We start from the raw sequence: 72,089 nt of genomic DNA, 5'->3' as shown, positions 1-72,089 counted from the left end.
CAAAGTTCTGGGAAGAAAACACCTACAACCAAGAATATTTGACCTAGCAAGATTCAGAGTTGAAAGACAGATAAAGACTTTCCCAGGCAAACAAAAGTTAAAAGCACATCACCACTAAGTTGGCCTTATAATAAATGTTAAAGGGACTTCTCTAAAAGGAAAAGTCCATAATTAGACATAATAAAAATATGAATAAAAAAGATAAAAACATGACAATACAGAAAACGTGGAGAAGTGAGCAAAAAATTATTTTAGAATATATTTGAACCAAAATGACAATAACTTAATAGAGACTGCTATGTACTTAAGATGTTATTTATGAACCTCAAAATAACCACAAACTCAAAACCAGTAACATGCACGTGCGCGCGCACACACACACACAAAGCCACACATAACACTGCAAGAAGTCGTTTAAAAAAAAAGGCAAAAGAAGAGAACTACAAAAACAACCAAAAAAACAAAATGCCAATAAATTGTACATACCTACCAATAATTACTTTAAATGTAAATGGTCTAAATGCTCCATTCTAAAGACACAGTGGAATAGATTAAAAACGTAGGACCCATCTATGTGCTACCTACAAAAGACCCATCTTGGACCCAAAGACACATACAGACTGAATTCACATTCAGAAATACAGGTGGGGGAAAAAAGCCAGTATAGCAGGTAGTGGGTACTTATATCAGACAAAATACACTATAAGACAAAGGTTGTAACAAGAGACAAAAGGCATTACATAATGATAAAGGAGCCAATCCAACAAGAGGATATAATAAAAAGTAACCACCCAGCATTGGAACACCTAAATACATAAAGCAAATATTAACAGACATAAAGAGAGAAATTAACAGTAAGAACAATAGGAGTGGACTTTGATATTCCACCTATTAATGAACAGAGTTTTCAGGCAGAAAATAAGGAAACTGTCTTTGAGTGACACATTAGACCAGACAGACCTAACAGATATATATAGAATATTCCATCCCAAAATAGAATATACATTTTCAGGTGCTTATGAAACATTCTCCTGGATAAATCATGTTAAGCCACAAAATAAGTCTCAACAAATTTATACGTATGTGTTCCAGACTAATGCCATGTAGGACAAATCTACGATGAGGACCTTTCTGTGACCAAAATTATTCTCAATACAGCTTTTCCTACTCCAATTCTTTCCTTTTGTTTTACCACACCTTTAAGTACACACCAGGGCATAATGTTCTTGATCTGTTCTGGAGCTAGGACTTACTAAATCCCAAAGTGTCCCCCAGAAAATATGAGGATGGACAAATAACTTCAGTAAAGCTTCAGGAAACAAAATTAATATAGAAAAATCTGTCACATTTCTATACACTAATACTAACATAGAAAGAGAAATCAAGAAAACAATCCCATTTACAATTGCACCAAAGAGACTGAAACACCCAAGGATAGACTTAACTACAGAAGAAAAAGCCTACATTCTAAGACCTAGATTCTGAAAACTGTAAAACATTGATGAGAGAAATTGACAATGACACAAATGGAAAGATACTGTGCGATAATTGACTGGAAGAATACTGTTACAAGGGGCTAGAAGAAATAATATTACGATATCTATATTACCCAAGCAATCTACTGATTCAATGAAATCCTTATCAAAATACTAACAGCATTTTTCACAGAACTAAAATAATCTTTGAAGTTATATGGAACCACAAAACACCTAAATCGCCAAAGCAGTCTTGAGAAAGAACAAAACTAGATACATCATAATTCTAGATTTCAACGCGTATAACAAAGCTGTAGTAATCAAGATAATATGGTACTGGCACAAACACAGACACATAGATCAACAGAGTAGCAAGCCCAGAAATAAACCCACCATTTTATGATCAATAAATCTGTGGCAAAAGAGGCAAGAATATACAATGGGGAAAAGATAGCTTCTTCAATAAACGGTGATGGAAAAGTTGTACAGCTATATGAAAAAAATTGAAACTGGACCACTTTCTTACACTATACACAAAAATAAATTCAAAATGGATAGTCCTAAATGTAAAACCTGAAACTATAAAAGACTAGAAGAAAACATAGGTGGTAATCTCTTTGACATCAGCTTTAGCAACATTTTTCTAGATATGTCTCCTTAGGCAGGGGAAAGCAAAATTAAAAATTAACTAGTGGACTCTGCTAACCTAAAAAGAGTGCATAGCAAAGGAAACCATCAACAAAACCAAAAGGCAACCTGCTGAATGGGAGAAGACATTTCCAAATGACATATCCAAAAAAGGGTTAACATCTAAAATATACAAAGAATGAGGGGAGGGGCCAAAATGGGGAACAGCATGGAAGTTTTTTTTGCATCTCTCGTCCCTGAAATGTAGCCAGATTAACACTAAACCATCTTGCACACCTAGAAAACTGATCTGAGGATTAACACAACAATCTGCACAACCTGAACCACAGAACTCAGCAGGTATGTGGCATGGAGAGATGAATGGGGGAGAGAGAAGCCGTGGAGGGCAGGGAGCTGGTTTTGCTTGTGGAGAGAGGACAGACACAGGGGAGAGTATGGGAAAAGCCCACCACCCCCCAAAGCAGCTGGAAAGAAAGTGGAAGAGTGGAAACAGTCGCAAGGGACTGAACAAAAAAGGGAGAAAGGAGAGGGCTTAAATTCCATTAACACTGTATAAACAGGGAGAGCACAGAGTCTGAAACTCCACAGCCGGATACCTGGCTATGCCGATGGGAAGGGCAAAACCCCAGGAACAGAAAGCAAGGTCTGAGGGGTCCTCGGGTCACATGGGGAGTGGTGGTTCCCCAGCTGGGAGGACATGTGGCAGAGGCTGTGTGGCCTCCCCGCAGGCAAAGGTCCCTGCGGACCCCAGAGAACTACCACATTCACTGGTGTTGGAACAAGTACACTAAGGGGGAAGCCTGGTGCCAGATGTGTGTTGTGATTTACCATAATCGCTGAACTGCTGCTGCTACATGATCATGCGAACTTTTTCTGGGAGAGACCGACACCCAGCTGCAGTCTCTGGGCATCAATCGCCAGCAGCATGGTCTCAGAAATGTTGCTGGGAGTGGGCGGGCACCTGGCCATTGGTCAGCAAGACCTTCCCCCAGAGAGCCTGAGTGGGTCAAAACCACAGTCCCTCGGAAGTGAGGAGTTGGGAAACAGAGCCCCATCTGAGATAAAACTCAGGAGGGAGGTGCCAGCCAGCAGGCTGATGGCTTGGTCACAGACAGTGTATAAGGGAAACTGGAGACAGGGGAGGGGTGCTTGATGGCCAGTTCGGGAGAGTACAGAGTACTGCTGGAGAGCTGGGAGACGCCATTCCCCCCCTCCTGTACATGCGCATACATGCCTACACATACCGTAACAATCCACCCCAGTAAGCCACAGAGCCCCCGGCCAACCACGCTCTTGAGGAACACCACAGTCTCTCTACCTGCTTAGTTTATGGACTACAAAGTGCTTCACAGTTTAACTTCTAGGGGAAACGATGTAAGTTCAGTCGTATTTCATTCTATTTGCTGGTCAATCTACTCATTTTTTTTCTTTTTCTTTTCTTATTCTTGAATAGAGAAAGAGAAAAATATTTTTATTTTCCATTTTTATTAAAAAGACGTTTCTTTATTCTATGATATTTTTTACTTTTTTGGTAAAGTTTTAAAATTCTATTTTACTTTCATCTTTTCATTTTATTCTATTTTACTGTATTCGTTTTTTTAAATTTTCAAATGTTTTCCTCTCCACACCCCGTTTTTTGTTTTCTTAACTTTCCCCAGATAAGGAACCAAATGCACCTAGAATCTAGCATCTTTTATTTGATTTTTTGTGTGTTGTTTTTACCTTTTTACTTTTTTTTTTTTTTTACTTTATGAATTCCTTTTCTCCCTTCAAAATGATGAAATGAAGGAATTCACCCCAAAAGAAATAACAGAAAGAAATGACAGCCAGGGAGTTAATCAACACAGATACAAGTAAGATGTCTGAACCAGAATTTATTTTTTTTTAATTTTTTAAATGTTTTATTTATTTTTGATACAAAGAGAGACAGAGCATGAGACGGGTAGGAACAGAGAGAGAAGGAGACACAGAACCGGAAGCAGGCTCCAGGCTCTGAGCTAGCTGTCAGCACAGAGCCTGACGCAGGGCTCGAACCCACGAACGTGAGATCTGACCTGAGCTGAAGCCGGAGGCTTAACCAACTGAGCCACCCAGGTGCCCCTGAACCAGAATTTAGAATCACAATAATAAGAATATAGCTGGGGTTTAAAATAGATTACAATTCCTTTCTGCAGAGATAAAAGAAGTAAAACTAGTGAGGATAAAATAAAAAATGCTGTAACTGAGTTGCAATCTCAAATGGATGCCACAGTGGCAAAGATGGATGAAGCAGAACAGTGAATCAGTGAAATAGAGGGCAAACTTATGGAGAATAATGAAGCAGGAAAAAAAAAAAGAGGGAGACTTAGGCAAAAGAGCATGACATAAGAATTAGAGAACTCAGTGACTCATTAAAAAGGAACAGCATCAGAATTATAGGGGCCCCAGAAGATGAAGAGAGAGAAAATGGGGTAGAAGGTTTATGTGAGCAAATCATAGTGGAAAACTTTCCTAACCTGGGAAAGACACAGACATCAAAATCCAGGAAGCGCAGATAACTCCCATTAGATTCAACAAAAACTGCAACAACAAAGCATACCATAGTCAAATTCACAAAATACTCAGGCAAGAAAAAATCATGAAAGCAACAAGGGAAAAAAAAACCTTAATGTGCAAGGGAAGACAGATCAGGTTCACAGCTGACCTATCCACAGAATCTTGGCAGGTCAGAAAGGAGTAGCTAGATATATTCAATATGCTGAATCAGAAAAATAGGCAGCCAAGAATTCTTTATCCAACAAGGGTATCATTCAAAATAGATGGAGAGAGGGGTGCCTGGGTGGCTCAGTTGGTTAGTGTCTGACTTCAGCTCAGGTTATGATCTCATGTTTCATGGGTTTGAGCACTGCATCAGGTTCTGTGCTGACAGTTCAGAGCCTGGAGCCTGTTCCAGATTCTGTGTCTTCCTCTTTCTCTGCCCCTCCCTTGCTCACACTCTGTATCTCTGTCTCAAAAATAAATAAGCATTTTAAAAATTTAAGAAACAAAACAAAATAGAAGGAGTGATTAAAAGTTTCCCAAAAATACAAAAATTAAAGGAGTCCATGACCACGAACCCAGCCCTGCAAGAAATTTTAAGGGGGACTCTCTGAGGGGAGAAAAGAGGAAAAACAAAAACAAATCAAAAAGACCAAAAGCAACAAAGACTAGAAAGGACCAGAGACCACCACCAGGAACTCGAACTCTATATCTTTCAGTACTCACCCTAAATGTCAATAGACTAAATGCTCCAAATGACATAGTGTAACAGAATAGATAAGAAAACAAGATCCATCTATATGTTGTTTACAAGAGACCCATTTTATACCTAAAGACACCTTCAGATTGAAAGTAAGGGGATGAAGAACCAGCTATCATGCTAATGGTTGCCAAAAGAAAGTTGGAGTAGCCATACTAATATCATACAATCTAGATTTTAAAATAAAGACTGTAACGAGATGAAAAAGGGCATTATATCCAAATTAAGGAGTCTATCATCCCCTTAAGAAGATCTAACAATTGTAAACATTTATGCTTCAAATGTGGAGCACCCATATATATAAATCAATTAATCACACACAAAGAAACTCATTGATAATAATACCATAATAGTAGGGGTCTTCCGCACCCCACTTACAGCAATGAGCAGATCATCTAAACAGGAAATCAATAAGGAAACAATGGCTTTGAATGACACACTGGACTGGATGGACTTAACACATATATTCATAACATTTCATCCTAAAGCAGCAGAATACACATTCTTCTCAAGTGCACATGGAACCTTCTCCAGAATAGATCACATACCAAGACACAAATCAGCCCTCAACAAGTACAAAAAGATCAAAATCATACCGTGCATATTTTCAGACCACAATGCTATGAAACATGAAACCAACCACAAGAAAATATTTGGAAAGATAACAAATACTTGGATACTAAAGAATATCCTACTAAAGAATGAATGGGCTAACCAAGAAATTAAAGAGGAAATTAAAAAGCACCTGGAAGCCAATGAAAATGGTAACAAAACAGCCCAAAACCTCTGGAACACAGCAAAGACAGGCATAAGAGGGAAGTATATAGCAGTCCAGGCCTTCCTAAAGAAGAAAGAAAGGTCTCAGATATACAACTTAACCTTACGTCTTAAAGAGCTGGAAAAAGAAGAGCAAATAAGACCCAAAACTAGCCGAAGACCAGAAATAATAAAGATTAGACTAGAAATCAATGTTATCAAAAACAAAACAACAACAACAACAAAGGAGAACATATCAATGAAACTGGGAGCTGGTTCTCTGAAAGAATTAATAAAATCGATAAGCCCTTAGCCAATTTGGTCAAAAAGAAAAAGTGAAGGACCCAAATAAAATCAAGAATGAAAGAGGAGAGATCACAACCAACATGGCAGAAATACAAACAATAATAAGAGAATATTATGAGCAATTATACACCAATTAAATGGGCCATCTGGAAGAAATGGTCCAATTCCTAGAAACCTATAAACTACCAAAACTGAAACAGGAAGAAATAGGAAATCTGAACAAATCCAAAACCAGCAAAGAAATCAAATTAGTAATCAAAAATCTCCCCCAAAGAACAAGAGTCCAGAGCCAGATGGTTTTCCAGGGGAATTCTACCACATATTTAAGGAAGAGTTAATACCTATTCTTTTGAAGCTGTTCCAATAAATAGAAATGGAAGGAAAACTTCCAAACTCATTCTATGAAGCCAGCATTACCTTGATTCCAAAAACCAAAGACCCCCACTAAAAAGGAGAACTACAGACCAATTTCCCTGATGAACATGGATGCAACAATCCTCAACAAGATACTAGCGAACTGGATCCAACAATACATTAAAAGAATTATTCACCACCATCAGGTGGGATTTATACCTGGGATGCAGGTATATTTCAATATAGAAAAACAATCAATGTGACACATCATGTCAATAAAAGGAAGGACAAGAACCACATGATCCTCTCAACAAATGCAGAGAAAGCATTTAACAGAGTATTTTTCTTGATAAAATCCCTCAAGTAAGTAGGGATAGAAGGAGTATACTTCAAGATTATAAAAACCATATATGCAAGACCCACAGCTAATATCATCCTCAATGGGGAAAAACTGAGAGCTTTCCCCCTAAGGTGAGAAACATAACAGGGATGTTCACTCCCACCACTGTTATTCAACATAGTATTGGAAGTCTTAGACTCAGCAATAAGACAACACAAAGGAATAAAAGACATCCAAAATGGCCAGGAGGAAGTAAAAATTTTCACTCTTCACAGATGACATGATACCCCAAATGGAAAACCCAAAAGATTTGATGAAAAAAACTACTAGAACAGATCCATGAATTCAGCAAGGTTGCAGGATATACATTCAATGCATAGAAATCGGGTGCATTCCTATACACCGATAAGGAAGCAATACAAAAAGAAATCAAGGAATTGATCGCATTTACAATTGCATCAAAAACCATGAAATACATAGGAATAAACATAACCAAAGAGATGAAAAGTCTGTACACTGTAAACTATAGAAAGCTTATGAAAGAAATTGAAGCCACACACACACAAACGCATACGCACACGCACACACGAAAAAATATTCTATGTTTCTGGATAGGAAGAACAAACATTGTTAAAATGTCAATACTATCCAAAGCAATCTACATATTCAATGCAATCCTCATCAAAATAACACCGGCATTCTTCACAGAGCTAGAACAAACAATCCTAAAATTTGTATGGAACCAGAAAAGACCCTGAATCGCTAAAGCAATCTTGAAAAAGAAAACCAAAGCTGGAAGCATCACAATCCTGGACTTCAAGATGTATTACAGAGCTGTAATCATCAAGACAGTATGGTACTGGCACAAAAACAGACCCTCAGATTAATGAAACAAAATAGAGAACCCAGAATTGGACCCAAAAATGTATGGCTAATTAATCTTTGAGAAACAGGAAAGAATATTTAATGGAATACAGACAGTCTCTTCAGCAAGTGGTGCTGGGAAAACTGGACCACTTTCTTACACCATACACAACAAACTCAAAATGGATGAAAGACCTAAGTGTAAGACAAGAAGCCATCAAAATCCTAGAGGATAAAACAGGTAAAAACCTCTTTGACCTTGGCAGAGGCAACTTCTTACTCAACACATCTCTGGAGGCAAGAGAAACAAAAGCAAAAATGAACTATTGGAATTTCATCAAAGTAAAAAGCTTCTGCCCAGTGAAGGAAACAATCAGCAAAACTAAAAGGCAACCAATGGAATGAGAGGAGAAATATGCAAATAACATATCAGATAAGGGCTTAGTATCCAAAATCTATAAAAACCTTATCAAACTCAACACCCAGAAAACAAATAATCCAGTGAAGAAATGGGCAAAAGACATGAATAGACACTTCTCCAAAGATGACATCCAGAAGGCCAACTGACACATGAAAAAATGCTCAACATCATTCATCATCAGGAAAATACAAATCAAAACCACTATGAGATACCACCTCACACCTGTCAGAAAGGCTAACATTAACAACTCAGGCAACAACAGATGTTGGCGAGGATATAGGAAAAGAGGATCTCTTTTGCACTGCTGATGGGAATACAAACTGGTGCAGCCGCTCTGGAAAACAGTATTGAGGTTCCTCAAAAAATTAAAAATAGGGGAACCTGAGTGGCTCAGTCGGTTAAGCAGCTCACTTCAGCTCAGGTCATGATATCATAGTTTGGGCCCAGCTTTGGGCTCTATGCTGAAAGCTCAGAGCCTGGAGCTTCCTTCGGATTCTGTGTCTCCCTCTGTCGCTGCCCCTCTGCTGTTCACACTCTGTCTCTTTCTCTCAAAAGTAATTAAACGTTAAAACTTTTTTTAAATTAAAAATAGAACTACCCTACAACCCAGCAACTTTACTGCTAGGTATTTATCCAAGGATACAGGTGTGCTGTTTTGAAGGGGCACATGCACCCCAATGTTTACAGAAGCACTATCAACAATAGCCAAAGTATGGAAAGAGCCCAAACGTCCATTGATGGATGAATGGATAAAGAAGATGTGGTATATATAAACAATGGAGTATTATTTGGTAATCAAAAAGAATTAAACTGGGCCATTTGCAACTACACGATGGAACTAGAGGGTATTATGCTAAGTGAAATTAGTCAGAGAAAGACGAATATCATACCATTTCACTCATATGAGGAATTTAAGATACAAAACAGATGAACAAAATGAAAGGGAAGGAAAAAATAACATAACAGGGAGAGGGACAAAACATAAGAGACTCAAATATAGAGAGCAAACAGGAGATTACTAGACGGGTTGAGGGAAGGGGGTATGGATAAATGGGTAAGGGGAATTAAGGAATCTACTCCTGAAATCATCGTTGCATTATGTGCTAACTTGGATATAAATTTTTAAATTAATTAAAAAATAAAATAAATTAAAAAGTACAAAGAACTTACACACAACTCAACACCAAAAAACCCACAAATATTCCAATTACAAAATGGACATGGGGGGGCACCTAGGTGGTTCAGTCAGTTAAGCATTCAATTCTTGATTTTGGCTAGGCCATGATCTCACAATTCCTGGTATGCAGCCCCACATCAGGCTCTGGGCTGACAGTGTGGAGTCTCTCTGCCTCTTTTTTGGCCCTTCTCCCACTCTCTCTCAAAATAAGAAAACATTTTTTTAATGGATAGAGGACCTGAATACACATTTTCAAAAAAAAAAAAAATAACAACATACAGATGGCCAATGGACAAATCATTCAGATGCTCCATCCAAACCACAAAGAGATATTACCTCACACCTGTCAGAATGGCTTGAATCATTATGTCAGGCCTCCAGCCAAGACTGGCAGTTCTGAAGTGAGTTGGATCTCTGAATTTGTGGACTGATCACACCAGAGTTTTAAAACTTGTGCAGAGAATAAGCACACATCTAATGAAAACGTTCAACTGGGTTTTGGGGAACCTCAAGAGTCTGAGAGGAAAGGAAACAGAGTCTACCAGGAAGAGGGCCTCATAGGTGCATGAGAGTGACCTGGGGGGAGATAAAAACGGGCCGGGCTGGGACACAGAGGTGCAGAGAGGAGGGAGCCCTTTACGTGGAGAGACGAAGGGAAGAGAAAGAGTGGCTGGGGAAATGTGGGACTGTATCTGGACAAGAGAAAAGCCTCAGCCAGGGACGGAGAGGGACCTGGTCCTATCCCCCCATGCTGGAGGACAAAAGAAATTCCCTCTGGCTTACACAGCACCCCAGGGGCCTAGACGGCATCAGGAGGGACCGACCCCCTGCTCTGAAGTGCCAGGCTCCTGGGATTGCAGTTCGGGTGGCATCATTAACATGCATAAAGAGCTTAGAGCACACCTGGGCTTGAGGCATAGGACATGGCCCACCTCATCTGTGCCTGTGGCACAGTGAAAATGGATCCAAAGGAGTGATATGGGACACCTGGTCTGAGGAGAAGGGACTGGGGAGGTCACCATTTTTCTCCCCACAACCACTAAGGCGGGGCCTCAGGGGTCAGTCAGTGGGGCCCCCAGTGGACGCAGGACCTGCACCAAACCACACCCATCTGTGCAGGGTAACTGCTTTTTTACTGAATGGGTAGATGTTGCAGAAACAAACAGCCCCTCCCCCAAGACCAGCGCCACTGCACTGCCGTGATTAACTCTAGATCAATCTTGCTATTTAGATATATTCTCCCTTTTCTCATTCTCTCTTCCTTCCTATGGACTGGTTATTCTGGATATAGGTTTGCTTAAACAGACATATTTAATTCTTCCCCCTGATGCATATTCTACACCTCCTGCCTTATCTTCCTTTCTCTCTCTCTCTCTCTGGAATAATCAGACTATATAGTTTCTCTGGGTAACAATATCTTCGTTTCTTTCTTGCCTCCTACTTTTTTCTTCTTTTTCTCTCTCTGGATTAAGCCTTTTAGTCTCTCTGCCTGGTCAATGTTCATTTTCTCTTTCTCCCCACCCCTGTCATTTCTTTCCTTGTATATGCTCTTCCATCAGTACTGCCCCCACTCTGCTCTTTATTTGTAGCTGGGATTTCTGGTTTCATGCTTTTAGACTGTCCTTGGTTTTTGTTTTTTATCGGTTTGCTTGTTTGTTTGTGCGTTTGTGTGTTTTTGTTCCCTGTTTGCATGGTTTTTTTTTTTTCCAGTGCTACTTCAAGGAACAAACCAAAGCACACATGGTGGAGAATCCAAAACATCACTACAGTAGGGAAATAAAATAACCAAAGTCACATCAAGAGAGACCAAGGGACCTTCTTAAAAGAACACTTCCTGTACAGACAGGCCCTGGACCGTGTATGAGCCTCCTTTAATATAGCAGTACTCACAGGTGCAGAGCACATGACATGACAAACCTTTAAATCTTACAAGAAAGAGAAAGCTAGCCAAAATGATGAAACAGAAGAACTCTACTCTAAAGAAATTCCAGGAAGGAGTGACAGCTAAAGAATTGGTCAAAACATATATAAGCAACATAACTGTCCAAGAATTTAAAATAGTAGTCATAAAATTAATTGCTGGACTTGAAAAAGGCATAGAAGACAGCAAAGACCATATTGCTACAAAGATTATGGATCTTAAAAGTAGTTATGAAGAATTAAAATGCTATAAATAAGGTGCATAATAAAATGGAGGTGGCCACTGCATGGATTGAAGAGGCAGAGAGGAGCATAGGTGAATTAGAAGATACAATTATAGAAAGAGGAAGCCAAGAAAAAGAGAGATAAATTGATCCAGGAGCATGGAAGGAGAATTTGAGAACTGAGTGATGCAATCAAACAGAACAATATCCATAGCATAGGAATTCCAGAAGCAGAAGAGAGAAGGGGGTGGAAGGGGTACTTGAACAAATCATAGCTGAGAACTTCCCCAATCTGGGAAAGGAAATAGACATTGAAATCCAAGAGGCCCAGAAAACTCCCTTCAGACATAACTTGAATCAATCTTCAGCACGACATATCACAGTGAAACTGGCAAAATGCAAGGATAAAGAGAATTCTGAAAGCAGCTAGGGATAAATGGGCCTTAAGATACAAAGGTAGACACATCAGGGTAGTAGCAGATTTATCTACTAAAACTTGGCAGACAAGAAAGGAATGGCAGGAAATCGTCAATGTGATGAACAGTAAAAATATGCAGCCAAGAATCCTTTATCCAGCATGCCTGTCATTCAGACTAGGAGAGATTACGATTTTCCCAAACAAACAAAAATTGAAAGAGTTCATCACCACTAAATCAGCCCTACAAGAGATCCTAAGGGGGCAACTCTGAGGGAATTGTTGCAAGTAACACAAAGTACCTGAGACAACACTACAAGCATGAATTCTACAGCAAACACAATGACTCTAAACCCATATTTTTCAATAATAACACTGAATGTAAATGGACTAAATGCTCCAATCAAAAGACATAGGGTATCAGAATAGATTTTTTTAAAATCTGTCTCTTTTCTGTCTACAAGACACTCATTTTAGACCTGAGGACACCTTCAGATTGAAAGTAAGGGGACAGAGAAATATCTATCATGCTACTGGAAGTCAAAAGAAAGCTGGGGTAGTCATACTTATATCAGACAAACTGGACTTTACAGTAAAGGCAGTAACAAGAGACAAAGAAGGGCATTATATAATCATTACAGGGTTTATCCATCAGGAAAAGTTAACAATTATGAATGTCTATGCACCGAATTTGGAGACACCCAAATACATACAATAATCACAAACTTAAGCAATCTTATTGATAAGAATGTGCTAATAGCAGGGACTTTAATACTCAACTTACTGCAATGGATAGATCAACTAGACAGAGAATCACTAAAGAAACAATGGACCTGAATGCACACTGGACCAGATGGACTTGACCGATATATTTAAAACTCTGCATCCCGAAGCCATGGAATTCACTTTCTTCTCAAGTGCATGTGACACACTCTCCAAGATAGATCACATATTGGATCACAAAGCAGCCCTCAATAAATATAAAAGAATTGAGATCACACCGTGCATGATTTTAGGTCACAATGCTATGACACTTTAAATCAATCACAGGATGTGGCGTCTGGGTGGCTCAATCAGTTAAGTGTCTGGCTTCAGCTCAGGTCATGATCTCATGGTTTGTGGGTTTGAGCCCCACATCAGGCTTCGTGCTGACAGATAGCTCAGAACCTGGAGCCTGCTTCAGATTCTGTGTCTCACTCTCTCTCTCTCTCTCTGACCCTCCCCTGCTTGCACTGTCTTTCTCTCTCAAAATAAATAAATAAATAAATAAATAAATAAATAAATAAATAAAAGACATTTAAAAAATCAATCAGTCAATCACAGGAAAAAGTCTGGAAAACCTCCAAAAACATGGAGAACTAAAGAATGAATGGGTCAACCAGGCAATTATAGAAGAAATTTAAAAATACATGGAAACAAATGAAAATGAAAATGAAAATACAACAATTCAAACTCTTTGGGACTCAGCAAAGTCAGTCCTAAGAGGAAAATACATTGTAATCCAGGTCTATCTCAAGAAACTAGAAAAAGAGCAAATATAAAATCTAACAGCACACCGAAAGGAACTAGAAGCAAAGCAGCAAGAGCACCCCAAACCCAGCAGAAAAAGAGAAATAACAAAGAGCAGGGCAGAAATAAACAGTTGAAGAGATCAATGAAACCAAGAGTTGGTTTTTTGAAAAAAATAAACAAACTGATAAATCTCTAGCCAGGCTTTTCAAAAAGAAAAGAGAGAGCATCCAAATAGACAAAATCACGAATGAAAATGGAGTTATTACAACCAATCCCTCAGAAATACAAACAGTTATCAGGGAATACTATGAAAAATTATCTAACAACAAATTTGAACAACCTAGAAGAAATGGACAAATTCCTAAACTCACACACACACACACACACACACACACACACACACACACACACAACTCAAACGGGAAATCTGAACAGACCAATAACTAGTGAAGAAATTGAAACAGTTATCAAAAATCTTCCAACAAATAAGAGTCTTGGCCCAGATGGCTTCCCTGGAGAATTCTACCAGACATTTAAATAAGAGTTAATACCCATTATTTTCAAGCTGTTCCAAAAAATAGAAATGGAAGGAAAACTTCCAGATTCATTCGACAAAGCCAACATCACTTTGATTCCCAAACCAGACAGAGACCCAGCCAAAAAAGAGAACTACAGGCCAATATCCCTGATGAATATGAATGCAAAAATCCTCAACAAGATACTAGCAAATCAAATTCCACAGCATATAAAAAGAATTATCCACCATGATCAAGTGGGATTCATTCCCGGGTTGCAGGGCCGGTTCGATATTTGCAAATTAATCAATATGATACATCACATTAACAAAAGACAAGAACCATATGATCCTGTCAATAGATGCAGAAAAAGCATTTAACTAAATACAGCATCCTTTCTTAATAAACACCCTCAAGAAAGTCGAGATAGAAGGAACTTATTTAAACATCATAAAAGCCATTTATGAAAAGCCCACAGTTAATATCATTCTCAATGGGGAAAAACTGAGAGCTTTCCCCCTGAGATCAGGAACATGACAGGGATGTCCACTCTCACCACTGTTATTTAACATAATGCTGGAAGTCCTAGCATCAACAATAAGACAACAAAAGGAAATAAAAATCATCAGAATTGGCAAAGATGAAGTCAAACTTCTACTTTTCACAGATGACATGATACTCTACATGGAAAACCCAACAGACCACCAAAAGTCTGCTAGAACTGATCCGTAAATTGAGCAAAGTTGCAGGATACAAAATCAACGTACAGAAATCGATTGCATTTCTATAAACCAATAATGAAGCAACAAAAAGATAAATCAAGAAACTGATCCCATTCACAATTGCACAAAAAAAAAAAATAAATAAAATACCTAGGAATAGTCCTAACCAAAGATACAAAAGACCTGTATACTGAAAACTTAAAAACTTATGGAGGAAATTGAAGAAGACACAAAGAAATGGAAAAACATTCTGTGCTCATGGATCGGAATAATAAACATTGTTAAAATGTCATTATTACCCAAAGCAATCTACACACTCAATGCAATCTGAATCGAAATTGCACCAACATTCTTCTCAAAGCTAGAACAAACAACCCTAAAATTTGTATGGAACCACAAAAGACCACGAACAACCAAAGCAATATTGAAGAAGAAAACCAAAATGGGAGGCATCACAATCCCATACATTAGCCTCTACCACAAAGCTGTAATCATCAAGACAGTATGGAATTGGCACAAAAGCAGACACATAGACCAATGGAATAGAATAGAGAACCCAGAACTGAGCCCTCAAATGTACAGTCAATTAATTTTTGACAAAGCAGGAAAGAATATCTAATGGAAAAAAGCCAGTCTCTTTAACAGATGGTGCTGGGAGAGCTGGACAGCAATAAGCAGAAAAGATGAAACTAGACCATTTTCTTACACCATACACAAAAAATAAACTCAAAATGGATGAAGGACCTGAATGTGAGACAGGAAACCATCAAAACCCTTGAGGAGAAAGTAGGAAACAACCTCCTTGACCTCAACCACAGCAATTTCTTACTTGACACATCTCCAAAGGCAAGGGAATCGAGAGCAAAAATGAACTCTTGGGACCTCATCAAGATAAAAAGCTTCTGCACTGCAAAGGAAACAGTCAACAAAACTAATAGGCAATCAACAAAATGGGAAAAGATAGTGGCAAATGACATATCAGATAAAGGGCTAGTATCCAAAATCTATAAGGAAATCACCAAACTCTACACCCAAAAAACAAATAATCCCATGAAGAAATGGGCAGAAGACATGAACAGACACTTCTCCAAAGAGGACATCCATATGGCCAACAGACACATGAAATAATGTTCAACATCACTCATCATCAGGGAAATACAAATCAAAACCACACTGAGATACCACCTCACGCCAGTCAGAGTGGCTAATATAAACAAATCAGGAGATTATAGATGCTGGTGAGGATGTGGAGAAATGGGCACCCTCCTACACTCTTGTTGGGAATGTAAACTGGTGCAGCCACTCTGGAAAACAATGTGGAGGTTCCTCAAAGTTTTGACAATAGAACTCCCCTATTACCCAGCAATAGCACTGCTAAAAAAAAATTTACCCAAGGGATACAGGAGTGTTGATGCATAGGGGCACATGTACCCTAATGTTCATAGCAGCACTTTCAACAATAGCCAAAACATGGAAAGAGCCTAAATGTCCATCAGCTGACAAATGGATCAAGAAGATGTGCTTTTTATATGCAATGGAATACTACATGGCAATGAGAAAGAATGTAATCTGGCCACTTGTAGCAATGTGGATGGAACTCAAGAATATTAATGTTAAGTGAAATAAGTCAGGCAGAAAAAGACAGATACCATATGTTTTCACTCATATGTGGAACAGGAGAAACTTAACAGAGGACCATAGGGGAGGAGAAGGGGAAAAAATAGTTAAGGAGAGGGAGGGAGGCAAACCATAAGAGACTCTTAAAAACTGAGAACAAACTGAGGGTGGATAGGGGGTGGGGGAGAGGGAAAATGGGTGATGGGCAAAGATGAAGGCACTTGTGATGAGCACTGGGTGTTATGTGGAAACCAACTTGACAAAAAACTATAATAAAAAAGTATAAATCAGTAAAAAGTAAAAAGGAATACTATATTAAATATTTGAAAGTTGCTAAGAGATTAGATCTTAAAAGTTATCACAAGAAAAAATTTTTGACTATGTATAGTAACAGATGCTAACTAGTCTTATTGTGGTGATCATTTTGTAATATATATAGTTGAATCATTATGTTGTACACCTAAAACTAATATAAAGTTAGAGGCTAATGATACCTCAACAACAACAAAAAAATAATAATAGTAGTTGGGGACTTTCTGAATCTGGGGAGAGAGCTGCACAACCAAGTTTACAAGGCTACTGGCATGCTTTTATCTCAATGTAAAAAGACTTTAAGACATAATATAATGAATCTGTAAAAAAATCAAAGATAAAGAATCCAAAAATGAACAGCCAAGGAAAAAAAATAATATCCTATCAGCAGATCAATCAGGAAAAACCCTAGGTGAGGAGACAGTATGAAAATTTCAGTGTTGAGAATAAAAGTTTCCAGCCAAGAATACTTTATCCAGCAATGTTATCCTTCAGATATGAATATTTTCTTAGACAAAATAAAATCTGAGGAAGTTCATCACCACAAAACCTGCCTTGTAAGAGATGCTGAAATAAGTTCTTCAAGCTGAAATGAAAAGACTAAACAGTAACATAAACACATATGAAAGCATACAGCATACTGGGAAACGTAAATATACAAACTCCAAAATCTACCATTTCATAATAGGATAGTGTATTAACCACTTAACTATAGTATAAGAGTCATAGGGAAGGCATATATAAGTTATAACTAAACTTGTTAATGAATATACAGTATAGAAAGATAAAACTAATATCAAAAATGCGAAGGGGGAAGTAAAATAGTGATGCTTTTGGTTTCTTTTGTTTTTTTTAAATTTTTTTAATGTTTTATTTATTTTTGATACAGAGAGAGACAGTACACGAGAGGGGGAGGGGCAGAGAGAGAAGAAGACACAGAACCAGAAGCAGGCTCCAGGCTCTGAGCTAGCTGTCAGCACAGAGCCTGACGCAAGGCTCGAACCCATGAACGTGAGATCTGACCTGAGCTGAAGTCGGAAGCTTAACTGACTGAGCCACCCAGGTGCCCCAATAGTGAAGCTTTTGTAGATGTTTGAAATTAAATTGTTATCTGCTTAAAATGGACTGTTTTACCCATGTAAGATGGGTCTTATATAAGTTTATGGTAACTATGAGCTACAAGCCTACAGTAAAAGGAGAAAAAATAAAGGGGAAACAAAGCATATCACCATGGAAAATCATCCATTCACAGAGGTAGACATAAACAAAAGGAATAATAAACAATGAAAATACAACATAGCAAATAAACCGTTAACAGCATGGCATTGGTAGGTTCTTACATAACTACTAACTTTAAATGTAAATGGATTGAATTCACCAATCAAAATGTGCTAGAGGCATCATGCTTTCTGATTTCAAACTATATTAACAAAGCTATAGTAATTAGAACAATATGGTACTAGCATATAAACAAACACATGAAACAGAAGAGAGCCCAGAAATAAATCTACCTGTATATGGTCAATTAATTTACAATCTAGGAGCCAAGAACATATAATGGGAAAAGAATAGTCTCTTCAATAAATGGTTATTGGATAACTGGGAAGCCACATGCAAAGGAATGAAAATAGATCCCTATCTTATACCATACACATAAATAAACTAAAATTGGATCAACTCCAAAGACTTGAATTTAAGGCCTGAAACCATAAAACTTCTAGAAGAAAACATAAGGAATAAGTTCCTTGACTTCAGTCTTGGCTATGACTTTTTGAATTTGACACCAAAAGCAAAGGTTAACAATGGGTAAACAACTACATCAAACTAAAAATTTTTTGTGCAACAAAGGAAACCAACAAAATGAAAAGGCAGAATAAAGAATGGTAGAAAATACTTGCAAATCATATATCTGATAAGGGGTTAGTATCCAAAATATATAGACAAGTCATACAACTCAATAGCAAAACAAATAATCCAGTTAAAAAATGAACAGAAAAACTGAATAGACATTTTCTCAAAGACGACATCCAGAGGCCAATGAGTACATAAATAGGTACTCAGCATCTCTATTTACCAGGGAAATGCAGATTAAAACCACAATGAGATTTCACCGCATACCTGTTACAATGGCTATTATCAAAAAGACACCAGGTAACAAGTGTGGTGAGGATGTGGAGGAAAGGGAACTCTAGTGCACTGTTGATGGGAGTGTAAATTGGTAGAGCTATTATGGAAAATGGTATGGAGTTTCCTCAATAAACTAAAAATAGAACTACCAGATGATCTGTCAATCCCACTGCTTGGCATATATTCAAAGGAAATGAAAACGAAGGGATAGATGTACACTCATGTTTATTGTAGTATTCACAAATAATACAATATGGAGTAGTAGTATGCCAATAGACAAAATATGGAAACAACCTATGTGTCCACCAATGAATGAATAAGGAAAATATCATCTCTTTTTTTCTCTCCTCCCCTTCCTCTCCCACCTTCACACTACACACACACTGGAATATTATTTAATCATGAAGAAGAAAGAAAGCCTGCATTTGTGATAAATATGGAAAGACCTTCAATGGGTAATGTTAAGTAAGATAAATCAGATAAAAACAAATAATGTATGATATCACTTATATGTAGAATCTAAAAAACTAAACTCATAGAAATAGAGAGTAACGTACTGATTACCAGTGGCTGGGGGATGGTGGGAGTGGGGAGATGTTGGTCAAAGAGTAAAAACTTCCAGTTATAAGATGAACAAGTTCTGAGGCTCTAATGTAAAGCATAATTATTGTAGTTCATGGTACTGAATTATACACTTGAAAATTGCTAAGAGTACAGATCTTAAATGTACTCACTATAAAAGAGAAATGGTAATTATGTGATGAGATGGAGGTGTTAGCTTATCCTATTGTGGCAATCATTTTGCAATACGTAAGTATCAAATCACATATGTGCAACTGAAACTTACACATTATTATTCTTCAATTATATCTCGAGGCTGGGAGTGGAGGGATAAATGAAATGAACGTTTATTACAATTAATTGCATTACTTTTCTACCATCTTCGAAAAGAATCCTGGTTTTAAGACATCTTTTAAGGATCTTCTTCCAGATAACTCAACTGTGTAGTGCTAAGTAATTGGAAATAATCACAAATTCTTAGAAGTCAGAAAGGGTGCTCAAATAGTTGTCTGTGAGAGTCCTAACTCAAAAACAGATGAGTCCTAACTCAACATACCATTCAGAAATATTGCACCTGGTAAAATTCCACAGTGGTGTAACCTACTGGTTAATATAATACAATTCACTAAGTAACATTATCCAGCTCCCCTATCTTAATATTATGTCTCATAACAACACACAACAAAATGAGAGGATATCAAATTAGATCCTCTGGTAGAAAGATCACTGACTTCATAGTCAGGTCCATCTGGGTGTAAAGCCCAGTTCTGTCACTAGTATGCCCTGGGCAAACCTCTTCCCATCTCTGAACCCCAGTTTCCTTATCTATAAAGTTGGATAGCAATACCTACTAACACCTTCGGAGTTTGTGAGGGTTAAATACTCTATGGATACAAGAGGCATCAAGCCAGGCCAACAGATGGTACCAAGAAAGTATCAGTAAGTATGTAACTATATCCTTTTATACATTTTTCCTTTTATCATTATTTTTACATTATATCACTACAAGCAATTTCTATAAGTCCCTTCAGTCTCTCCTATAAAAGTCATTTTTTAAAATTTCTCTCATAAAATTTGGAAGCCAAGGGACATATACAGGTAGCCATATTCCATAAAAGTAGGAAGCAAACCCTGTACATGAACCCCCAATGTGGCCTTGGGCCCCCATGACTGTAGGGTATGAATGGGCCACTTTGAAAACAAGGAGCCCCTTTTGAATACTTTTCTTGCCCTATAGTCTTGGTTTCATGCTGTTTCCTTTAAACATTCTGACATTATAATCAACCAGCAAGTCAACATAGCAACTTTTAAAATGAGGAGAAGACAGGTGGTTCTTATGTCAAGAACATGCTCCCAGAAGCATCTGTTACCAGCTCTGTATTTCACCTGCTTTTCTCCCAGCTGTGCTCTGTCATGCAGCTAGGCAGGTAGTGGAAATGAATGAAATGGCCAAGTGTACAGCAATAGAGGGTGAGGAGGAACAGTAGCAGACTGGAGGAGGGATGGGAGGACAGCATCTGCTAAAATCCCACCAACTGCTGATTCGGAAAAGAAGATCTGGCATGGCACACCCTGGGGTTTATCAAGAAAGATCAGGAATCTCTATTCTTATGTGGATACTAGTGATTTTTAAATGCAATATAGGATTCAGAATTGTTTTCAATATCCTACTGGCCACACATCTGCAGACAGATCTAGCTCATTTGCCTCAGGTTTGTGGATTCTGTTGAGTTAAATGTGAAGGCTATAATGCAAGCAATTTTGGACCAGTCAAGTTAGTCTCCCTGGGCCTTTTTCTGAGTCACTGTTTCGAAGACCACAGGGCTGGCTGCTTCCTCTTTAAAGAACACGGTCTTAATTTTTGACAAAGCTTTGATTCTCTAGGTGCACAGGGAGAATTTTTACTTGACTTTATGCTTCAGACTAAGCTCTGCTAGTACCTTGTGTGATAGCTGTTGTATAGGCATTGTATAAGCACATAACCTGATGGAAATCTCTTCTTAGAAGCAAGTCTAGAAAAATTTAAATCTAGACAAAAGTCTCATCCCCTCAAATCCCCAAAACATCAGTGATTCTCAAATGTTATGAATGTTAGAGTTTTGTGGGAGACTGTGAATCTGTAGGCTTGAAATTTGGCCCAAGAATCTGCCTTTTAAACCAGCATTCCTGTGGTTCTGAGGCAGGCAATTCCCAAATGACATTTTCAGAGACCACAATTTAGCCTTCTCCTTGGAGTTGCCTCTTCGAACACTTGGCCAGCATCTGGAGCCCCAAATGGCGGAAGGAAGAACCCTCCATGACCAGCTATTATTTATGCTCTAGGATGAATTAATTCTCAGTTGCCCAACAGCTGTTCAGCAGAAAACTCTCATACAATTCAAGGACAGAATGAAGCTCTCCAATTGAGCAAACTGGTATAGTGTTATTTCCACAGAGCATCTGGCCAAAGCTGTTTTCATGTCCCATTCTATTTATTCCAGCTGCTTAAAGATCCTCCATGCTAGGAAAATGGGGGAGGACCAACAGATGGATAATAATCTTATCAACAATAATAGAAACACCAATGGATTTTCCATATCAAGTGAATTTGACCTAGTTGTTAAAGGAATGGGATTTGAATACGGGAAAGTGGGTTCAGTGTCAGCTCTGCCTCTAACTGGGAACCATGATTAAGATCTTAACCTCTTCAAGTCTTGGTTCCCTCTTGCAGAAAGTGCAAAGTCTTGTGTTACTAAATAACACAAAACAAGCAGAGCACATAGGATACTGACTGGCCCATTGTAGCGGCTGTATTTCAATTAGCTGTTAGGCCAGAAATATGTGGGTTCTTTACCCTGAGGAAGGTTGGACTTCAACTGCCAGGTAGATGGACATGACCAAAATAGACAAGAGCTACTTTTCTGGTGGGTGCAAGAGAATCAGGATGATTTCTCTAAAGAAATAAACCCACCTTTGATTTGCCCAAAGAAATTGTTCCCCTTCTGTTTCCATGATATTTTATTTATACCTCTTTTGGGAAACTTACACAATATACTACAATTTACCAGCTCATTTATCCTTCTTTTGACTACTTGACTATCAACTTTTAGAGGACTTGTCTGTGATTTCAGAACTCCTTAGCCCAGTGAATAACTAAGAGTTGGGATGTGTTAAATTTTTGTTGGATTCAGAGTCGCCAGTGATAGAGGATGAAAATAACTCAAGCCAGTGTCTGTAGATATTGGTCTTAAGAGTAGAAGATGAATTCTTATGGTTTTTAATGTCTCATTAACTTGACTTAAAACACAAGGAAGGGAGAATAATTTATCTGCCAGTTTCCATCTTTCAGTTGACAGATATTTGTTCCATGGGACATTGACTATCCATCTCTTCTGGGATCATAGGCAAGTTCTCTGGCCTCACCTACTTTAAAGCAGCCCCAAGGCAGCAGGCTAGAGGCCCTGTTAGGATTTGTCCTTGTAAAGTTATTCAGAGCCCACCTAATAGAGGTGGTTGGATTGGAACAATTAGCCAAAGGCCCCAGATTCAGCTAATACATTGACACATTTGAAGAAGAGCTCTTCAGAGTTTAAATGAGTGGTAAAATACAGAAGAACACTTGACTTGAGATTCTAAATCCCCATAATAATTTTTGGTGTCAAACTTTGCTTTCCAGGAAACAGAACTATCACTTTCTTCATGCTGTTTGAAAGCTGATAAATCTTGAATTTCTTTCCCAAGCCATCTCAAATGTGATTAGATGGACTCTGTTGAAATAATGGAAAATGCCATATTTGCTCTGTTAAAGACATTGTCTATGAGAGCTCCCCTACTTCACTCATCATGAGGAACACTAAATGAGGTCATGTATGTGTATACACACTGCAATCTAGAAAATTCCACAAATATAAACAATAACAGATTCCTCAGGAAGAAGAGATATCACATTAAATGAAAACAATGTTAGCCTTTAATCTGAAAGTCAATTTTAGTATGTAGGAGGATACCACATAGCTAAGGTTGATTTTCTGGGGTAACTACTCCAAGTTTTATGAACTTAAAAAGTTTGAGGAATTTCAGCACTCAAGATTTTCTGGATGAGACTCTGGGGGCAGAAACAACTTTTCCACAATCTTTTTGAAACTTTGTCACAGTCAATGGTTTCCATAAATATACCCTAAAAGCTAAAAGTAAGGAAGAGGGGTATTTTCAATTTGATAAATATTTATTGAACACTAGAAATTATGCTAGGTGCTAGTAGCATATAGAGACATACTCCTAGAAATTATCCCTTCAAATTTCAAGGAAGCAGTGAGTAGCATTTGAACCAGACTTTGAAGAATGAGTGGGATTTTCTTCCACAGGTAAACTACAGAGAAGAGGGAAAGTTGCTCCAGAAGGAAAGCCTAGTACAGGCAAAGACAAGGAGATACAAAGTGGTAGGGTTGATTTGGAAGCTTGAACCAAAGGAAGAAAAGGCAAGGTATCAGGCACAGAACAGGACTAATTCTCAAGCTACAAAGCAATTTTGCTGGACTTTCTACAGGTTCTAAGCTCAAAAGCCACCTAGAATTTCTCCTTCCTTCACCATAGTCTTCCTATGTTTACCAACAAATACAGCCTTTCAATAACCTTTTGTTCTTTCATCCTTTAATCAGTTATATGGGATCTTTATACCTCAACAAACCAGAGAGTAGAAAGCTGAAAAACATTTCCAGACAATAACAAGTTTGGTTATGGAGTAGCACCATTTTTATAAGTTCTTCTGGTTCCAGCTGTTCATTTATGAGCTTCACAGCCAGAAAAAAACTTAATTGCCACATCATGCCTTCCATGTCTCTGAGAATTTGGATACATAAGAACACTAAGCCCTGGAAAATCATTTAGGATGTGAAAGAGCCAGAGGACTCCAAAGTCTTCAGACTTTTCCCTGAGTTTCTGATCGAGGCATTCATGGTGAAGAGTATTAGCAGAAGGGGGAGGTCCTTGGCAATAGTGTGTCAAGAGCAGTCACATGAACACTCAGTTTTCCTAGAATCCTTTGTTGATCCTGAGCCAAAGTTCAGGGCAGAATGTCTTCGTAATGGCCCAAAGGTGACAAATGATTAATAGCTTAGGCACAGTTACTTTTGCTCTTAGGAGAATCACAAAGTTAAAAGTAATAATGATAATACAATGTATTGTTTACTTAATGATAGTAATTTATTTATCATGGCTACAATTTGTAGAATGTTGTTTACAGGCCAGGCTCTACATTAAGCATATCATATGCATTATCTCATTTATTCCTTTCAACATCTCTAGAAGGTAAATTATATTATTACTTCATCAGCAGATGTGGAAACTGAGTATGGTCTAGACTGTAATGGTCAGTGAAGATTTCATTTGTTCAACATTTCAAAGCTCAGCTGTAGTTAAGTGAGACCATGTAACTAACATGTTCTGGCCAATGGACTCTGTGCAGAAGTGAAACAATTTTTCAGAATTGAGCCCATGAAGAGCCCATATGCACTCCACCCCATTTCCTTCTCTTCCTCTGAGCTCAGATCATTAAGGAGGGTAGGAGTGCCACAGAAACTATGGTTGTTCGAACCTCCATCAGGATGGTCCTGTGAGTGACTATGGGGAGCAGAGCCTTCTCATAGCCTTGGGATATATATGTACCAAGAGTAAGAAATATGCCATTGTTGTGTTAAGCCACTGAGATTTGAGTGTTAATTTATTACTGCTGCATAATCTAGCCTATGTTGATAATACAGTGAAACCCTAAGAAGTTTCGTAACTTAACCCTAAGTAATAGATCTAGTCAAGTAATTGAGTTAAAACTAAAATCAAAATTCCTGATACGCAGGCAAGTTTTTCTACTATACAAATTCAAATCTGACTGTGGTAAGGGCCATAGTTTCTATTGCATCATTTACCATGTGTGTAGGATTGACTCCAAACACCTATCCATGAAAGACCCAGCCCATATGGAATGTCTTTCAAAAGCAGCTAATAGATTAGCTCTGACAGGGAAGGCTGGTTAGAGGCAGATGTGAAGACTGAATTTCCAAGCAGACCCTGCATGTGACAAAGCTGAAATTTCATGAAAATCAGAGTACAAGCAGAGGGATTGCCTAATAGCCTCACAATGTGACATGAATTTAACATAATTGAAGGCCTGGCCCTCAGGCTTACCCAATTTGGTCAGCAAACCTGATACAGATTCATTGCTCTAGGTCCAACTTGGGAGTATTCAACCCACAGAACACTTAAGCCAGAAATCTAACTTGTCAATTGATAATAAGAAATAGGACTGTCACAATGATTTTTCTGTCTTAATTAATTAATGTATATTCACAGTTGACATGATTGATCACTCATTCATCCTTGAAACAGATTCTTGACCTAGCTTCTGGGATATCTCACTCTCACTCTCTTGGCTGTGTGTTGGTTTTTCCTACCTCACTAGATTCCTCATTCAGATTCCTTTATTGATTCCTCTTCACCTCCCCATCCTTAACATGGAATCCCCCAAGGCTCAGCTCCATGAATTTCTCTTTTCCTTCTGCACATTTCCCTGGTAATTTCTTTCAGTCTCCTCACTTTAAATTGCATCCACATGCTGATGACACTCAACCTCACATCTCCAGCTCTGACTTTAATCTTTAACTCTTGGTTGTCTGTTCAACATTTCCACTGGGATATCTATTAGATGTCTCAAAATGAACATGTCCAAAGCTGATCTCCTGATCTTCACCAACGAACAAGCTCCTCCTGCAATTTCACCATCATAGTTAATAGGACACCATCATTAACCCACAGCCTTAGACATCCTTAGATACCCTTGACTCCTCAATTTCTCTCATACTTCCTACCTTCCAACAAATCCCACTCTTCTGTCTTCAAATAGAGCCAGAATTCAACCGTGTGTGTGTGTGTGTGTGTGTGTGTGTGTGTGTGTGTGTGTGAGATCACACATATTGCTACTATCCAAGTCCAAGTCACCATCATTTCCTTCCCTGGATCACTCCAATAGCTTCCCAAATAGTTTCCCTTTCACCTTGGCCTACTCCCTCCCTCAAACTCTTCCCAACACAGAAGTCACAGCGATCATGTTAAAACCTTTCTCATATCACATCACTCTTGTTCAAAACCTTCCAATGGCTTCCCATCTCACTCAAAGAAACAGTACTCATTGTAATAGTCTATCAGGTCCCATGCAATTTCATTGTCTCCCATTACCTCTCTGATCACATTTCCTACTTCCTTCCCCTCACTCACTCTGCTCTAGTCTCTCTGGCATCCTTGTTATGCCTGGAACAAGCCAGGCCCCTCACACCTCAGGAATATTATACTGCACACTTTCTCCAAGTCTTTACTAAATTGTGACCTTTTCAAAGAGGCTTTGCCTGATCACCCAACCAAAACTTGAAATACCTCCAGTACTTCTGATGCCCCTTCTCTGCTTTAATTTTTTTCATGGCACTCATCCACAATTGAAATACTATGTAGTGTGTATGTGTGTGTCTCCACTACAGTAAATGTAAGCGTCATAAGAACTAGAATTCGCTTTATTAATTTGTCTCTGTATCTCTAATGCTAAAGCAAATAATCTTGAAGCACAGTAGATATTTGGTATTTATCTTGAATGATTATTCTACAAGAGACATATCCTGCTGAACTATGTTCAGAAAGTTGCTTGAGTACAGAGTTGAGCAAAAGAGGATATCTGATGAGCCAAATATTTTAATGACATCATTTTAAAAGAGATATACCTGTCATTGGGACCAGAGTATTATAGACTGTGTGGCCATGGATTGTCTACTGCCAAAGTTAGCTTTCCTCACCTCCATGGCTAATTAAATAATTCTCCTGACAAATGGATGTATGCTTTTGTTCAAATATATTGTTGTCACTACTAGGTATTAGCCAAAGTTTGCTTTGGTGTAGGAACTATTTTGCCTCTTCTATAGAGTCATATTGCATCTTTTTTTGGTGCTGATTGCAAATTCTCAAAGAACAACTTCATTTGAAATTCCCAATTTTGAGGTTTTTGAGAGCACTGTCCCTTTGGGAAGCAGGGAGTGTTCATGACTGAGTCTTTCACCTCTTCTTACACTGTGGACATCACTCACCATAAACATAAGTTCAGCATTTTTATAATTGCCAAATCCAATGGTTATTTTAGTCCCAATCTCATTTATTTCTTTTTTGGGTGGGATGCTCTTTTGAAGCTCCCTTCTTTTCAAAGTTCTGAATCCCCTTGGCTACTGTGACTCCACACTCCCATTCTTCTCCTATCTCCCTAGTCTCTCATCTGTCTTCACCTGATAAATGGTTCCATCCTTAGATCATTGATTGTCTTACTATTAACCAAAACAAAATTAAACAAAATTCAAAAACAAAATTAGCCTCATCAAGCAGATACTTCATAAATATGAACCTTAGTTGCAAACATTTTTCCTCACTGAAAAAAATTCTAAATGTGTGCCCTACTCAGGTCAACTTTGTCTTAAAGAACTAAAACAGTGGCCAGAAGTCTCTGCTTCTCATTATAGGCTTCCTCCTAAGAGAAAAGTACCATAAGTACATTTTTTTTTTCTTGATCCTGGGGTAGGAGGAGAAATGGGTTAAAGACAAATTCAGTAACTAGGGGGCATATCAAAGAGGTTATCAGGAATAATATGTAAACTCCCATGCTACAGTAGAGAGGAAATTAATGAAACACCCAGTGAGGAATCCAGAATAACCAGTACTGAAGAGCTATAAAAGCCTCCCAAGTCAGGATGGACCCCAAAACACAGCAGGTAGTGTTTGTTATCAGTTTTTTTTTTTTTTTTTTGCTGTGTAACAAACAACACAAAATCTAATGGCTTAAGACAACAACCATTTATTTACATTATTACATTTATTTATTCACAATTCTGTGGGTCAGAAATTTGGGCTTGAATCAGTTGGGATGGCTAATATCTCTTCCAGGTATTGTCATCTTTACTTGCTCATGTTTTCGTAGTCAGCTGCTGGTTGATGGACTCATTTGATATTCTGCTGGCTATCGGTGGAGACAATGGATAGAACTAGGCCATGTGCTACTCATTATCTATCAGGCTAACCAAGGCTTGATAGGGCCCCAGAGTGCGGAAAGTGAGGGCAAGCCCCAGTGCATGCACACATTTCAAGATTCTTCTTTGCATCATGTTTATTATTGTCTCATGGGCCAAAGCAAGTCAAATTGGTAAGTCCAGAGTCAGTGAGGAAGGGGACTACTCAACCAGTGTGGATTCAGGGAGGGTGATTATAGAGGGTATATTTTTTAGGTTTATTTATTTTGAGAGTGCAAGATGGAGGGAGGGGGGAAGAGAGAGAATATGAATGTGCAAGTAGGGGAGCAGCAGAGAAAGAGGGAGAGGGAGAATCCCCTAATGTGAGGTTCAGTCCCATGAACCATGAGTTCATGACCTGAGCTAGGGAGCTAAAGTTGAGTACTTAACTGACTGAGCCCCTCAGGCACCCCCATAGCAGACATTTTTAAAAGAACATAGGGTTACTTAAAAACAATGAGTTCAGAGTACCCATACTATTATTCTCCTCAAAGTAAGTTTTTCATTACAAGGTTAACACAAGTGGAAGAGATTTCTTGTGTAATTTTTCAGAAAAACATATTTCTCTAAATTCTTGGATTGCAAGTTACTTGTTCTTCAAATGTTCCACAAGATGAGCAAACATGTCTATAAATTTCAACTTGACAAACGAGTGATGACTTGCAATGTGAGTATGTCAAGCCAAATGTCATATGATCACAAAAGAGCTAATGGTTCCCTCTTTCTCTCTTTCTCTCTCTAGCTGTAGGACTATGGGTGATCATCTTCCATGCTTGGATACTCAGTCTTAGGCTGCAGTGGTTTGGCAGAAATCAGAATTTTTTCAGAATGTTGGAAGGTGCCCACAACTAGCAGTAGTGTATTTTTTGTCACTTCAAAGCATCTATGGACAGTTCTTTGCTTTTCCATACAAGAGTAAGTGTAGGAATACTTTGCTTCATTCTCGGTCAAGCAGCCTGCAGATATTGACGCTTTCCTCTGCTGCCTTATTGGCAGTTACATTACATACAGTATGTGACAAGAGCTTATTAATACTGTACTGTAGTCAACATCCATGCAGATGTATAGAATGGCCCCCATGCAGAAAAAGGTTGAAAATAAAAGCAATAAGAAGGAGATGATTACACTGGAAGTTAAGAAGGAAATCATTGAGAAGTACAAACAAGGTATGTGAGTGGTCGATACAACTCAGAGGCTGGTCCAGAAATGAACACATGACTAATGGAATGAATCAGATGCCTTCCTTGGTAGTAACAGAAACATTAGGGGTTGGTTGGCAACAGGAGGCATGAAAGCCTTTTTCTGCTGGAAGATAGTAATCTGGAGCTAAAGTCAGTAGCCCTATTTCCCAGCACACAGGAAAATTATTCTGCAGAATGAAACTAATCAGAAAAAAACAGCTAAAGACAGAGGAAGCATCAACCCAGTGGTATTCAATTCTGGTTCTAGTTTGTGAGGTCCTGGTTCCTACAGAAATTCCTTGCATGCTGCTTTACCCCAACATCTTTTTCTGATAAGTGACTCAATAAACTCCTTTTCCCTTAAGCTAACTTGAGTTGTTTCCAAAATTTGCAACCAAGAACTCTGACTGATATGAAACCCTATAATAGTTATTAAATAAACTCATCTTCCCATTCTGGTCCAATCACCATCTTCAGCTGTCAACTCTTGAATGCTTCAAAACTCCACTGGAGAAAGAGGTGTCATAAATGGGACATAGAGGAGGAAAGAAAAGGAGCCTGAAGAAAATGAATGGACCACTGGGATAAGGAAATCTATGGAATGAAAAATTACCACTCAGAATGGCCTGACAGAAGAGAAAGGAGAAAGATAAATGGGGGGCTCTTGGCAGCCAGGAAAGTAAATGAAAGGATAAGAAAGATGACCTCAAATCTGAAGAACAGTATTACCTGAAACACTCACAGGAGTAAGAACTCAGAACAATGGCTTTGGGGTTGTCAATGGTTGTCTTTTGGAAAAATATACTTAGGATCATCATGAGAAAGAAAAAACAAAGGTAAGAGTGATGAGCAAGCTACTGTACGGCACATTAAAATGAAAAATGGCTTGTGAGGAGAATTACTTCTTGATAGAAGCACAGCCCTGTTACTTTTAAATTTTGGTATTCTTTCAAAAATCCATTAAGATGATATAGGTTTATCCTCACACAGAAGTGATATTATATGCAGCTTTCCCCAAAGGATCCTATTGTAAAGTATAATCTACGGCAATTATGTTTCAACTCTGCTCCCTTTGGTATACAACTAAATTCCTTTTTGAGCTACCTATCTTGTTTTCTAACACCACCCTCAATTTCTTCTCCCCAACTTTTACATGTGTTTGACAATGTTTCCCACAATCTCAGTACTGGGTCCAGACCAAAGTTTACTTTCAAACACATCCTTGTTCCTTCCCAGAGCCCTTACCATTATGACACATGCATGACGTAAATATTCTGCCAAACTGATTTTCAGTATGTGCGCTATCATCTGTGATTTGTGCACAATGCTTTACCTGGAGAGGACAGGGCTGTTGGGAGGCTAAGGGAAGCATGGCTGACAGCAGGTAACAACCCCCAACCTACTCTAAGTACAGAATCTTTACTTATACTACACATTTACTTGAGCATGAAATGAAATCATATATGCAGACATGCTTTGAAAAGTAACTTCAAGTTGAAATGAGTCACGATTATTAATTATAAAGTATTTCCCACCTTTGTTTACTCAGTGTAGTTTATTTCCAAATCAAGTGGAAGTGTTTCATGACTAGTGACCTGCTAGACCACAATGGTCCCACCTCATCTGTCCACAAGAGGTAAAGCCTGGCATCATGGTGTGCCTCCACATCCAGAGCTAGCTCCCTCCAGCTTTATTCAGCTCCCACGAACCCCACTCCACTCACTGGTTCCAGCCTCAGGCACCCTGACCTGGACAAGATATGTATTCAATAAAATACAGATATGAATATGAAGAAAGGAAATTTAATAGAAACAAATGGCAGAATGAGAGCCGATCTGGAGCTCAAGGGAGAAGTGGGAGGAGGCTCTGGAAAACAGAAAAGCTTCACAGATTTGGTGAGAAGCATGGGGCTGGGAATCATAAGATCCCAGATCTACTGCTTACATACTCTGTGACTGGACAGGTGACTGCTGCTCAGTAAAGAGCTGAATGAATAACCAAAGTGAATTCTCAGAGCCTCAATTACTCATATGAAAGACATGGAAGTAAGTACCTACTATAGAGTGTTGTTGTAAAGGTTAAGTAACACGTAGTAAATGAATAGGAGAGTCCCTGACAAAGAATTATTGCTCGATAAAGAGTATCTACTACAACTACCATTATTATCATCCCAAAAATGATGACAGAAAACTTACCCATGATTCCCTTAGTTGACCCAGATGACAAGGTATTCAACATTATAATTGATGTAAGTGATATAAGTAATAGCAAATAAATCACAAGAAACTCCAAATTTTTTCATTTTTGCCTTGGGACAAAAAGGAAATATAATCCCAATATAGGCCATCATGATCTTGTTTTAAAATATTTTTTTCAGGGGGGAAAAAAAAAAGAAAGCCAGTTCTATGAAATTAAGTCCATAGTGGAAGAATGAGGTCTAGGACCCAGGAACCTGATGTTCAAGCCCTGATTTTGTCTCTAGCTCTTCATACATTTTGGTTCTTCAGATGAAGAAGCTGGAATCCGAGAGAGAAAGTGACTTCTCAAAAATAGTGAATGCTTTCTAGGTCCCTTTCAGTGTGAATCAGGAAACGGTTCTGTGAGTTAGCCCAGGGGTGGTGGGAATCAACATGGATACGGTCTCCTGATGTCCTTTTGTTGCTCCAGGAAAAAACCAAAATGCTATGGCCAAATTGGTGAATCAACTGATATCGCATTTATGACAAACTCCACATGGACCTTTTCCACCTGACTGCAGGAGCATTAAGGGAACGTGAAGTCTGCATTCCGTAAGGCGGCACCTCAAAGAAGTATCAACAGTGATATCAGTGATTTCCCGGTCAGAATAATCCGGAGAATTCTAAAAATGACAGATGCCTGGGGGCGATTTCTGAAGATTCTGACTCAAGGCAGCTGTGGTGTAGCCCAGACTCACGGATTTTTAAAAAGCTTCCCAAATGTTTATCATGGGCATCGAGATTTGAATCACAAACTCAAATTCCTATGGGGACCCAGGCAAATCAGTTTAAAAATAAAGTTTTCTAGGTCCATATTTCACTTTCCCACTTTTGAGATAGAAGTGAATTTAAAAATTGTTTCCCTTTCCTCTTTTAATTCCACTATAAGAAAAACAGGACAAAGGGAATAATAAATGACAACTGACACTCAGTCTTAATGCTGGGGAAGAATAGGGGATGGTGGAAAGAGCAACAATCTGGAAAATTTACACTCCATTTAGGAAAAGTACAGTACTCAACCCTAGAGAATTGTTGCCTGGCAGTAACGCATGCCCTAGATAGCCAGACCTCTTCGTCCAAAGGGGAGAAATGTCAGAAGTCTGAATTTTGACGTGAAATTTGCAAATTTCTTTTTTTAATGTTTATTTGACAGAGAGAGCATGAGTGGGGGAGGGGCAGAGAGAGGGGGACAGATGATCCAAAGGGGGCTGTGTGCTGACAGCAGTGAGCTCAATGTGGGGCTTGAACTCGTGACCCATGAGATCACAATCTGAGTTGAAGTCAGATGCTCAACTGACAGAGCCACTCAGGCACTCCTGAAATTTGCAAATTTCCAAATGTTGGAAACTCATGAGTTATTTTATACATTGTTTGAAAAAAACAAAACCTATGTGCAGAATTCAAAGAGCCAACAGGCCACAAATCTGAGGTATCTTATCGGGATTCACACACTTACATCTTCCTGTAGCAGGAAGTACAGGGCAGTGGAGGCAGTAGACCTAGGTTAGCTCCCTGGTCTAGCTCTGTACTCAGTGTTAAACCTGTCTGAGCTCAGATATCTCATTCAGAAAATGGGAGCAAGAAAAACTTGATGTGGATAACTGCTCCAAGAATAAATAAAATTATAAACTGTAAAATGTTAGCTATCATTACTATAGTTAAAAACAGACAACAGAGTCTCATGCAGTAACATGTTCTTAGGTAACAGAGACTGAAACGTTTTGTCTGCAGGTTGATGCTAGAAAAAGTTGTGTCAGAGAGTTTTGTATCCAGAAAATGACAAGATCAGAGACTTCAACTCAGCTTGGCCTTTGCTCCTGACCTGATTTTGTTTCCATCCTCTCTCTGTCAAATGGTAAAAGCTGATAGCTTGTCTCAGCAGGAGTCTGCAAGGCTTGGATGCCGGATTCCTCCAGTCTCCTGGCATTATCACCTGCACAGCTGGAGGGAATGTGGACAGAGAAGGAGGAGTATTGGGAGGGCAGCGGCAGACTTAGAGGCAAATGAGAGGTACAGGACCTGTGCCCTGAATACAATGAATTCAAAGACAGAGGACGGAATGGGTGCTGATTAAATGTGAGGAGGCTCCAAGCCCAGAATATCAGATTTAAAGCTATTTCACTGATGTGGAAAGTCATCTCGGCACCAGCTGATAAGTAAAGTAGAGGCAAATCTGTCATCAGCTAAGCCCTGCAGAAAAGTTTCAGGCCCCCAAACCCAGTAAGCACTTCTGGTGGAAGCTGTCAAGTCAGACCGATAAACTGCTGGGCTACTGCAGTTTATTGGGCCTAAAATGAGTGTAGAAGGCCAGATTCTCTCAGAGTTAAGTTACATTCTCACATCTTCCAGCTGAGGAGGAGTTGCTGTCTCGTCTCTTCTAGAGGTCACTTCAGGAATTATACAAAGTTTAACTAAAACAGAAACTCTGGACCTATTTCTTGCCATGAACACCTTTAACTATCTGTTGAAACCTAATAGACTACTTGTCAGAATAAGATTCGTTAATGCTCCAAATAAAATATATGAATTCAAAGGCAACTACATTGAAACAGAAATTATCAAAATATTAAATATACTTGTGAAATAGGGGGCACCTGGGTGGCTCAGTTTGGTTAAGCGTCCGACTCTTGATGTTGGCTCAGATCATGATCTCCTGGTCATGAGATGGAGCCCTGCTTTGGGCTCAGTGCTGAGTATGGAGCCTGCTTGGGATTCTTTCTCTCCCTCTCTCTCTGCCCTTTCCTTGCTCATGCTCTCTTCCTCTCTTTCTCTCCCTCAAAATAAATAAACTTAAAAAAAAAAGATATGTGTGAAATAGTAATAATAGCATTGTAAAGTAGGCTTCACACCCAGTGCAGAGCCCCATGCAGGGCTTGAATTCATAATTCTGAGATCAAGACCTGAGCTGAGATCAAGAGTCGGACACTTAACTGAGCCACCCAGGCACCCTAATAGTGCTTCTTTATTAATGAATTAAGCAACTAGAACTAGCAATAAGTCTAAGAACTTCCATAATTAACGTATTGATGGGTAGTAAGGAGGATCTACAGTATGATGAGATATTTATAGCAAATAAAGTCTACTAACAGTGCTCTGCAAAATGAACCCTAATAAAGATAGACATAGTGTTAGGGGAGACAGGAAGAAGAAAATTAATTCTGCCTAGGGAGGGGTAAGCCAGGTAAAGGAGGGGAGAGTGAAGAGGTGAGCAGGAGTTCCCAAAGAGAAGTGGGGAACGGCAATCAGCTCTGGAGACTGAGTAGCAAGATGGGGTTGATGGTCAGACATAAGGATGCTTATAACCAGAAGTTTCAGAAAGGTAAGTTGAGATCCATTTGGGAAGTTCAGAATTTGACCTTCATACTTAAGGAAATCAGAATCCACAAGAGGCATTAAGAAGGGCATTGTGTGGGGTGCCTAAGTAGTTCAGTTGGTAAGCATCCAACTCTTGATCTCAGCTTGAGTCTTAACCTCAGGATCATGAGTTCAAGTTCCACCTTAAAAAAAAAAAAGGCATAATGTGATCCAGTTTACATGTTAGTAAAATTGGAAGCCATGTGGATTTCTTGGGAGAAAGGTATAGTGACCGAGAGCAAACAGTGAGATCATCAGGTACACTCCATGAGCAGCTTGCTGTAAAGACCCAGGCAAGAGAGGATGAGGAACCAAACTTGGGAGGCCATAAGAATGAAGAAGAGGAAATAGAATCTTGTCAAAGATTTCGATATAGACTTGAGGAGTAAGAGAAAAGGAGATGTGAAAACAATTTCAGGGTTTCTAATGGGTGCTATAAAGATAAGTGGAGAGTACAATAGAAAGAAGTCAAACTGAGAAATCAAGGTAATTAAGCAGGTTAGGAAGATGCTGACTTTTAAGTGTCTATGAATAATCTAGGAACAACTGTATATTCAATAACTGGAAATATACAAACAGAAAAAGGGTAGTGATGAGCGACAATGAAAATCAACAATGTGTTAAATATGTGTATCAGCCATATTGTTATATGAAAATGTGTGTGGTTTCTATTATTGAGGAAATCCTACATATTGCTGATACTCCTATGGTTTGCTCCCCATATTTGTAATGGAAGGAAATCTATATCTCAATTAGAAGTTAGTAAAGATGTAATCTTTTTACCTTCCAAGCTCAGAGATCACTTAGAAGGAAAAGCTAAAGTTAAAAAACTCTATTTATTAGGTGATAGACCCTGATTCAGTTGGCCCCTCTCTCCCTCCCTCAGCCGACAGGCAAATAAATATAGCTCCTCAAGTAATTTACTTTGGAAAACTACAAATTTTTTGTTAGGCAAAATATTTGTAAAGAGGGTAGATCTCATCTAAATATGTAAGACATTTATTTTCTACAAAGTAAATTTCAATTTCAAGACTCCATATGACCAAGTTGGTAAGAAACCCCATTTCAGCCATTCTTGGTCACTCTCCTATTCAATCAGCTTTGGGAATTTGCCATAATTTCTCAGTCTCCTATCATCCAAGAGGAGAACTGTGGGTTGATTGATTATCTGTCCACAGAGACCACACATATGCTGTCCATTGTCCCCTTCTGACAGCTCCTTTGGATTAGATGGTTCTCTGTTGCTTAAGACATAGGAATTTTCCTTTAAGTCTGCCTATGTCCTTTCTTCTGAAAGGCACCACGTGGCTATTCCTCTCTAGAACTTTCAACCTTTCCATCATTGTTCTGCCATATATTTTATCCAAGGCCATAAAGCACAGGGAAGGAAAACAGGGGAAAGGGAAAAAATGAACTATAGTAAGAAAGTTATTATTTAAAATTATTATCCACTCACATATTTCTAAAATTCCACTATGGAATCAATTCAGAAGAGAATGGATGCATTTTATACTTTAAAAAATTTCTCAACTACATAGAGACTTTATGATTTAACCAAAATTGTTATTACTCAATTTGTTATCCCACCTTATTCATCAGATTTTATCCCAAATAATTTTAAATGCCATAGGCAAAAAATAAAATCCATTCTCAACAGGCAAAGAATTATAGTTTTGTGGATATTAAAAATATGCCACAGAAAGGACCTTCTAAATACGATTTAAAAAATTAATAAATTTGACTACATAGAAATGAAAGTGATATACATGAGATAAAAAACACCATAAGCAAAGTAAAAACACAAGACATTGGAAAAAGGTTTACAACAATAGGGGCTAATTTCTATAATCGCTGAAGAGCTCCTAGAAGTGAAGAAGGAAAAGACCAACATCCCAATGAGGGAAAAAGATGAAATAGAAAAATATACAGGAAAGCAAAAGAAATACAAATAACCCTAAATATAATACAAGATTCTCAATCCCACCCATAATAAGAAAAAAACAAATTAAAACCTCATGGAGAAACACCCCATCTAGTCACTATGGAGCATTGGTATTGGGTTTATCCTCCTACATGAAATTTTAAAAACATTAAAACTTATGATACAACGGTTTTCAGGACAGTGGTCCCTGAGAAAATAGAAACAAAGGAGAGGTGCCCTCTGATTGTTCAGGCTTACTGTTTGGAAAGAGCTTCCATGCTGGCACGCAGAGAGAAGAAACCCAGGTAGAGCTTAAGAGTCTCCCTACATTGAGAAGATGGAGCTGGTAGTCCTATGAAGTCAAATGATTAGAATTCACAGTGCCACCTCTGAGAAGGGACCTACTCTGCATTTGGCACAGGGTCCCCCGTAAATCTTCAGCTGAATACTGCTCATTAAATGCATGTGAACAAACTCCTGAGACAGTAGAAATAATCACACAAAAGCAGCAGGGTGTCACTATACCCAGAGATCACAAAGGGAAGAAAATAGTTCGTGTTCCACCAACCACAGTGGTAAACCTTGTAATGAAAGGAGACTGGATAGAATCTTCAGAAAATTACTGCCTCTGCAGTGGGGAAGTTAGTCTGATACTAGAGACTTTTTTGCATGTCTAATAAAATTTAAAAGCCTTAAAAGGAACAATCTATTTCCAAGGAACATAACTGCATCCCACTGAAAAAAATAAAAAAAAAAAAAAAGAAGAAAGCTCAGGAATATAGGAATACAAAAATATCCAGGATCCAACAACATAAAACTCATAGTGTCTGGGAGCCAATTATAAAATTCCACGCATGTGTCAAAGGAGGAAAATGCAAAACATAATGTGTCATAAATTACAAAGATAGAATTAGTGGACAAAATCATTAAAAACTGTTAGTATAACTATATGCCATATGTTGTAGAAAGTAGATTGAACATGGTAAGTAAAGACACACACAATTTTTTCAATCTTTTCAGAAGAGAAAAATATAATTATTACAATGAAAAAATGCGCTAGGTGGAATTAGCAGATTATTAGACACTATAAAAGTAAAGAGTGAATTTGAAGACCTAATAATAGAAAGTAGTTGAAATGAAAGAGAAAAAAAATGGAAAAAATTGAATAGAGCACCAGTGTGCACTGAAGAAAACTTAGGCAACCTTATATAGAAATTTCCTGATCTAAAGAAAAAAATGGGGGTGTTGGGGGGGTGCTCCTGAGTGGCTTGTTCAGCTCTAATGATTTTGGCTCAGGTCACCATCCCAGGATTGTGGAATCAAACCCCACATCGGGCTCTTTGCTGAACATCAAAGCTGCTTGAGAATCTCTCTCTCTCTCCCCCTGCCTCTTTCCTCCCCTACTCACTCACCCTCTCTCTCTCTCACTCTTTAACTCTTGCAAAAAAGAAAATGTCCCAAAAAGGGGGGTGGGGGGTGGGCAGAAAATATATGGGAAAATGAGGGTCCCAAGTTTCCTAAATGTGATAAAAACCATAAAGACCTCAACAAGCCCCAAATATAAGAAACATGAATCCTACTCCAAGGTCCATTACAGGTAACTGTTTACAGCCAAGGACAAAGAGAAAAATCTTAAATATAGCCAAAGAATAAAGACAAACTATGTAGAAAGGAATCGAGATAAAAGCAGCAGGATTTTCACCAGAAACACAGCAAGCCAAAATTCTTTACAGCCTGCAAGAAACCCACTTTCACTACAAATACAGAAATGGATTAAAAGTAAAAGGGTGAGGGGCGCCTGGGTGGTCAGTTAAGCATCTGACTTCAGTTCAGGTCATGATCTCACGGCTCATGGATCCGAGTCCCACTGAGCTGACAGCTCAGAGCCTGGAGCCTGCTTCCAATTCTGTGTGTGTCTCTCTGGGCCTCTCTCCCACTCATTCTCTCTTTCAAAAATAAATTTTTTTTTTAATTGAAAGAAAACAGACTTTCTTTTTTTTAAAAAAAGTAAAAGGATGGGAAAAAATATAACAAGCAAACAGTAATCAAAAGAAAATGGAGGTAACTATATTTAATATCTGACAAATTAAACTTCAAGGCAAAAAATACTACCAGGGTCATTTTGTAAGGGTACAGCGGTCACTTTATCAAAAGGATATAGAATTCTACATACTTACACATGTAACAACAGACTTAAGAACACAAGTAAATCTAATAAAGCTCAAAAAAATAATCCACAATTATAGAGAATACATCACCTCTTGCATAAAAAATGTGAGAAAAAGTAGACAGAAAATCATAAGGATATGAAAGACTTGAATAAAGACTATTGGTTAACCTGATCTAGATAATATTTACAGAACTCCTCAAACAACAGAATACACATTCTTTCCAAACGTATATGAAACATTTGTCAAGATAGACCATATTTTTGGTTACAAAATAAGACTCAACAAACTTAAAAAGATTTAAAACACACTATACTCTCTGATCACAAGATCATTAAATTAGAAATCAACAGAAAATGTGATGAATGCCTGTAAGTCTTTTTGATAACCCAAGAGTCAAAGAAGAAATCAAAAGTAAAGTTAGAAATTATTCTTACCTGGTAAAAAGAAAACACAGATCATTAAAATTTGTGGAATTTGGGGCGCTTAGATGGCTCAGTTGATTAAGCATCTGACTTCGGCTCAGGTCATGACCTCCTGGTCTGTGGTTCAAGTCCCTTGTTGAGGTTGGTGCTAAAACCTCGGAACCTGGAACCAGCTTCAGATTCTGTCTCCCTCTCTCTGCCCCTCCCTCACTCGCATTCTGTGCGTCTATCTCAAAAATAAACCTTCAAAAAAAACTTAAAGTTTGTGGAATTCAGCTACATAAATACATAGAAAGAAATTTACAGGACTGAAGAATCGGTCTGAAATCAAGAACCTAAGTTTTCACCTTAAGAAACTAGGAACAAAAGAGGCAATTGAACCTAACATATGAATAAAAAAGGAAGTATAAAGATCAGAAAATGATGAGGTTGGAGAAAAATACAGAAAAGCATTAACAAAAAAAGAAAATTTCAGGTCAATTGCCCTCATAAATATAGATGTAAAAATTCTCAAAAAAAATTGTAGCAAATTGATTCTAACAATATATAAAAAGTACTATAAACAATTACTAAGTAGAGTGTATCCCAGAAATTCAAGGTTAATATTTGAAAATCAATCAGTATCATTCACCGTTTTAACAGACATTATCTGATTATTTCAAAAGATGCATAAAAAACATTTGTTTGACAAAATCTGAAAGGCACTCCTGATTAAAAAAAAAAAAATTGCAGCAAACCAAAAACAGAAAGGAACCTCCCCTATCTAATAAAGGGCATTTACAAAATGTAAAAAATCCATGTAAAAAATCCTAAGAAATACATTTTTAAATGACTTAACAAAGTTGTGGGGTATAAGAGCAATATACAAAAATCATTAGTATTTCTATATACTGTCAACAGATAATCAGAAAATAAAAATTTTTTATACATCTTGGGCAGCAGTGTTTAAGAATATGAAAATTTGGGATGTATTTGGAAAAAGATGTGCACCAGCTATGTATAATAAACTACAAAATATTACTAAGAGAATTTAAAGAAGACATATTAAATAGAGAAATATACTGTGTTCTTAGAGCAGAAGAATTCTCACTGTTAAGATGTCAGTTCCTCCCCAAATTGATCTATAGCCTAGAAGGATATGGAAATGCAAAGAACGGAATATGGCTGAAACACATTTGAAAAGGAGTAACAGTGTTAAAGGATTTACTCTTTCTGATTTCAAGGATTATTGTCAAGCTACAATAATTAATACAATGTCATATTGGGTCAGAATAGACAAAGAAATCAAGAGAATGGAACAAAGAGTCCAGAGAGAAACCAACACACAGTCAACTGATTTTTGACACATGTGCAAGGGCAATTCAGTGGGAAAAGAACAATCTTCTCAGTAAATGGTGCTGGAGGAACTGACTAACCACTTACAAAAGGAAAAAAAGAAAAAAGAACTTTAACCTTTACTTCATATCATACACAAAAATTAACTTGAAATGGACCATAGACCTAAGTAAAACTAAAACTAATAAACTCCAAAAAGAAACCCAAAAAGACATTTTTAATTTTTATTTTTTTTATTTATTTTTGAGAGCTAGCACAAGCAGGGGAGGGTCAGAGAGATAGAGAGACAGACAGACACAGAATCTGAAGCAGGATCCAGGCTCTGACCGGTCAGCACAGAGCCCGACATGGGGCTCGAACCCATGAACCGTGAGATCATGACCTGAACCGAAGCTGGATGCTTAACTGACTGAGCCACCCACCCAGGCGCTCCAAGACATTTTTAATAAAAAATCTTTACCAAATCCAGATTATTTTTTAATGTATTTTTTTAATGTTTTATTTATTTTTGATACAGAGAGAGACAGAGCATGAGATGGGGAGGGGCAGAGAAAGGGGGAGACACAGAACCAGAAGCAGGCTCCAGGCCCTGAGCTAGCTGTCAGCACAGAGCCCAATGCAGGGCTCGAACCCACGAACGTGAGATCTGACCTGAGCCAAAGTCGGAGGCTTAACTGACTGAGCCACTCAGGCGCCCCGGTAAAGATTTTTTTTAAGACAAAAAGCATGAACCATAAAAGAAAAAGAATCACTGAACTTTATCCATTTTAAAATTTTGTTCTTCATGAATCACTCTTAAACTGAAAAGTCAAACCACAGACTAGAAGAAAATATTTTATATGCACACACATATAACAATAAACTTTACAAGAAACACTTGCAACTCAATAAGACAAACCACCCAATTAAAAATAGACAAAAGATTTAAATAGACACTCTACCAGAGAGGAGAGATTTGGAGAATAAGTACATGAAAAATTGTTCAACATAAGCAACAGTTTCACAGAGAGCAATTTCACACTAATTACAGCCCAGTCTTAATTTCCTGTCATTGTTACTGATTGCCTACATGAAATGAATGTCTTAAGTGAGGTGACGTTCAGTCCCGTTGCCTGTTTCACTAGTGCCAAACTATCACTTCACCTGAGAGTATTTTTATTTTTTAATTTTATATTTTTGATGTTTATTTATTTTGAAAGAGAGACAGTGGGGCGTCTGGGTGGCTCAGTCGGTTAAGCCTCCGGCTTTGGCTCAGGTCAGATCTTACGTTCGTGGGTTCAAGCCCCGCGTCAGGTTCTGTGCTGACAGCTAGCTCAGAGCCTGGAGCCTGCTTCAGATTCTGTGTCTCCTTCTCTCTCTGCCCCTCCCCCTCTCATGCTCTGTCTCTCTCTGTATCAAAAAAAAAAAAAAAAAAAAAAAAAAAACATTAAAAAAAAAAAAGAGAGAGACAGAGAAGGTGTGAGCAGGGGAGGGGAAGAGAGAGGGAAAGAGAACCCCAAGCAGGCGCCAAGCTGTCAGCACACAGCCCAACATGGGGCATGATCCCACGAAATGTGAGATCATGACCTGAGCCAAAATCAAGATTTGAGCTCTTCACCAACTGGGCCACCCAGGCACCCCACCTGACAACACTGTTTTTAAATCTGAATTTTCTTCAATATCATCTGCAGAGACTTAATCCTGCTATTTTGCTGTGAGGATCAAGGGCATGCGACAGGATCTCTCTCAATTTCTCTGTACTTTGAATATCTGTAGAATTACTGGGAATCATCTGTTTGCCCGGGTTCAGAAGCAGTGGCAGACCTCCCCCCTTGTAAGGGGGGCCCCTCCCCTGAAGCTCAGCTCCGTTCCTCTCTCCCTTTGTGGACCCACCCATCACCGCGGCTCAAGCGTTCCTCTCCCTGGGCTCCTCCCTCTTAGGCTGCATGTCCCTCCACCCACAGACATGCTCCCCCCGCCTGGGGGCCCTGCTTCGGTTATCATCCTACATTCGTCCTCCCTTTGAATGAAAATCACTTCTTGACTTCTTATTCACACTTCAGCCCAGAGAAATTTGTCTTCTATACCTAACACCCTACTACATTGTATTCAAAATCAGAATGGGTCCTGAGGGGCTGTTGGATCTGATGAGCTTAGGGATATGTCCATGATGTAGTCTCTCATTCAGTGAAGATCAACTCATTGCCTGCTATGTGCCAGGCACAGTTCTGCATTTATCAGCAGTTCATAGATATGCCAGGAAATAGCAATGCTAAGGACACAGCAGTAAACAAAGGCCTCTGCTCTCTTGGGCTTACACTCTAGTGTAGGGAGACAAACCCAAAAGGGAAACAATAGCATAGTTAGACAATATATGGTATGTCAGCTATGAGAAAGGCAATGGTAAGAAATAAAGTAGGGGTAGGGTATGTAGTGCAGTGCAAGTGGGAGAAATGAAGAGGCAGGATTTTATAGAGAATCTTTAGTGTAAAGTGGTAAGGGGAGAAGATTCTGGAGCCAAAGGACCTGGGTTCATATCCCACCTCTCCCATTTTCTGTGTTTCCTTAGGCAAGCCATTTAACCTCTGGGCACCTTGGTTTCCTCGTCTGTGCAGAGGGATGGATGTTTCAACCTATTAATGATTAAATGAATCCACTATATATTAAATATTAGAACAGCGCCTGAGGTCACAGTAAGAGCTCATAAAATGTTGGCTATTAATACTATTGTCCATTCACTAAGTACTCCATTCACATAGCACTCATTACCCCGATAGGTGCTATTATGTGTATTAAAATAGGGTAAGACGCATTCCTAACCTCTCAACAAGGAGTGCACACACAAAACACAATACGATGTGGTGCACACCCTCTGATCTTTCAGAGGGGGACATCACACACACATTGTCACTATTTACATAATATCAAGGTGCTCCAAAAGCATCTGCTCATCCGGGATCTTTCTCTGCCTTCACTACTATCAGGAGAAATATGACTGCCTCCATTGTAGCTGTAGGAGAAGAGACACACATAGAGATGACCTGAATCCCTATCCAGTCCTCAGTGGCTCAGCCTGGAGTGCGGTTGAAGTCAACTGACAAGTGTACGGGCTCAGAGTATGACCTTTGACACTGCATAGATTTGTACTTGAATCAAGGGATACTACAATTAACGTGACATTGGACAAATGATTTCATCTCCCGGAAGCTCAGTTTTCTTGTGAGCAAGATATAGATAATTAATTCTAGCTCCCTCAGTTTCATGCAAGGATGAAATGAAATAATGTAAGGCACTTTGCTAATCATTCAGCCCATAAAAGCGCCCAATAAAATGGCAGCTTTAAAAGAAAACAAGACAAAGCAACACATCTCTCTCAAGTCTGTCAGCTTGTACTTGGTGAGTACTATGCAAGAAGCCTCCAAGTCATCTTTAGATTCATGAGATGACACTACACATAAATCAAAGTGTATAGAAATGAAATACAGGGACTATCCCTGAGTCCATGAGAATGCATTCCTTCTCAAACCAATAATTCCATGAACTTCTCATTTGGTTGTAATCTATAGTGCCAAAAGACCATTTTTTAAATAGAGGTGGGATTTTTCTTTTTATTTTTTTTAGATCTGCACATAAGCTATGCTCGCCAAACATTTCAAAACAACACAAATAGTGCTTTACTCAAAATATGAACTCTTGAAACGTTCTGTGTAAACTGGGTTTCATAAATCATCTCCAAGTTTAAGGGAAACTTTTAACATAAAGAATCTTGGGAGTGAATCCTCTCAAAAAAGCAGTGGATCGTTGCTAGATTGACTGAGTGTATCTATTTCATCTTCTTTTAATGTATAGACTTTCACACATCCCGCTGAGCTAAAGTGGCACATGTGACTTGGCCGGAAGCCAGATATCTAAGGGAGGCTAACAGGAGAGGCTGTAGCGTGGTGATGCGTTGGTGGGAAAATAGGTTTCTTTTCAATGGCAGAAACAAAGCTTAGGAAATTGAACTTCCACAATTTTGGGAAAGCTGTTCATAGAAAACTTTTGGGCTGGAATAGGTTCTTAGAAATAGGAGTCTGCTCTGAGATTATAAACAATGACCTGGTAGAAACCTCTCAGACCTCAGCACCCTGGAAATAACCGACATCAATAACTTGTTCCTAAATTCCTCCTCCGTGTCTCGGCTTGCAATTGAAAAAGACAGTGTGATTAGTAATAGTGCACGTTTGTATTGAGCTGCCTGTGATCTTCGTGTGTTAGAGAAGACTTCGTGAAAGATGGCAGTGCACTGGTCTGAACCAGCAGCAGCCTGTGTGGGAATCCAATTAAAAGGCAAAATGAAAGATGAAGCCAGATATTCTTAGCAAGTTCCAGCAAGACGTGAAGGTGCTGATGTAGAAATGGATAAGCTGAGCAGGAGACGTGTATTCAAAGTAAATTCTCCTCTAAGTAGCTTTTATGGTTCAGTTAAATGCAGTTGAGGCACCTGCCATTTAAAATAATCTTTTCCAGATCATATTCTTACTACATTTTGCAACCTGCTAACTTGGATCTTTTTCCCCCATGACTTCTGGAAGCTGCTCTAAGTCCCTGAAAGAAAAGGAGGAGGAGGGAGACTTGATTGGGGCAGGCTGGACGGCTGAGGGAGGGGATAAAGGAAAGAAGCATAACCATTCTCTTACACACAGGAGGACACCTGCTAGGTTGCCCTGCATCATCATGAGTGACACTGGACCCTTCCAGCCAGTGTCCTTCTAGAAATGGATGGCTTCTCGGGTCACTAGTTGCCCTAGCAATAGCCTGGATCATGTCCACGGGTATTAGAGCCTGGATGTTTTGATCCTGGGTCCTCTGCTCACTAGCTGTGTGACTTCAGGCACGTTGCTTAACATCTGTGGGACCTGGGTCCTTTTGTGTAATACTATAATTGTGATACTATACATAGGACCTTATAACTCTATTGTGCAACTGAAGGAGGTAATACATGCACAGCCCATGGACAGAGCCTAGCACAGAGCAAGAGCTCTGCATGTCACCGCTAAGCATAGATGCCATTCCAGCAGCCTCAGGGGCCCTTTGCTCTATGGAGGTCTTCTTGGCATGATAAAAAGAGATGACAATCATAGAGCACTTACTACATACCAGGGAGGCCATGTAATAAGTGAGTTACCATGAAATGACACATATAATCCTCACGATGCCCCTGGCACATATATATGTGCCAGGTCAGTATATATATGCAAGCATATATGTCCAACTATAGTGCTAGCCTAAAAAGACCCACACAAGTCAACCATCTATTTATCCACACCATGGGTAATGATGGTTTCTTCAAACTGCAACCTGAAAATTAGCAAAGGAACAGCTAGGATAATTTCCTACAGTCCCCAGGGCATCAAGTGTCAACTACTTAAGTCACTGAAACCAGAAACCTAGCAGTCACTTTGAATTCTACCCCTTTGAAGATTCCTCATCCAATGCTCCAGCAGTCTACCGTTCTATAGATTCTATATCCAAGATTTCTCTTGCATCCATCCCTTCTTCATTCACACTGTTTTTAGTTCAAGCTGATCAATTCCCTTTTGGATAACTGGATCAGACATCCAAACTTTCTCGCTGACAACATTCTTGCTCAGTCCTAACCCCATGAAATCCATCTTCCTTCTGGCTGTTGAAAAATCATATTAAAACACAAGACTTACAATATTCAGCCTCTGCATAAAGCCCTAGCACCTATAGATGAAATCCAAACTCCTTAAGTCCCTTTATGAGCTGACCTTTTCATCTCTTCTCACTCCTCCAGATATAACCACACATACATCAGTAGATGCTGTTTCCTCTGAACAAAAGCCCTATCTCTCCCACATGCCCTTCCCCCATAGCTTCTACCTTTCATAGCCTTCATTTGGAAAGTCCCTCTTAATCATTAAATCTCAACTCAAACATCACCTCCTCTAGGAAATCTTCTGAGATTCCCTTAGGTAAAGTTAGCTGCTTTTACCTTTGTGCCTGTAACAGTCAAATCATAACCTTCCCCCTGCCATTAGCATATAAGTCCTTGATGGCAAGTGTTCTGTGCACACAGTGTATTGTCAGCCCCAGAACAGTCTCTGGCATATAGTAGGAAACCAACAATATTTATTGTATTATTATAGCCTTATCTTATTGCAGTATAGTCGTTTGTTGATGTACCCACCTCCTCCAGAGAAATGTTAGCTCCTGGGGGTGGGTGTGGGAGAAGAGTTTCTTTTGCTTCTGTATCCCAGTGCCTGGAAAAAGTGCTCAAAGTTTGTTGAATGAATTAATGCACAGATGAATAAATGAATAAACCACACAGCCCTCTAGGATTTCCCTTCTCGTCAGTAGAGCCCAAATCTACTGTTCTAGTAGTGTTTAGAGGAAGCTCTCTCCAAAAGCAAATCTAGCTGGAAGATGCCATTATAATACAAACCAGATTCTGAGAGACCAAAATTTACATTGGTTACATGGTGTCATGAACATAAAAATATTTATATGAAAAATCCCAATTTTAATTTGGAAAAATAATAGCTTTTGCAGGATGCCTATTCAGTGGTACTTTTTTTTTTTTTCCATCAAAAGGAAAAACTGGAGCACCTGGGTGGCTCAGTCGGTTAATCCGACTTCGGCTCAGGTCAGATCTCATGTTCCTGGGTTCGAGCCCCGCGTCAGGCTCTGTGCTGACAGCTAGCTCAGAGCCTGGAGCCTGCTTCCGGTTCTGTGTCTCCTTCTCTCTCTGCCCCTCCCCCTCTCATGCTCTGTCTCTCTCTGTATCAAAGATTAAATATTTAAAAAAATTTTTAAAAAGGAAAAACTTCAAAGAGCTGTGATTTGATGAACCTTCTACAAAGGGCAGAGGTCCCACTCAGTTGAGGGTTTGGAGAGAACTCGTTTTCACAACTGCTGCTAGGAAATGTTACTTTCACTACCTCATCTCCTTGTGAGGTAGGTGTTAGGGTCACCAGTGTTGTGGATGAAGAAATGAACACAGAGAGAGCTTCAGGTTATAGAATAACTCCCTGGGGTCTTATATTAGGTCAGGGTGTGGACCAAATATGTCGAGTTATGTCCCTATAACTAGATAGTGATAGGTTGTCTTGTGGAAAATTTGCTCTAAGACAGGACCTGAAAGAGGTCTTGGTACATCCACCAAATGCATTTCTGCTCACCTTCACACTTGAGCTGGCTATGGAAACAGAGCAGTTCAATTCCATTCACTTCATTGAGTATCTACTACCATCATTGTCTACTCTGTCCAGTAGATAGTGTGATTTCTATAAACAGGGACAGGCAGAATGACCCTGAAAGACACGTGTATGAATAAATGTATATACGTAGCATATTGCATTGTGATAGATGATGATATTTCTTATTCCAGGCTACTGCCAAAATATTTGAAAGCCTCAACCTAAAAAGATAGTTATTATGAAATCCAATTTACAGATGAATAAACTAAGGCACAGAGATCTTAAATAATCCACCCATGGCCACGTAGTTAGCAAATAGTAGGACCCATTTTAACAATGTGTAACTCTCTCCTGGAGAAAGCAAGCTTTGCTGATAAATAAATGAAAGATACTTCCAGAGAAGAGTCACACATGTTAATAATAATTGTTTTTTTAAACAACAGTAGTTTGAACAACAGTATAATGCAACTTACTAATTTTATTGTGAGACTTAACATTTTCCAGACTTACTGATTTATTAACTGTCATAACCCTAGCCACAGTGTGAATTCCAGCTAAATTTCCTTTCCACTTTTCATCACTTCTAAGCTTGGTTGGAACACTTATGCTGTGGCTTCATTTTATTTTGATTTCTTTCCTTTGTTATTCCAGGCACATCATTTCACCGGGTGGAGCCATGGGTTCCCTCCCCAGATCCCTCTACTTTTCTGTGAGGTGCAGACTTCCTGTGGCTAAGCCCACCATCCAGTGCACACCTGGCTATCCTGACAGACCTGAGTGGCAGAGTGTCTGAGTGGACAGACTTGCACAGGAACAAGGCACCTGGACAAACAGATTTGAACTTGTCTGTTCCAAAGGCAATATTGCTCCTCTGGATCATTTTACTGGCTACAACCTTGGCCATCTCAAGAGAAATTCCTTCCCAACTCATGTCTGTAAAACCTTAAGAGTGCCTTTCATTAGTAAGACAGACTTCAGACTGGTTTTGACAATTGGGAAATACCTCTAAAATGATAGCTTAATGATTTTATGTGTATTTCCCCTTGAGCCTCCACTCTTTGTTCAAAACCCACAGATTATTATTTTTTTAAATTGTGGCAGAGTGGAACCCTAATCTTGTCAACAAAACCCTTTTGCCTAATGAAAAATAATCAAGGAATAGTATCTAAATCCAAAAATGTTGGGGGAGGTGTTATACAGACAACCCTATCCATACGCATAAAGCCAAGGAGGTTTCCACTTGCGGGTAGGCATTATTTTGTGGGTCTCTGGAACATCCTTGAGTGAGGAGTTGTCACACACAGATGAGTTATGACAGGGCAGAACTCCTTCTAATCAAATTAGATCTGCTGCCCATGATGCTGGGGTACTAGGGAAAGTTTGGCCTTTACTATACTGGGGAAGAAGACAGTCTGGTCTTCTCTGGGAAGATATGGGCTTTAAGGGGAAGCAAGATTGGCTGAAAAAACTTTCAGATGAGTACAAAAAATAGAAAGAGTAAGATCCCTTGTTGAAAAGTTAACACGAATTTCAAGATGGTAAAAACAGAACGATAAACCAGTCATGGGAACCTATGGGACCACACAGGTTGCATATCCATGAGACTCGGTCTGAGGTTGACTTTTTAGCACCCACACTGGCCCTGCTGCCTGGAAATTGAGTCATTAAATAAAATGGGGACATTCCTCTAACCCCACCCCTGCTACCATGTGTACATATTTTTATATGAGGACTTTGCTTACCATGCTCCAATATGATTATATAAGTTTTTTTTTAAGTATAAGTATTTTTTAATGTTTGTTTATTTTTGAGAGATAGAGAAAAAGAGAGAGAGTGCACACAGGGGAAGGGCAGAGAGAGGAAGACACAGAATCTGAAGCAGGCTCCAGGCTCCAAGCTGTCAGCCCAGAGCCCGACACGGGGCTCGAACCCACAGACTGTGAGATCATGAGCTGAGCCGAAGTCAGATGTTCAACCAACTGAGCCACCCAGGCATCCCAGGATATAAAAGTTTTAACTAGCATTTAATATATACCAGGCTCCGGACCAATCATTTTACATGCATTATCTTGTTTAATCCTGATGAAAATCCCTAGGAGGTCAGAACTTTTATTTCCATTTTGTAAATGAGGAAACTAGGTCATAGGGACAATAATTTATTTGCCTAAGGTTATGAACTAGAAATTGGCAATTTAAGAAAATAACAAAGATCAGAGGGGAGATAAATGAAATGGAGACTAAAAAAGACTTTAATAAAAGATCACTGAAACTAAGTAGGTTTTTGGAAATCACAATGGACAAATCTTTAGACTAACCAAAAAAGAGACTCAAAATACCTTGATAATAAAACCAGGCAAAGACACCACAAACAAAACAAACAAACAAAAAACTACAAGCCAACAACTCTGAACATAAGTGCAAAAATCCCCAGAAAATATTAGCAAACCAAATTTGACAATACATTTAAAAGTTATTCATCATGATCAAGCAGGATTTATTCCAGGGGCGCAAGGGTGGTTCAGTATTTGCAAGTCAATCAACACGATACATCACACTAATGAGAACAAGGATGAAAACCGTATGATCTTCTCAATAGATGAAGAATAATTTGACAAAACATAACATACATTCGTGATAAAAACCTCTGGACAAGGTGAGTTTAGAGGGAGCATATCTAAACATAATAAAGGCCATATATGAAAAGCCCACAACTAACAGCATACTCGATGGTGAAAAACTGAAAGCTTTTTCTCTAAGATCGGGAATTAGCAAGGGAGTCCATTCTTGCCACTTTTATTCAACATAGTACTGAAGTCCTCGCTGCAATAATCAGACAAGAAATAAAAGGCATTCAAATTAGTAAGAAAGAAGTAAAACTGTCAGCATTTGCAGAGGACATGAAACTATATATAGAATCCCTAAAAAGGCCATAAAAAAAACCTATTAGAAATGACAAAGGAACTCAGTAAAGTTACAGGATACAAAATTAATATGCGGAGATAGGTTTCATGTCTCTCCTAATAGTGAGGTAGCAGAAAGAGAATTTAAGAAAGCAATCTCAGGGGCGCCTGGGTGGCTCAGTTGGTTAAGCGTCCGCCTTCCGGCTTCGGCTCAGGTCATGATCTTCGGTTCATGGGTTCGAGCCCCACGTCGGGCTCTGTGCTGACAGCTAGCTCAGAGCCTGGAGCCTGCTTCGGATTCTGTGTCTCCCTCTCTCTCTGACCCTCCCCTGCTCATGCTGTCTCTCTCTCTCAAAAAAAAAAAAAAAATCTCATTTACGATTACACCAAGAAGAATACCAAGGAATAAATTTAAACAAGAAGGTGAAGGATGTGTACTCTGAAAACTGTAAGACATTAATGGAAGAATGACACAAATGGAAAGGTTTTCATGCTTATGGATTTGAAAACTTAATGTTAAAATGTTTCTACTACCCAAATCAATCTACAGATTCAATGTAATCCCTATCAAAATACCAATAGCATTTTTCACAGAACTAGAACAAATTATTGTAATCTCGTATAGAACCACAAAAGACCCCAAAGAGCAAAAACAATCTTGAAAAAGAAGAACAAAGCTGGAAGTATGACAATCCCAGATTTCACAATATACTACAAAGCTGTAGTAATCAAAACAGTATGATACTGACATAAAAATAAACACATAATCAGTGGGACAGGATAGAGAGCCCAGAAATAAACTCATATTTATCTGGTCAATTAATAAAAGTCTCCTCAGGCAAGGGAAACTAAAGCAAAATAATCAAATGGGACTACATCAATACAAAAATTTCTGCACAGCAAAGGAATCTATCAACAAGCAACTCACTGAATGAGGAAAAAATATTTGCAAATGACGTATTTAATAAAAGGTTAGTAGCCAAAGTATATCAAGAACTTATACAACTCAATACCCCAAAAATAATCCAATTAAAAGAAGACCTAAATAGACAGTTTTTCCAAAGACAACCTATAGTTGGCTAAGAGACACATGAAAACATGCTCAGCATCACTCATCATTAGGGAAATGTGAATCAAAACCACGAGATATCACCTTATACCTATCAGAATGGATACAATAAAAAAAAAAAAAAGCCAAATGTTGGCAAGGACATGGAGAAAAAAGAACCCGCATGCTCTGTGGGTAGGAATGTAAATTAGTGTAACCATGGTGGAGGTTTCTCAAAAAATTAAAAATAGGATCACCATATGATCTAGTCACTCCACTAGTAGGTATTTGCCAAGAAAAATACAAAAAACTAATTTGAAAAGATATATACAACCCTATGTCTACTGCAGCATTTGCAATAACCAAGATATGGAAGCAACCCAGGTGTCCACTGATAGATGATTGATTAAAAAAGATACGTTATCAGGGCGTCTGGGTGGCTCAGACAGTTAAGCAGCTGACTTGGGCTCAGGTCATGATCTCACGGTTCGTGGATTCGAGCCCCACGTCAGGCTCTGTGCTGACAGCTCAGAGCCTGGACCCTGCTTCAGATTCTGTGTCTCCCTCTCTCTCTCTCTGCCCTTCTCTTCATTCTGTCTCTCAAAAATAAATAAACATTAAAACAAATTAAAAACAAAAGATGTTATCTATATATAACAGAATATTACTCAGTCATAAAAAAACAATGAGATTATGCCATATGTAATAACTCTTTGCAACTGAAATAATCCAGAGACAAATACCATGTGATATCACTTATATGTAGAATCTAAAAAAGATATATGTTTATTGTTTATTTTGAAAGAGAGAGAGCACACACACACACACACAGACACACACACAAGGCGCAGAGAAAGGGAGAGAAAATCCTAAACAAGCTCTGTGCCATCACACAGGTTGACATGACACTTGATCCCATGAACTGGTGGATCATAACCTGAGCTGCAGTCAAGAGTTGGATGCTTAACCGATTGAGCCACCCAGGTGCCCCCTAACACAGACTCTTAAATACAGAGAACTGGTCTGGTTGCCAAAGTGAAGGTGTGGGCGGGGACGGGTGAAATAAATAAAGGGGATTAAGAGGTACAAGTTTTCAGATATAAAATCAGTCATGGAGATGAAGTGCAGCATAGAGAAAATGGTCAATAATATTATAATAATGAAGTATGGGACAGATGGTGACTACACTTATCATGGTGAACACTGAGTGATGTATAGGACTGTTGAATCAATATGTTCTACAGCTGAAATTAATGTAACATTTTAGTAATTATACTTCAATTTTAAAATGATAAAAAAGTGAAATTAAAAAAAGTTACAAGAGTAACTTAAAAGCTCACATCACTAGAAAAAAATTTATTTATGCATGGTGATGGATGCTAAACTTATCCTGGTAATTATTTCACAATATGTACATTATGAAATTATTGTGCTATATATCTAAACTAATACAATGTTATATGTGAATTACACCTTAGTTTTAAAACCAGCAAGTGTTATTGAGGTTGTGGAGAAATTGGAACTCTTGTGATTGCTAGTGGGAATGTAAAAAAGATGTAGCCACTTGGAAACAGTGTGGTGTTTCAAAAAAAAAAAAAGTTAAACATAGAAATATCGTATGGTCCACTATTCTGCTTTTAGAAATTGAAAGTGAAAGGCAGGGAATCAAACACCTATCTGTATACCTATATTCATAGTAGTTGTTCACAACAGCCAAAATGTAGGAGCCCAAGTGTCCTCTGACAGTGGATGCAGTAAACAAAGTGTGGTATATCCATACAATGGAATACTACTCAGTTTAAAAAGGAAAAAATACATGTAAAGGAATATTACTCAGCTGCACATTATGAACTTTGAAGACATCATGTGAACTAAAATAAGTCTCATCACAAAAGGATAAATACTATATGATTCCACTTATATGAGGTGCCTAGAGTTGTCAAGTTCATAGAGACAGAGGTGGAATGGTAACTGGGGACAGAGGATGGGGGAGGTATTGTTTAGTAGATTCAGAACTTCAGTTTGGGAAGATGAAGAGAGTCTTAGAGATGAATGGTAGACCAGTTACACAGCAACATGAATGTACTTAAATGCCACTAAATTCAACAGGCAAAACTTATCAAAATGGTAAATTTTATGTTAAGTATTTTTACCCCAGTTAAAAAAAAAAAAAAAAAAAAGCACTGTTTTCGCAGGGGAGGGGTGCAGGCAGTGGCATTCAGCCTAAGTGTGGACATGGGGTGGGACTGGAAGGAGGCACGAGAGGCACCTGTTACTGGAGGAAATTTAAGGACACATGAAATAACTCAGTAATCAAGATAAATACTAATCTAATGCAATCTTTTCATTAAACTTCTTTGAGATAAATGTAGATTTTCATGCAACTGTAAGAAATAGTATTCCTGGGGTGCCCAGGTGGCTCAGTTGGGCATCTGACTCTTGATTTTTAGCTCAGGTCATGATCTCACGGTTTGTGAGTTTGAGCCCCACATCAGGCTTCATGCTGATGGTGTAGAGCCTACTTCAGATTCATTCATTCATTCATTCATTCTCTCTCTGCCCCTCCCCTGCAAAACAAATAAATACACTTAAAAAAAAAAAAGAGTGCTACCTTTTATACTCAGTTTCTTACTATAGACTTTACAAATTTATAGTAAAATATTGCAACTAGGTTACTGATGTGGATACAGTCAAGATGCAAAGCATTTCCATCTGCACAAGGATTCCTCATGTTGCCCCAACTTCCCTCTTCCCACTCATGGTCTAAAAGACCCCAAAGCCCCATCTCCCTATCTGGAGAATTAGAAGAAAAACGTGGTAGGACCCATTCCCTGAAACACCGTATATCTCTGATGTTACTTCTACCTCTGGTAATGTAGTTTATATATGTTTTACAAGAATAGTCACTGGAAAACCTCTTTGTTAATAGGAGGACATTGTCAGAGTGATTGTTTTTTCCCCTTAAGTCCCTCAGTAGAGCACAATGTCACTGCTCAGATCCCGTGACTGCAGATGCTGCTCTGACCCCTTGGGACAGACACTGCTTGTTACATGCCCAACATACATCTATGCACCTGCCATTTCTTCCCCTAACAGAATCCTACTTTTGTTTTATTTGTCCTCCTCTGAGCATCCTGTTTATAGAAAGGCTAGTCTCATATTTAAGTCCACAGAGAATTTTTTTTCTCAGCCAATCATGAGAACCCATGTCTTTTGCTGCTGGTATAGACATAAACATGTGATGAAATTTGGGCCAGTGACACATAGGAACTGATGCCTGGAATAAGTGGTCATCTTGGTGTCACTCTGCAGACTAATGAAGCCCAGACACCCAGTGCCTACGTCTGCCCTCTCTTTGGACAGATGGTAGGTGATAGCATCAATCTATTATTTGGTCTAATGGGGTTGTAAGTTTTTTGTTACTTACAGCTAAAAGCATCTCATCTGATAGATCTCCTAATATCCTATTTATATAGGACACTAAGAATCTTAAGAAAACAATCTTCTGTGTTTGCTTCAGCAGCACATACACTAAAGAAAACACAATCTTCTGAACCCTTTTCTCTCAGTGACACGACAGATATATCTGATACCAAAGTCCACATTTAGCCTCTCTATTGATCCATACACATGTTGCCCACTATTATATTTTAGGGCTATTTAAAAAAAAAACCTTCCAAAAATTCTTTTAGTATTTCCTCCAGGTATTACAATGGCTGGACATTTCCCTGGATATCAGCAGTTTGAAAACTACACGCTTCTTACCAGGAAAAGAATCACAGCAGTCATAGATGCAGGTCCCCACGGGGAATTTGTGTAGATTGGGGAGAAAAAGCCTTACAGCTAATCAGCAAAATGATACTGTATCACACTAGCTTCACCCTTGTCTGCCCATTGTGTTACTTAAATAACAAACACATGAAAGGACAAATGAGCTAATTCTCTAGGGTTAGCCAAGCAGGAACAGAGTGTAAACCAGAGAAATCCCAGATTTACTCAAGGCCATATTCTCCTGGGGTGCTTTAGACAACTCATGGATGACACAGCCTCAGACCTTGGCTATTTTGGTTTAGTTACACGTGGTACAAGAAACTGACACATGGGTAATGATCAGTTGATATAAATGTGGTTCTCAATGCCTGCAGAGTTGCTTGTTTTCACTCTGTGGTATTGGACGCTTCTCATTCATTCCCCTTATGCTATAAACCCTGTTGGTCAGTCAACATTGGCTTTGTTAACATCTACAAAATGAATTATGTTTCAGAAGCACTAAAGCTTCTGAAACATCCATGGCATGCAAAACACTGCAATATTGTTACAGTGCAGATTGATTCATTAGATCCAAATAGGACCTAAGTTCTGGGTTTCTAACAAGTTCCCAAGAGCTGCTGATGCTATTCATCTGTGGACCACTTTGAGCAGCAAGGAGTAGTATCACCAGTACCTGTGACTGAATTCTGTGGGATTAAATTCAGGCCATGATCAGGGAGCCTGGGTGGCCCAATCAGTTGGGCATCCAACTTCTGCTCAGGTCATGATCTCATAGTCTATGGGTTTGAGCCCTGCATCGGGCTCTGTGCTGACAGCTCAGAGCCTGGAGCCTGCTTCAGATTCTGTGTCTCCTTCTCTCTCTCTGCCCCTCCCCTACTCATACTATCTCTCTCTCTCATAAAGAAAGAAACTTAAAAAAAAAAAATGAAACAAGGTTTTCATTTTCGTTAGGGGGCTTGCATGAACCTGATTAAGCAAGAGCTTGTGGTCAGTCAGACCCTTCTTCAGTGGATGAAACTGTAATATGAGGAAAACTAGAAGGCTTCCGTGAGAGGGTGTGAAAAGAACTGACGATGGAGTATGTCCTGTTCAGTGGCTCCTGAAACCCCGTGGAATGCATGAGGATTGATGGCTCAACACTTCATCAAATTGCCAGAGCCAATAACATTCTCTCTTTGCTTAAGCAACTAGAGTTGGATTCCTATTACTTACAACCAAGCCTCCTAACAATTATAAGTTGCAATGCAATAGCTAATTATGATATATCCCTACAGAAGAATCCTACAGCTTTCAAAAAGCACTATTTCAGAAAACATTGAGATGAATAATAAAACCTTCATAAAATGCAATATCAATGTACATATAGGAAAAATAGAGACATATACATTTTGAAGACTATTAAAAGTTGTTTCTCAAAAACCTAAACAAATGGTACTGCTGTGGGCTGAATAATGAGCCCCCAAATATGTCCAATGTCCATGTCCGAATCCTCTGGTAAAGGACTTTGCCAGGGTGATTAAATTAAGGATCTTCAGATATGGAGACTATCCTGGATTATCTGAGTTGGCCTACAATGGTCCTTATCAGATGGGCACAAGAGAGTAGAGTCAGAGGAAATATGTTGACAGAAGCAAAATTGAAGTAATGTAATTTGAAAATGGAAGAAAGGCATCTCAACCAAGAAATGTGGCTGGCCACTAGAAGTTGTAAAAGGCAAGGACATATTTTTGCCCTCAGAACCTTCAGAAAGCCAACACCTTGGCTTTAGCCCAGGAAAACTGATTTCAGACTTCTGATCTCTAGAACTGTAAGATAATAAATTTATATTGCTCAAAGCCACTCAATTTGTGGTAATTTATTAGAGCAGTAAGAAATAATACAGTAATTGTTTCCATGCTTTCCTCTAATCAATGGGTTACTTTTATAAGAAACAATTTAAGGAATAAATATTGCTCAATATAAAATAAGGGACCATACAAATAATAGATTTCTTTTTACATTTTAACATTGCTTGCTATTATTTTCTAGGACTGCAGAATACAATCACAGTGCAGTCTTTTTAAAAAAGTTTTTAAATGTTTGTTTATTTTTGAGAGGGAGAGAGAACAGAAGCAGGGGAGGGGCATAGAGAGAGGGAGACACAAAATCTGAAGCAGGCTCCTGCCTCTGAGCTGTCAGCACACAACCCAATGCTGGGCTTGAACCCATGAACTGTGAGATCATGACCTGAACCAAAGTCAGATGCTCAACTGACCAAGCCACCCAGGCACTCCTATCAGAGCAGAGTTTTATTTCAACTCCTACTTCAGGAGAATCTCACTTTCTAATAAGAGAATTTGGACCCCATCATTCCCTTGAAGAATCTCCTGATTTCTGCTGGTAATATCCAACAGTTGACTTAAAGTGCATCCCAAGACTGACACCTGATGAAAGCCAAAAGACCCACTGACATATTCGAGTCTCAGAGCACATCAACAGAGCAATGCCTAACATCACTTGGTATCTCCACTCTCCTTTCAAAGTATTCCCAGCATTGTGACTCTAGAACCACATTTGGAATCACCAAGAACAACAAAATGGCAGGACTGCCAAATGCATGCTTAAGTCTAGTGTAATATTAAAGATCTTGAAACTCTGAATGCTGCTCTCATGAAACAACTAAAAGAGACTGAAGAGTCCTGGTTGGACATTCCTATCCCCCAGCAAGGATTATTGGCCTCTCTTCCGAGTCTTCCTGGCCCTCTGTGTATGTTTTGTTGTTGTTGTTGTTATAGGACTTTGTCTACTCTCTCATAATTATCTGTTAATGCATCTATCTCCCCAACAGACTTTTATTTCCTCCATGATAGGGTCTATGTTTTATTTTTTGATTTTCCAGTCTAAGACACTGCCTAGCACAGACAAGTCATTTAATAAATGTTTGTTGAATTGAATCCTAGGCTCACAAACAGAACCTTAGAACACATACTTATCCAAGATGATAATAATTCAACTTTCTTGAATTTATCTTCAAAGAAGTTGCTAAAGTAGAATAACATATCATCATGACCAACTCTCCCCCTTGGCTTTGAACAGGAGATTCCCTCTAGGGGGAACCTGCCAATCTCTAACTTGAGTCTACATTTCAAAGGGTAAAATTCAGATAGTACCCTGGACCTCCAAATGAGTTCATGATATATGAGAGGCCTATCAAGTCCCCTATTTTCTCTTACTCAGGATTGATTCAAGACTAATACTGGTTGATGACAGCTGTATCTCTTCCTCTTCAAGATGGCTTTGCTAAACGTGGTTGGAGGCACAAAGAAACCTAAATTATTGGTCCTTTAGGATCTTCTCAAGAGGTTACTGAAGTGTTTGACTGGAGTTCCTTTAGCATATGATAGAATACAAGCATTTTGTCTTCAGAATCAAATTGATCTGGGTTTAAATCCCAACTATAACTTTCAATAGCTGATAGACATGGGGTGTGTTATTTTATCTATCTGAACTATCATTTAGAAAGTGAGGATAAAATATCAACCTATTGAGATTTTGCAGCATAGAATTCCTACACATAGCAAGTACTCAAAAAGTAATAGTTGACATTGTCATGAATAATTATTATTCCACACAAGTGGCTCCAGAGAGGGTAAGGTGTGATGTTATATACACCTATCTGTCCCAAATCTGGAGGACACATTCTCTAAGTATTTGTTTTCTCTGATGTAGACCATCTAGCAGTGAGGCCGTAAGCAAAAGTGGTTTTATCTTGGTTCATCAAACTGCCATCATCAAACAGAGAAGACTTACACCTAATGGACAAATCGCTGTAATATTCCCATTCTCAGTAACTTTATGCCAATCAATGAAGTTCTTCCTCCTCTTTGGAAATGAAACTGTGATTAGTTACTAGCCTTCAGCCCATGCTAACCGAAGGCCACCAATATTTTAGGATTAAAAGTCTCAGAAGCACCTCAGTTGAGAAATTTCTGTGTCTAGCCAAAATGGAGTAACAGGAACTAGATTTATTCTCCCACCTGAAATAACTTACAAACAAAGAAGCATATGAACCAATTGGTTTTAAGATATTGGATATCAGTGGTGAAGTACTGTTCCCTGAGAGATCAAACAAAGGAGATACTCCCTACAATTACTGTGACTTCCTGCCTGGAGAGTTTCCAGGTTGTACAGCATGGAAGGGAAACCAAATTAGAATTTATCAAACTTTGGGAGATGAAGAGATGAAGTGAGGAGTCCAGAGAGGACAAGGTGACTAGAGTTCAGATGACAGAGATGAACAAGCTACAGGGAGAAAGCTTAGGATAGTTACGGAAGATGCCTCTTGAGTCCTGATCAGTACATATATGGAAATAAACTGCCCATACAAGGCATTATCAGGTGCACACTTGGAATTCAAACAGGTTCAAATAATAGTTCTTATCAGCCAGAATAGAGAATATAATTCACAGGCTATTGGGCAGATACTCAGAAGAGTTTTGTTTCATTGGTGGGGCACAATATGCCTTACACTAAATATTGCTCTGGTGTCATCTAACAAAACTTAACAAAACTTAAAATAAAACTCTTAGTTTTATTGTTTTAGTCATTTTATGATTAAATTGTTTCCAAGTAACTTAAATGCATTTAAAAAATCCCAAGAATATTTGTAGAAATACGAATCTATCTACCCACCCTACAAAGTACAATTATCAACATTTGACATTCAATAAAATATTCCAGGAATGTAAAGAAGCAGGAAAATATAACTCATGATAAGAGGGAAAAATCAATGGAAATATACCCACTAATAACGTATAGAATTAATTGAAAGGGATATTAAAGTAGTTAATACATCCCATATGTCTAAATGCTAGCAAAAAGATAGAGTACATTTTATAGAGATATGGAAAAAGGTTTAAGGACCTAATCAAACATCTAGAAATAAAAACTATAATGTCTGAAATGAAAAATCAAACAAATGTGAGTAACAGGTTAGACATGGCAAAAGACATATGAACTTGAAGGGACAGCAGCAAACAAATTTTGATTTTCTAAATCAAAAAAAACAAACAAATGGTATCACTGAGCTGACAAAATATTAGGAAGCCCAATATACATGTAACTGGAGTCCAAGAAGTAAGGGAAACGGACAGAAAACTAACATAGGTTGAAAATGCTTGAAAACTTTTCAAATTTTATGAAAACTATAAATTTGCAATCCCAGATTTTCACAAACTCCAAGTGCAAGAAATCTAAAGAAAACCAAATCAGTATATATCATAATCTAATTTCACCCAACTCATTAAGAAGAAAAACCTTAAGAACAGCCGGATTGGGAAAAAAAAAACCACATTAAATATAGAATAAAAGCAGATGATTACACTATGGAAGCAATGCAAAGCCAGAAGAATATGATGCTGAATCTTTTAAATCCCTACAGAAAAAAAATTTCATTTCAAGAGAATTAGAGGACAAGCCATAGACTGGGAGAAAACATTGTCAGAGACACATTTAATAATGACTATGATGAGACATATACAAAGAACTCTTAAAATTCAACAATAATAAATCAATCTGGTTTTAAAATAGGCCAAAAACCTTAACTGATACCTCACCAAAGAAGGTATACAAATGGCAAATAAGTGAATGAAAAAATGTTTCACATACTGTCATCCTGAAAATGCAACTCAAAATAACGAGATAACACTACACACTTATTAGAATGACCAAAATCTAGAACACTGACAACATCAGATGTTAGTGAGAATGCAATAGGAATATTCATTCATTGCTAGCGGGAGTACAAAATAGTACAGCCACTTTGGAAGACAGTTTGACAATTTTTATAAAATTAAGTATACTCTTACCATGTGATCCAGCAATTGTGTTGCTTGGTGTTTACCTAAAAGATGTGAAAACTATGTTCACACAAAACCTTGCACGAAAATGTTTATAGCACTTTCATCCAAAATTGCCAAAACTTGGAAACAACCAAGATGTCCTTCAGGGATGAATGGATGAACAAATCATCTTACATTCAGATAATGGATGATTTAGTGCTCAAAAAAAGGTGAACTATCAAACCATGAAAAGATGTGAAGGAGCCTTAAATGAAGATCACTAAGTGAAAGAAGCCAACATGAAAAGTCTAGGGGCACCTGCGTGGCTCAGTTGGTTAAGCATCTGACTTCGGCTCAGGTCATGATCTCATGGTTGGTGGGTTCGAGCCCTGCATTGGACTCTGTGCTGACAGCTTGCTGGGAGCCTGAAGCCTGCTTCAGATTCTGTGTCTCCTTCTCTCTCTACCCTCCCTGCTCATGCTCTGTCTCACTATATCTCTGAAAAAATAAATGTAAAAAATTAAAAAAAAAAAAGTGAAGTCTATATACTGTGTGACTCCAACTATATGACATTCTGGAAAAAGCAAAACTATGGAGTCAATAAGGAAATCAATGGTTTCAGGGGATGGGAGAGTGGGGGATAGAATAGGCAAAGCACGGAGGACTTTTAGGACACTGAACTTCCTCTGTAGGATAGTATAATGATGGACAGATATGTCATTATATATTTGTCCAAATTTGTAGAATGTAAAAAGCCAAGAGTGAACCCTAAGGTAGACTATGGACTTTAGATAATTATGATGAATCCATCTAGGTTCATCGAATGTAAAAAGTGTATCATTTTGGTGAATGATGTCGGTAACTGGGGGAGAGTGCATGTGCAGGAGAAAAAGTTATATAGGAACTCTCTGTACTTCCCTCTCAATGTTAAGGTCTTAAAAAATTAACTATCACCCTAGAATTCTATACCTAACAAAAATAAACGTGAAGACAAATAAAGACTTTTTAGACAAACAAAAGCTGAAATAATTACTCATCAGCTAACTTGCACTATAAGAAATATTAACGAAAGACCTTTAGAAAGAACGAAAGTAATATGGATGGAATGTGAATCTACACAGAGGAAAGAAGAGCTATGGAAACCATGCTATGTTGGTCAATATAAATACATTTCTTACTATTTAAATCTCTTTAAAATATAATTGTTTAGATTAAAACAACATATTCTGGGGTTTATAACATAGAAGTATATGATAATAGCCCAAAGGCCAGGAAAGTTGTATATAGTTGTAAAGTTCTTCTACTATACTTGAAGAAGTATACTTGTTGACAGAAGGCTGTGATTATTGAAGATGTATAATACAAAACCAATAGTAGTCACTGAAATAGCACAATAAAAAGTAATTGTCAACAAACCAATAAAAGGGATAAAATGGAATCATAAATACTCAATCCAAAGAATGAAGAAAATAAGAAAAGGGGAAAAACAGCTAAGACAAGGAGCAAGCATATATGTTCATTTAAATTGGTAAGTTTAAATCCAACCATACCAAAAGTCACATTAAATACAAATGGTTTAAACATCCCAGCAAAAAGGTAGATATTATCTAATTGAATATAAAAAACAAATCCATCTATATGCTGACTAAAAGAAACTCACTTTAAGTAAAAAATATATATATAGGTTAAAAGTAAAAGAATGAAATACACACATACCATGACAACACTTAACAAAAGAAAGCTGGACTGGTTATATTAATATTAGACAAAGTATATTTTAGGACAAATACATCATCAGGAATATGGCCATTTCATAATGACAAAATATCTGTTGAACAATAAGACAGGAATTCCAAATGTTTATGGCCATAATAATAGAGATTCAAAATACCTAATAGGATTACAAGGAGAATTAGATAAACCTATAATTACAGTTGGAGACTTCAATGCCCCCCTACTAAAACAAGAAGACAGAAAGTCAGCTGGTGTGACAGCTAATTTTATATGACAATTTGACTGGGGTAAGGGGTACCCCAAGTAGTAAAATATTATTCCTGGGTGTCTCATTGAGACTGTTTACATAAGAGATTAACATTTGAGTCAGTAGACTGAGTAAAGAAAATCTCACCAATGGGGATGGGCATCATCTAATCCCTTGAGTACCCAAATAGAACAAAAAGGTGGAGGAAGTATAAATTCCATCTCTTCTTGAGCTGGGATGTCCATCTTCAGTTGCCCCCAAACATCAGTGTTCCTGGTTCGTGGGCCTTCAGACACTAGGACTTACATCAGCAGCCTCCTGGTCCTCAGGCCTTAGGACTTGGACTGAATTATACCATCAACTTTCCTGGTTCTCCAGCTTACAGAGGAGGACTTTCAGACTTCTTGGCTTCTAACTACAGGAGCCAATTCTAATAGTAAGTCTCCTCTTATATCAGTATGTTATTGGTTCTGTGTCTTTGGAAAACCCTGACAAACACATTAAGGGTATAGAAGACTTGAATGAGACTTTAACCAACTTGACTCACTTGATATTTCTAGAGCATTCCACTACCCAATAGCAGGAAATATGTTTTCAAGTGAGCATAGAATCCTTTACGAAATAGACTATATTCTGTCCCATAAAACAAGTTGCAATAAATTTGTATATTTTGAAATTTTCCAAAGTGTGTTCTTTATGAGGGAATTAAATTAGAAAATAAAAAAATAACTTAGAAATTCATAACAAAATAATACCTAAAAATCTCCAAATATTTGGAAATTCAATTATACATTTGTAATGCAATCAAAAGGAAAATTAGAAAGTGTTTTGAGTAAATAAAAATGAAAAACAATGTATAAAAATTTAGTAGGATAGGGGCACCTGGGTGGCTCAGTTGATTAAGCATCTGACCCTTGGTTTTGACTGAGGCCATGATCTCACAGTTTGTGGGATCATGCTGTCAGCACCAAGCCTGCTTGGGATTCTCTCGCCCCCCCCCCCCCCCCCCCCCCCCCCCCCCCCCCCCCCCCCCCCCCCCCCCCCCCCCCCCCCCCCCCCCTCCTCTCTCTCTTCTCCCTCTCTCTCTCTCTTCTCCCTCTCTCTCTCTCCTCTCCCTGTCTCTCGCTCTTCTCCCTCTCTCTCTGTCCCTCCTCCACTCATGCTCTCTCTCACCCAAAATAAACGTAAAACAAATTTAGAAGAGTACAGCTAAAGCAGAACTTAGAGGAAGATTTATGGCTTAAAATCAACTAAAAATTGACAAGAAAGCCAAAAGCACTCAATGTGGAAAAGATAATCTCTACAATAAAAGGTGAAAAGCTGGATACCCACATGCAGAAAAAAGAAATTCAGTCCCTATCTTACACCACTCACAAAAATGAACTGAAAATGGATTAAAGACTTAAGCATAAGATCTGAAACCATGAAACTACTAAACAAAAACAGGAAAGAAACTCTTTAACATTTTTTTACATGACACCAAAAGCACAAGCACGAAAAGCATAATAAATACATGATCCTCTATCAAACTAAAAAGTCTGGAAAGGAAAGGAAACAATGAAAACACAACCTATGGAACAGGAGAAAATATTTATAAACCATAGATCTGATAAGGGATTACTATCCAATGTATATAAAGAATTCATACAACTCAATAGCAAAAAACAGTCTGATTTTTTTTTTTAAAAAGGGCAGAGGATCTAAATAGATATTTTTCCAAGAAAGACGTCCAAATAGCCAACAGTTGCATGAAAAGGTGCTTAGAAAAATGCAAATCAAAACCACAATAAGTTATTACTTCACATGTTTGAATGGCTAGGCTCTAAAAGATAAGAGATAAATTTTGCCAAGGGTGTGGAAAAAGGGAAGCTTTATGCACTGTTGGTAGGGATGTAAATTGATACAGCCACTATGGAAAACAGTATGAGGCTTCCCCCCAAAATCTAAAACTAGAACTACCATATATATCATCCTGCAATCCCACTTCTAGATATATATCCAACAGAAAATGAGAACAGGACCTCAAAGAGGTATCTGCACCCCCATGTTCTTTGTAACATTATTCACAGTGGCTAAGATACGTATACATACACACATGCATACATGTATATACACATAAGCACATGTATATACAATTGATTGTTATTCAGCCACAAAAATGAAGGAAACCCTGCCATTTACAACAACATGGATGGATCTCGAGGCCATTATGTCAAAAGAAATAAGTTAGACAGAGAAAGTCAAATTCTGTAGGATATTTCTTATATGTGGAATCTAAAAAAGCCAAGCTCCTAGAAACAAAGTAGAATGGCAGTTACCAGGTACTGCAAAATAGGGAGATGTTGTCAAAGGGTACAAACTTGCAGTTAGAAGATGAGTAAATTCTGGGGATCTAGTGCATTGTAGTGGGATTATCATTAATAATAAGGTATTATATTCTCGAAATTTGTTAGTGTAGATCTTAAGTGTCCTCACCACAAAAAAGTGATGGTATTCATGTCACAGGATGGAGGTGTTAGTTATGAGGCTGGTAATTATTTTACAACATGTAAGTGTATCAAGTCAATGTGCTGTGTACCTTAAACTTACAGTGTCATGGACTGAAGGGGGAGGGGGAGGGGTAAAGGGGGTGACGGTCATGGAGGAGGGCACTTGTGGGGAGAAGCACTGGGTATTATATGGAAACCAATCTGATAATAAACTATTAAAAAAATAAAATAAAAATAAAAAATAAAGTTTATTTTAAAAAAGAAAACCAAACAGGACAAATGTGGAAATTCCACTTTATTCTTATTTCCACTCCACTGTGAATAGTTTCGTTAGCAACTTTCCCTTCTACTTTCTATCTATACGCTTACATACATGTATATACATATGCACACATGCATCTTTGTTTTTTAAACACACGTGGAATAATACCATTGTATTGTTCTGATATTTGTTTTACCTTATGTGCCTTAAAGCTTTTCCTCTATTAATACATATATCTTTCCCTCAATCTTAATGGCTTTGTAAATTCTATAGAAATATGCCATATTTTATTTAACTTTTATTTTATTAAAAATTTTTAACGTTTATTTATTTTTGACACAGAGAGAGACAGAGCATGAAAGGGGGAGGGTCATAGAGAGAGGGAGACAGAATCAGAAGCAGGCTCCAGGCTCTGAGCTAGCTGTCAGCACAGAGCCCAACGCGGGGCTCGAACCCGCGAACATGAGATCTGACCTGAGCCGAAGCCGGAGGCTTAACCGACTGAGCCACCCAGGCGCCCCTTTATTTAACTTTTAAACACATGACTTTTTTCCAGCTCATATTTCTATAGTGTTTTAATTTTTCCTATAAATGTGCAATGCTTTGTATGGGAGGAAAAAGAAAAGTTAAAAACAAAAATAGGAGGATCTGGCTGACTCAGTCGGAAGAGCATGAAACTCTATGTCAAGGTTGTGAGTTCAAACTCCGTATTGGGTGAAGAGATTACTTAAATAACTAGAACTTAAAAATACCATCTCTCAGGGTGCCTAGGTGGCTCAGTCAGTTAAGTGTCCAACTCTTGGCTTCAGCTCATATCATGATCTCAAGGTTCATGGATTTGAGCCCATTATTGGGCTCTGTGTTGACAGCTTGAGCCCGCTTGGGATTCATTCAGTCATTCATTCTTTCTCTCTCTCTCTTTCAAGATAAATAAGTACATTAAAAAAATTTTTTTTTTAAATAGCATCTCTCAAGAGCTGACAGTCTGGTCATCCTCAAGCACTGGAAACACCACAGTCCCTGGCACCCCAGAAACTTTAGTCATGCCCTCCTATGCTCTTCCTCCACAGACAAGTCATTTCAATCATTTCACATCCCTCAAATTAGACCCTCCAGTTCTAAAGGCCTTAAGCTATGAGTGCATTTTAAGAGCACTCTATCTATTGTAACCAACCTTGTCATTTATAAAACAAGGTTAATAACATTCACATCATAGAGTTGTTACCTGAGGAGATGGCAGGCATAAAGGGCAGCCCCTAGGATATATAGCAGGCCGTCTCCCAAGAAAACCAGAAACTACAGAAGGAAAAGTCTAAGAACCGTTTTTATCTTTCTTAAGAGAGTTTATATTTAATGTACACAATAATCATAATCACCTGGGGTGGTTATTAAAACCGTACATCCCGAGCCTCACCTGTGAAAGTTTTTACTTTGTTGGTCTGAGCGAAGCCAGGCGTCTGCACAGTCCGCAGGTGACGCTCCCAGCTGACGCTGGCACAGCCTGTCCCCAGACCCCGCGGGAGACAGGGTCCGGGTCAACCGGAGCTAAGTCAGAACGGGAGCGTGACGCCGGAGCTTAACGAGGTGAAAACGAGGAAAAGAACGGTGCAGCTCTCATTTTAGTCCCGTCCTGTGACTTCATGAGGAAGGGCATGAAAATACTCAGAAAAGAACACCAAAGGGCAGTTAATCTTGAGCAAATACGGAGAATGTAACCTAGGAACGCGTTAAGTCCCTTACATTTCTGGCCTAATACTAGGAAGCCTTTAGAGATGACTTAATGTAACGGCAGGGGATATGAAACCGAGGCTACCGGCCCCTGATCATAACTGTCAAAGTTTGAGTAGAAGCAATAGAACTCTGTTGGCTTATATTTGGTGTGTATGCTGCATTCAGTTATTCTTTCAGTTAGCCAACTGTGCCTGTTTGATTATCGTTCTTAGAAAGAGAGTGCAAGTAGAGGAGAAGGGTGGAGGAAAGGAGGGGGAGGGAAGGAAGGAGAGAAGGGGAGGGAAGGAAGGAGAGAAGGGGAGGGAAGGAAGGAGAGAAGGGGAGGGAAGGAAGGAGAGAAGGGGAGGGAAGGAGGGAGAGAAGGGGAGGGAAGGAGGGAGAGAAGGGGAGGGGGAAGGGAGAAGGGGAGGGGGAAGGGAGAGGGGAGAGGAGAGGGGGGAGAGGAGAGGGGAATCCAGAGCAGGGTCCACTCTCAGCACAGAGCCCAACTTGGAGGCTTGATCCCAGGACCCTGGGATCACCACCTGGGTGGAAATCAAGAGTCAGATGCTCAGCAGATTGAGGCACCCCAGTGCTCCTGGGCCTACTTTATAAACAAGCTTCAAAAGAGCTTTTTCTACCAGAGCTGACATAATTTAAATCGGATGGTCAACTTTTACACACACTATATACACCGCCATTAAGAAAGACCAGTGCGGGGTGCCTGAGTGGCTCAGTCGGTTAAGCCTCCGGCTTCGGCTCAGGTCAGATCTCACGTTCGTGGGTTCGAGCCCCGCGTCAAGCTCTGTGCTGACAGCTAGCTCAGAGCCTGGAGCCTGCTTGGGATTCTGTGTCTCCGTCTCTCTCTGCCCCTCCCCCTCTCATACTCTGTCTCTCTCTGTATCAAAAATAAATAAAACATTTAAAAAAATTAAAAAAAAAAAAGAAAGACCAGTGCTCCCTTAGGTCGATGGTTCATTTAAGAAACATTTATTGAATATGCCCTTGTCTCTGGTGTACATCTTTACCAGGCTACTTTGAGATTTTCTTCAAGTGTCACTTCCCTTGGCAGGCATTATGCTCCCAGGCATAGTGAATTTTTTTTTGGCATAGTGAATTTTTTGAAATGATTTATAAACATATTTATTCACTTATAGTTATACCTTGACCTGGGCCCCCAGAAATTCAGATTGATGTTAAATATTATACAAAGGATTTTATGGCTTGAAGGAGTTTTATTATAACGCTAATCCCAGTGTAATAAAATTCACTATTTACATATCTATTCCCCAGATAGATCACAAACTTTATGAGGAGAGACTGTATCTCACTTATTGAATCTCAACACATTAAGTGTTCAGTAAATGAATACAGACACACATCTATAAGCACAACCAAGTGAATGCTAAGTGAATGCTGGCCTTCAAAATAGTACCTTGGGATACAGCACATATTTCCAATAACACAGATACTGTATAGAATCCCTTCCCAAGTTAAGATGATCTTCAAAGCAAGTTTCAAAAGTCCACCAAAAAAACAAAAATTAGTTTTCCTTTTGATTTTTCCTTAAAACATCTCTTCTCCAAAATTGATCAGCAATTACTATAGGCCATTTCTAGTCAAATTTCTCCTTAGCGGATTAAGATTCTCAACAACCAAAGGTATAAATAAATCTTGTTATAGTTGGCCTTTAAACATCTCAGTGACTCCACCCATCTCTCATTCCACCCATTCCCAGAAAGCTACTTTGATTTAGAAACTTGAGCTCCACCCCAGTTCCACCACCTGTTATCTTATTCATGGGCAAGTTATTTGAGCTCTCAAAGTTTCAGCAGTGGTTAATTTTATGTGTCAACTTGGCTAGGCCACATGGTACCGGGATACTTGCTTAAACATTATTCTGGATAGGTCTGTGCTTCTGAATGAGACTGATATTTGAATTGGTAGATGAAATAAAACAGATTGCTCCCCCTAATGTGGAGTAAGAAAGAATTCACTCTCTTGCCTATTTTCCAGCTGAGACAATGGTCTACTCCTGCACTTGGTCTGGAATTGTACCACAGGCTTTCATGAGTCTCCAGAGAGCAGGTCCTGGGACTTCTCAGCTTCCATAAAAGGAGTCAGTTCCTTATGATAAATCAGTCATACCTCCCACCCTCTCCCTACACACACACACACACACACACACACACACACACACACACACACACTCTCACACCCCGTACCAGTTCTGTTTCTCTGAAGGGCTCTAATGCACTCGAATTTCCTTTCCTGTGAACTAGGGAAAGTAAAAGCCATATATTTTAACACTATGCTAAATATTTTATCTCTTATGTCAGTTAATACTTCAGCTTTCATATAATATAGGTACTGTTAATACGATCATCTCTTTACATTCCTGTTATTCAAAGTTTTTGCTTCCTTTAGGCAATAACTTCACTTGAATTAATATCTCCAGCTGACCAAGAAGAAAGAATTTAATGGATCCCATCTAGTGGTTGGTCCTTTGGAGAAAAAAATGATCAGACAAGGCTAATCAATGATCTGACCCACTTGATGGGCTTGTTTGACCACATTCCCACACCTGGGACATTCAGCATTCTTCAGGGGAAATTGGTAGTGGTGGGGAGATATTGGTCTCTTGTTGACGCAACGACAATTTGTACTTAAGAATCCAGTCTTGTCAGGGTGGTAGAGACCTAGAGATGTAGATTCCCTGAGACTCAGAAGCCATGGACTTGGCAAACTTGTTGAGGTTGGACTTGTATTTAGGCAGAAAAGGTACAATGCACCAGGGTGTGTCCTTCAGAAAATAGTGATCTCCTATGCACTGGTCTTCTGCTGTATTCAAATCCTTGGAACTGTGCCCAGCACCAGGCTATCTTTAAAGTGATATGTGTTAAGTGAATGGCTAAATCCAGTAACTCCAGGCCTGCCTAAGAGAGGCAGCTCCAAAGATCAACAGCTCTGAACTAGTCTTTCTATGGCTGTATGATCAAGACAGAAATCCACACATCTAGAAACATGTTTAGTAAATGTTTTTGTCCTTTACAGATTCTTCAATCCTTCTCCTGAGGTGAAGAATAAAGAAAACCCTGGGAAAGGACGGATGAGGCCTCTGGAGGCTGGAGCTCCCTCTAGGGGTGAAAATAAAAGTATCCCCAAATTGTAGCCCTGGCTCTCCCGGATTTTTTTGTTTTGTTTTTTAAGAAAAAAAGGTTTTAACGTCATAAAATGTACCAACATCACCAGAACAACTTCACAAAGTGAGATTTATCAGCACTCCTTTGCGTACATGGTTACTCAAATGTTAAGTACCTGTTATACTCCTGGACTGTGTAAGGTACATGATATTTGGATAGTTAAATTGAGGATATGGGAATATGGAGAAATAGGAATCCTTGTACACTGTTGGTGAGCAAGTAAACTGGATACAGCTACCATGGAAAGCAGTATGGAGGTTCCCTCAAAAAATTAAAAATTGAACTCTCCTATGATTCAGCAATCTCTTTCATGTTCATATCCAAAAAAAAAAAAATCAATCTCAAGGAGATAACTATACCCTCATGTTCACACAGCAATAACAGCCAAAGTATGGAAACAACCTAAGGGTTCACTGACAAGTGAATGGATTTAAAAATGTGACCACAGGGGCGCCTGGGTGGCTCAGTCTGTTAAGCGTTTGACTTCGGCTCAGGT

At 38.7% G+C, this 72,089-nt stretch overlaps 1 long non-coding RNA gene across 1 annotated transcript; it reads right to left on the bottom strand.

Moving 5' to 3' along the window:
• Window positions 1-28,483: 28,483 nt before the first annotated feature.
• Window positions 28,484-68,494, bottom strand: LOC115279371. Its single transcript, XR_003903392.1, has 3 exons — window positions 68,095-68,494; window positions 47,402-47,474; window positions 28,484-28,559 (listed from the first exon to the last, which is right to left on the bottom strand). It is a non-coding gene; the product is annotated as an uncharacterized LOC115279371 (long non-coding RNA).
• Between the last annotated feature and the right edge of the window lie 3,595 nt (window positions 68,495-72,089).

This window comes from Suricata suricatta, chromosome 15, assembly GCF_006229205.1.
Source record: "Suricata suricatta isolate VVHF042 chromosome 15, meerkat_22Aug2017_6uvM2_HiC, whole genome shotgun sequence".
NCBI classification, from domain to species: Eukaryota; Metazoa; Chordata; class Mammalia; order Carnivora; family Herpestidae; genus Suricata; species Suricata suricatta.
The sequence above is the reverse complement of the archived record's forward strand: the minus strand, read 5'-3'. Positions and strand labels throughout refer to the sequence as shown.